Source organism: Copidosoma floridanum, unplaced genomic scaffold (assembly GCF_036245765.1).
Source record: "Copidosoma floridanum isolate Cflo_tuat_1 unplaced genomic scaffold, Cflo_Japanese_pri ptg000013l, whole genome shotgun sequence".
Lineage (NCBI taxonomy): Eukaryota > Metazoa > Arthropoda > Insecta > Hymenoptera > Encyrtidae > Copidosoma > Copidosoma floridanum.
The window spans coordinates 16,193,808-16,265,896 of NW_028321890.1; the positions used below are offsets into that span (position 1 = coordinate 16,193,808).

Here is a 72,089-nt window from a genome sequence, read left to right on the forward strand (position 1 = left end):
AGAAAATTGTAACTCAAAGGATCTACTACTCAGTCACTGGACGCTTGTACGGCAAAATCTTATAAGATAGGCATTTAGTTTAACGAAATCGTTGATCTGGATATAGTGGAATATCCAAATTATTAAAAAATACTCAACGTTGTTAAAGTTTTTTCGTAATAAATAGCAGAAGTCTTTGATGACATAGTAAACAATAAATAACTATTATGAACAATAAAAAATTATATAAAAAAAATGACGTTATGCAAGCTATAAAAAAATTATACGGTTTGTGGTAACAGTACTAATACTTGTCATAAAAATGCTACGATAGATTTTAATGTCTGAAGATATTACAATTAAAGGCTCAATTTGAGAAGCCATGGAATTTGCAGAAGTTGTGTTAAATTTTATACAAAATTTTTTTGAAATAATAACAAAAAAAAGTAACGTTAAAAATAACAAAGTTAGCGTATGATATTTTAAAACTATTTTTAAAAATAAATTTTTATAATATTTGATACATGACATTTTTTTCTTACAAATTTAATTTTAAAATTATGAAAAAAGGCTATTGTTTCACAAGATATTGTTAATTCATTAACCCAAGATCCACGTACAACATTTGTATCTGCATAGTCTGAAATCACATAATTTTAACGTGGCAAATCTAAAGGAGAATTATTTCGCAATATCACGCTTAAAAAAGATTGAAAAAAAACACCTATAGGTTGCTATAGCAAAAAGAGTTCGAGACTACAGTTTAAATTACCTGCTAGTCTTAACATCAAATCGTCAGGAGCATAAATATTAAATGTAAGGGTTTATATTACAATAGTTAATTAAAGTAAGCACTGAAAGAAACATTACGATAGTACCTTGGACAGTCAAGTATAGTAAAACAAAATAAACTAGATGTAGATGTAGAAACAATAAACCATTGCCCAGAGACAAAAAAAATAAGATTTAATCTTATGTTTTCTAGTAGAGAAAAAATTGGTCATTCCCCTACAGAAATTCCACCAGGAATTCGGGAAAAATAGTTTTGTCTACATCAAATGTTGGCTTCATTTATTTATTAAACAATTCAATGTTGAATACTACGATTGTAACTGTATAGTTATGTAAAACAACCGATTGAATTTTAAACGTCAGCCACAGCCCGTGTTTTGCCCCACGCGCACTGCAACCGGTCGGCCACCTATAGTTGCAAGAGAGGGGTACATAATATGAGATCGCTGAATTGCTGCGACTGTTACAATGTGACTTTCTTGATTTTTTTAGCTTCCTTTTCAGTGAAATCAATAATGTGCTCCGGCAGTAAGATGCAGAAATACATAAAGATGATACACAAATTTTTTCGCAGTAAAAAATTTAATTATCAGTCGGTTATTGCAAAAAACACGAATTTCTTGTATCTCGGCTTTAGAGTGCACTAGAGCTTCTTTTTTTTTAAATTCGTATTTTTTTATGACAAATTCAATGACATTTGTTAGAAAAGAAAGTACGCAAAATTGACTGAGATATTTGCAATTGTTCACTTTGCAAATACAATTTTTGCAAGAAAAACGTCAAAATTCACAAGAATCAATTATTTTTTATTTTTTATCATTACTAACATTAAATACAATTTTTTTATCGAAGCAAAACGTCGATTACCGACCATGAAGTTTGTAATATCACTTCAAAATTTCACTTTACAAAATTAATTAACAGAAAACTAATGATTACTTAGAAATTTTACAAATAACTATATGTTATGCAACTTAATATCTATATTTTCTCACGGTTATATTCAAATTAATAAGATAGTTTTTTTATGTCGATCTAAAGTTTTTCAGTATAAAAAATTTTATTCCGCAGTGTTTTTGCCATTAACATGTTGTTAACAATTAATAATGGATTTTCAAAAGTGTCTGTTTAATAGAAAATTTTACGACGAAGAGATTGGTGGTTGAAAAATTTCTTCAAGAGTGATAGGAACGGAGATTTTAGCAAAAAATTATATGAAAAATTGGCACTTTTTCCTAAATTTTTAAATAAATAAACGAAGCCGACTTTTGATTTGGACAAAACTTTTTTCCTGTATTCATGGGAAATTTCTGTAGGGGAACGATCAATTTTTTCTCAACTGAAAAACACAAAATTTAATAACCCTTCAGGCCATGGACTAACAAAGCGATAACATCAAAGTAAATAAGATAATACATCTTCACTCGTCAAGTCACAGAAGTGAACTTAAATAAGATAAAATTATATAGGTTATAGTTTTATTGTTAATATTACTTGACCTTATTAGTATATATGCACAATATATCCTTAAAAAACTTTGGGTTTCACGTATCTTGTACAATTAATAATAAAAACACATGCAGTAATTAAAAACTTTGAATAACTTCATACATAAACCAATGATAATGAAACAAATCTAATTTTTAAAAGATAGTAAATTTAATATGTTAAATAAAAAAGTTTCAATTATCATCTGATATATTTTATAAATTTAGAAAAAAAACTTTTACGAATAACATGTATAGTATAAATAAATTTTGATAACAGTTTATTTAAAAAAATCACTTTTAATCTTAAGCATACATCTTTATTTTTCAATATCATTTACTCGTGAAGGAAAAAGAAAAGAAAGTATATCCTCCTATTATGTAGTTTAATGTGTACGGCATTCCACATAATCCTCGCCCCCCACTTCCCCTCCACAAATTAAGTTAAAATTCGTCTTATTTATACGTTATTTTAACCCAATAAATATTAGATGGCGCCTCCCACCCCTTACAACTGCTCCTCCATTGACCTTCCACTATCTCTCTACACGATTTTTGTGCCCCCCCCCCCGCCCCTAGTTGCCTTCACACGATTTTCTTACAGTTTCAGGGTGTATTCCGCAAATGCTGCCAGCAGTTAAGTTACGTAGGTCGTGGTAACGCCGCATGGTCGGGTAGCGCTAGCGTCAACCTGTACTAACTGTCGGTGGGTTCCGCATGTCAACAAACTCCGAAATATCAGATGGCATGGGAGCGAAACAGTAAAAAATATCGAAGTTTGTTGACATGCGGAACCCACCGACAGTTAGTACAGGTTGACGCTAGCGCTGCCCGACCATGCGGCGTTACCACGACCTACGTAACTTAACTGCTGGCAGCATTTGCGGAATACACCCTCAATACACTTCCGTTGTCAGCGTAGAATGGATAAGAAGGATGGATAATAATCAAGCTTGTACTAAACGTATGTACTGAAGATTGGGATTATGCCTCTACCACGTGACCTCAGTATATATATGACTAATATAGAGGAGAAATAACACTGGTCTTATGGGAGGAATCTTGTTTTTATTTTTTTTTCGCACTTAAAAAGATATTGAGCTTTAAAAGGTTGTTAATTCCATGTTACTGACATTACAAGAGTTACGTAGTTATTTTTTTCCTTTGGGAAAAATGTTTATGAAGGTTGAAACAGCGTTTAGAACGTATACGGAGTGCCGTTTAACCCTACTTTGAGCTGTTAGTTTCAGCTGTTTCAGCTGTTTCTACTGCTGCTGATGCTCAGAGGTAAACAAACAGCTCAAAGTAGGGTTAAACGGCACTCCGTATACGTTCAAAACGCTGTTTCAACCTTCATGAACGAATTCACCAAAGGAAAAAAATAACTACGTAACTCTGATTATGTCAGTAACATGGAATTAACAACCTTTTTAAGCTCAATAACTTTTTAAGTGCGAAAAAAAATAAAAACAAGATTCCTTTAATTAAAAATCTAAAATAAAAATCTAAATTAAAAATTTAAACAAGATACAATTAAAAATCTTTTGCCTTCTAACTCAAAACCTATGTAAAGGATTCTATTGCATTAAGAGTGTTGGCGATTGAAGTGAAGGCGAAAATATTTTTATAAAGTCGTCCAGTCTTTGAAAATGACTACTTTTCTCAAACATCATTTGATATAGAAAAAATTAATGCAGAAATTGGGTCTGATTTTTTCGAAATTTAAAAACTAAATGATACGTTATTTAATTTAGATTACAACCATATATACACATGATATCGTCAGTGTAGAGACGAAAGGATATCTCATACTTACCCTTAGAGCTAAATATATTTTTCCTGTTTATTTTGTTTCACTAACATGAGCGCATGTTCTGCAATATATTTTATAAACTTTGAATAAAATTACACAAGTAAAAATTATAAATATACCACTATAAAACATAGAGGTTTATGCTAATGAAACAGTAAATTACACCAATAAACTTACAACTTATAAAGATTTATTATACATTTTAGTTGTCCGGTGTGAAAAACCACTGGGATGAGGACTTTTTATTGTGGTCCGAGAATTTTATTATTCTTTTGTATTTATCTCAAACATTACTTTTATACTACTGTATCGTATTCAACTCAAATAAGGTATTTAGTATTCAGTATATTATAGTTAAATATCCACTTGTTATACATTCATTTCTTTTGATGAACTATAAACATTTTTAAGATACGCAGATGTTATAAAAAATTATCACTTGATTGGTTTTCCATACAAGATAACGATGAAAAAGCTATTATGCTCATAAACACAGATTTTGGACTACAAGTGATTCGTTTTTTGTCTTGTAATTACCTAACAATAAGCCATTACACAACAAAAAAAAACCATGAATATTCAACATAATTATCATTTTACAGATTTAATAGTAATAGGTATGGTAATGGCTATCCAGTCATCAATGATACCAATATATTTAGACTTGATTGCACCGTTAAATGAAACAAGACCAAGACTTTTCTTGATTAAAGTCAAATTTATTGCTGATCCAAAAGAAAATTATTTTATCCATTATTTTGCAAGTTTAATACTTATGGCTGTAGCTAATTATACCATAATTGTTATAATTATTTCATTTTTAAGTTTTGTATTCCAAACTATTGGAATATTAAACGTTATCAAGTAAGATTTTTACATGGAGTTAAAGATTTGACAAGTAACCCATTACACCTCTAAATCATAAAAAATTTTTTTTTAGGTATCGAATACAAATGGCATCGATGGAACTTGCAGAAGATGAAAACGAAGCTTATAACATGATTATTTCTTCAATCAAATTACACCAAGGATGTTTAAAGTTGAGTATGAATCTACTATGGATTGCATTTTCAATTTTTACTCGGTTTCATTGTTTGACAGTAAAGTATAGATGCATCTATTATATTATAACCAAATAGATTTATTTTTTACTACTAAATTAGTTTGCACAAATAATTAGTTGAGAACACACGACGTTAAAGTTATTGACATAAAATACTTAAAAAATTTTATTTCTTTGGATAACGTTTTCTTTACGTTCAATATCGTCAAAAATTTTCGAGACCTGGTCAAAAATGTGATAACAACGCCAATTCAGTTCGCCATAAAGTGTTTATAACAAAAAGTTTTACCAAAAAGACGAAGTACTTAATTGGTTTAGTTGCGACGTTTTCCCAGGTGCACGTTTTGCTATGTGCGAGAGAGTCAGATACCTACGCGTGGTGCTGTGTCTCTTTCTACCTGAGTTTCAGCATACACATTATTATATAGAAATAAACAGTCTATTGCTTGTGTACATATTCATACCCCTTATAAATAAATTAGACTAATAAGATTTTCAAGGAAGGTGGTATCAACATTGCAGAATCAAGACAGGCAGAGTTCTTCCTGTTTATTATTTTTCATAACTTTTTTTATAACAATTTAACACGTACTTTACTGATTTTTAATCATGCTAACTTCACAAGTTAACTTAAAGGATGATCTTAGTAAATGATCCTCAAAATGATCTGAGCGAGGAAAACTGCTTTATCTTGATAAATTAATGTTACTACCACTACCCTCAAAAATATTGTAGGTTAAATTTGTTGTATAAATTCATGTATGCAACATCGACTTAACGTTTATTAAAAAAACAATCTCAATGTGGAAGTGTAACGTTGAATGAAAATTGTAACCAAACATTAATTGATTGCAAACTTAATCATGCTTTTTCAATTAAAAATACAGTTTCATGTTAATACAAATGTATCTATTTTTTTTACGTGTATTTTATAATATTAAAAGGCTCGTGGATGCAGTTGAGAACACGTTCAACATCTTATTTGCCATGGCTATTTTTGTGCTGCTAGTTTTTCTCAGCATCATACCAATATGTGTGAGTCTACCATCAATCAAAATTAAGCACTATCTTATTAAATATATCTTGAACAGTCAACCTTCTGTTGCAGATACTTGAAACTAACGACTATTTTGAAAAAATCAGACAAGGCACATTTTTAGTCGCCGTTTTAGCTTTTCTGTTCTTGATGAATTGGCCAGGGCAATTACTTATCGACAAGAGCGAGGATTTATTCCTTTCAACGTGAATATATTTCATTTGTTATTTGAAAAACTAGTTGTTTATATGATTTTATGATAATTGATTGAAGATTATACTTTGACAGTTATATGGGTGAATGGTATCGATTGTCAGGGAGATCAAAAGCTTTGCTAATAATCATGAGATACAGATGCATGAGGCCTTGTATCATAACTGCAGGGACACTTTGCGCTTTAAACTATAGGACTTATGGGATGGCAAGTATACTAATATTAATAGTTGTGTTTGTCGAGTAGTTTTATGAAAATTGTTTTAATAAATATAAATTCGTATGTTTCAGATATTAAAAACGGCGTTTTCTTACATGACTTTTCTACATTCTGTGAGACATTAAAGTTCTCATAGCTTGAATACCAAGTGGTTTCAGTAGCCTTAAATAGTTTCACATTCGCTAGAAATATTTTCCGTAACAGGACTACTTTTGTCGACATTTTTGAGCTTTCGAATGCATACTGAAATTATTATCAAGTGCTCAAAGAAGTGATCCTGTATGCCTTAAAATAGGAGCCCAACTGTTAAGAAATATGTAAATCTAGGACTTTTTTTCACGATTTTAACAAAGTATTTTAAAATAATTTTTTTTTTTTTTCTTCAACTCATGTTATCTCAATGTTGCCTTGTTCAGAATACTCAACAAAAGATTTGATTTGGTTCTGGGATAACTCAAACCTTAGAAATAAAATTTCTAAAACCTTAAGGTCTAAATTACTTAAAATTTTTCACTGTAGTCCTTTTTCCAATCCTATCTTTAAAAAATGGTTGCCACGTGATTGAGGTCTCTTTATTGGTTGAAACAGGTCGAGTGAATTGTTTGGTAGGATTTTTCAAAAATCAATTGTATTAAACTGCAGCATAAATCAAAATGAAATAAAATTATAACTATAAATAAAGTCAAGAGTAACACTGTTTATTTTTTTCAAACGATAAAAAATATGTAGACAAATAACGTTGTTCAATTAAAGTTAAGAAGAAATAAAATTACACGATATCTTTGAATGCCCCTTACATAATGTACTGTGGCGCATTCATTTTTATTAGAAAAAAATTTTAAATCATTTTTCATTCATTAGTATGATGGCGTTTCAATTACAACATGACTTTAAAAAAGTATGGCTTACACTTTCTATTTTAGAAAAAAAAATCTTATCTATGTTTTGCTCATGCCTGAGAAGTTAGAAATCGATTTTGTTTCCCAAGGCTTTGCTTTTTAAGTGTCCTTAGAAGCCTCGAAAGTCATACAATAAAATAAATTTTATATGTGTGAATGTCATACGGGCAAATAAGAACACTATCAAATGGCACACGCGCCAATGCTATAGTTTTTAATTGTCCTGTAATTATGAGCAATTTTAGTGTTTAAATAATAAAGGAGTTTACGCGAAACAGCTTGAACACTTGGCAAGAGAGTTAGTGTCAAGTAAGAATGGTGACAAAATTCAGTAAAAAAAATGGATTCGAGAAAAGTAGACGATTACAACTTAAGACATTTTAAAGTGATTCAGAAATATATGGCCATAATAGGCTTATGGCATGAACGACCTCAATTTGAAAGAATAATTTTGATATTCATCGTATCACTGGTACTGATGTCGGGGCAAATGTGTGCTGTAAGTAAATTTTATTATTTTTAACATGCCTGTAAAATACGAAAGTGAAAAATATTTATGAACTTGTCCCACGCTGAGTAATACCATGTTGTACCTATGTTGTTGACTGTATTTTCGCAGTGAAAAAGTTGAACTTGCGATGTGTCAACGGCTGCAGTAATGTAGTGCTGTTTAACGTCGAAAGTATAGTTTTTTTATTTTTTGGTTGATTATAACTGTTAATTACATAAACATAGTGTGGATTTAATATACTTTCTAAGTAAAAGAGTACTACTTATTTTCTTGCAAAGAGTGGCACTGAGTTGATAATTCCCCACAAAAATGGAAGACAGCGCTATTCTTCGTAGAAAACTTTTAACGTTGGTACTCTTTGGAACGGTCTGTAATCTATACCATTTTTCGTAAGAGTCCTCATTAAATATTTTTTATGGGTTATTTTTGTCTATTTAACTATTTGTCATTAGCTTTTTTTGGCTTTATCGTTTGGGTGACTGCTTTTCTGATTTGCTTCGTACAGCGATTTGAAAGAGTGCCACCTTCACGGGAAATATGTCGATACTAACTAACAAGAACATAAAGCCTTTTATGGACAATCATCTGTTACAATCGTTTATTTTAACAGTAATTTATATTTAACAACTCACATAATAATTTTTGGGTTGTTGAGTATACTTCTGAGTTTAAAAATACCTATTGAACGGTGCATTGGTGAGAAAAAAAATTTCCTTACATGGTCGATTTTGTTGGTGAGTATTGCGGTTTTTCTCGAATTTTAATTTACTTCGTGGAGTACTTCAAGTCAGTACATTAAAAAGTAATATTTATTATGCTCATTCGTACATCATATGCACTTCATGTGACAAATTTACTTTTTTTTATGAAATTGCAAAAAAACGTGTTTTTTGCTATTAATGTTCTGCTTGGGACTTAAAAAACTTATTTTAGTTGTTAAAGATTTTTTGTTTTTAAAATAAACAGTTACATTAGATCATTGGAATAAAGTTAAATTATTTTAAAAACGGCATAAATGCACGCTTTTTTGTTACCAGCAACAATTGATACAGGATTGTTTACTTGTATGGAAGTAATTAATTTGTTTGGTATTACCAACTAAGTAATAATACCAAATGTGAGAAATTCAACGATTTTATTGTAGTTTCAGTATGATCATGTAATAAGTTTTTAACGATTATTTATTTGAATAATGATAAGACAATACAGAATAAATTAGACACTCCCGTTTTCGATGTAATATTATTTAAACAGCGACTCTAGCTTTATAAACCAAATACGTATAAATTAGCTTATAAGTCAACATATACTTAAATAGTTTATTATTGTTTTGAACGTATCAAAAATTATTATTGGAGTAAAGTGTTAATTCAGGTCATGTATATCCCTGGCTAAAATTTTACCTATGTTGTCGTGAACCCACAAACAGGTCGATAATAATTGTTCACAACAACACAGCGTTAGTCACGGAAGCATAGTTTATGGTAATTGAAATTTATCTTAATTTTAAGTTAAATTTACAAAATTTAGTTTATACTTATTATCAGACGTTAAAAAAATATTCAACTTTATAAGTGACGGAAACTCCATTTAAAACTAACGTAATATTTTTCGATATCATGTTCTTCAATATACCTTTGTACAAATATTTAATGGATAAAATACTATAGTTGATATACTGCTATGAAACAATGAGGATTCACCCGAATAAAACAATAAATGACACCAATAAATTTACAACTTATAGAAATTAATCATTTATTTCAGTTGTCCGGTGTGATAAGCAACTGGGATGGGGACTTTTTATTGTGGTCCGAGAATTTCATTATTCTTTTGTATTTATCTCAAACATTACTTTTATACTACTCTATCGTATTCAACTCAAATAAGGTATTTAGTATTGAGTATATTATAGTTAAATATCCACTTGTGTTAAATCAATTCTTTTAACCAGCTATAAACTTTCTTTAAGGTACGCAGATTTTCTGAAAAATTATCACTTGATTGGTTTTCCATACAAGATAACGATGAAAAAGCTATTATGCTCGTAAACGCAGATTTTGGACTACAAGTGATTCGTTTTTTGTCTTGTAATATCTCAAAATCAGTAACTATACAGAAATAGAAAACTATGAATATTTAAGATTAATCGTCATTTTACAGATTTAATAGTAATAGGTATGGTAATGGCTATCCAGTCATCAATGATACCAATATATTTAGACCAAATGATACCGTTGGATGAGCCTCGACAAAGAATTTCCTTAATAAAAGTTCATTTCATTGTCGATCCGAAAGAAAATTATTTTATCCATTATTTTGCATGTTTAATGCTTATGGCTGTAGCTAATTATACTTTAATCATTATGTTGTTTTTATTTTTGAGTTTTGTGTTCCAAATTATTGGCATTTTCAACGTTGTCAAGTAAGAAATATAAGAATTTTACATAGAGTTAAAAATTCGATAAGTAACTCTTTACTCCTAAAAATCATTACAAATTTTTTTCCAGGTATCGAATACAAATGGCATCAATGGAACTTGCAGAAGATGAAAAGGAAGCTTATAACATGATTATTTCTTCAATCAAATTACACCAAGGATGTTTAAAGTTGAGTATGAATCTACTATGGATTGCATTTTCAATTTTTACTCGGTTTCATTGTTTGACAGTAAAGTATAGATGCATCTATTATATTATAACCAAATAGATTTATTTTTTACTACTAAATTAGTTTGCACAAATAATTAGTTGAGAACACACGACGTTAAAGTTATTGACATAAAATACTTAAAAAATTTTATTTCTTTGGATAACGTTTTCTTTACGTTCAATATCGTCAAAAATTTTCGAGACCTGGTCAAAAATGTGATAACAACGCCAATTCAGTTCACCATAAAGTGTTTATAACAAAAAGTACCCACTACCCTCAAAAATATTTTAGGTGAAATTTGTAGCATAAATTCATGTATGCAACATCGACTTAACGTTGAATAAAAAAACAAACTCAATGTGGAAGTGTAACGTTGAATGAAAATTGTAACCAAATATTAATTGATTGCAAACTTAATCATGCTTTTACAATTAAAAATACAGTTTTATGTTAAAACAAATGTATCTAATTTTTTTTTTACGTGTATTTCATAATATTAAAAGGCTCGTGGATACAGTTGAGAACACGTTCAACATCTTATTTGCCGTGGCTATTTTTGTGCTGCTAGTTTTTCTCAGCATCATACCGATATGTGTAAGTCTACGCTTCGTATAAATATTTACATACTCTTTATTAAGTAATATACTTGTAAAAGTATACTGTTGTGATTGTAGGTACTTGAAACTAACGACTATTTTGAAAAAATGAGACAAGGCACCTTTTTATTCGCCGTTTTAGCTATTCTGTTCTTGATGAATTGGCCAGGGCAATTACTTGTGGATGAGAGTGAAGATGTATTCCTTTCAACGTGAATATATTTCATTTGTTATTTGAAAAACTAGTTGTTTATATGATTTTATGATAATTGATTGAAGATTATACTTTGACAGTTATATGGGTGAATGGTATCGATTGTCAGGGAGATCAAAAGCTTTGCTAATAATCATGAGATACAGATGCATGCGGCCTTGTATCATAACTGCAGGGACATTTTGCGCTTTAAACTATATGACTTACGGGATGGCAAGTATACCTTTAATTTCTATGTAGATGTTGGACCGTCTTAGTGGCACAGCGGTGTAGAATTTCTACACGTCGATGGGAGAAGTTGAGCAGCAACAGTAGCGGCGAGTACTTGGATGGTTGGCCGTTCGAGTTTTACCGTTCCTGTTTGCTATTGATTTTTCTAATCGGTTGTCTGTTTCTCCTCTGCCTTGATAACGTAAGCACGTCCTATTCGCTTTGTGCAGCAATTTAAAACAACGCCACCTGCAGGGAAGAAGATGTCGATGCTTACTAACAAGAATACACAGCATCAGATAGACAATTATAGATAACAAGTGTTTATTTCAACAACACTAAATATTTAACAACCAAAATAAGTTTTTTCAGTCCCAAATAGCATATTAGTATAAAGTAATACTTTTTCTTTAATTTCATGATAAAAAAGTTAATTTCTAGTAAGAAATGGGTGTAATGTATGAGTGAGCGTAATAAATATTACTTTTTAATATGCTAATTTAAAAGTACTTCACAAAATACATTTATTTTCGAGAAAAACCGCAATACTTACTTACAAAATACAATCATAAAAGGACAAAAAAACTATTTTTTATTAAGGTACTATACAATAGGTATTTTTTGGCTTAAAAGTATACTCAACACTCAAAAAAATTACGTCGGTTGTTAAATACACACTACTGTTGAAATAAACGCTTGTAAAAGATCATTGCCCATAAGATATTCTTGTTAGTTAGCATTGACAACTTTTCCCCTGCAGTTGACGTTGTTTCAAATTGCTACACGAAGCGAATGTACGAAAATTTATTAGTCCTGGTGTTTATACGTTGATAGGTACCCGATGTATTATTCGCTATGTGCAGTAATCTGAAACAGTGCCACCTGCATAGCAAGAGGCGATGCTGGATAACATGATTACATAGTTTGTTATGGGCTGCAAACTTTGTTAATTGTTTTTAGTATTTTTAACACATTTTTGACACTTAGAGTATGGATTTTTAGTTTTAAGAATTTGTACTAAAGAGAAAACAATTTTTTTTACGTTACTTATTTATTTATTTATTTTTTTAACTATAATAGTAGTTTTAGTTGGATAAGTGCCATCATCTCTGGGGCTATTTTGTGGCCCGAGGGACGTAAGGTAGCTGCGGAGCGACGGCACTTATGTGGCAAATCCTATTTTTCCTACCGAGGAAACGCCCGACACTCAAAAACGCCCGAGGTCGAAAAATAATAGTTTTTATCTATTTAAAACAAATTATTGACACAGAAAACAGACACATTCGTTCTCTCTCGTCTCGAACCAATTCTATAGTTATAGTCCGGTAGCTGAAGCATCAAAAAATAGCCAATAAGGAACAAATCGGAGATAGCGTCCAAACTTTGCAGATCGCTTCGTATTATGGTCTGTAAACATGGAAAAATAGTTTTGTCCAACCAAACCACGGGCTTCAATTGTTATTAAACAATTAGTAAAAATTTACCATTTTTTTTCTTAGTTTTTCTCATATAACTTTTTTTGTGGCTGTCGGATTGCAAAAATAGCTACAGATATTTTGTTCGTTATTTAATTATCTACCGATCTGTGTAGGTTAGATCATTGGAAGACTTTTTTTCGCGAAGTTATATTGCAAAAAAGTGCAAAAATCGTCGTTATAAATTGTCATTTTGAAACATCCATAACTTTTATAATGTTTAATGAAAATGCTTCAAAATTTGGTATTCGATAGCTCTTATAGAGATCTTAAGCCATGCTCAAGGCTTTTCTTGTATTATGAAAAATAACGTAAATAAACTATAATTAATTAAAAAATTCATTTGATTGTCCTGATCGTTAAAATTGAGCTAGACTGAAACTTTAAAATGGATTTTATTCAGAATACAAAGGACTTCAATATTGTAAAAAAAAATTTTTTTTTTTCAATTTTTACCCCGATTTTTTACAAAATTTAATTTTGCAATATTAACAAATTAACATTACTCGATCATTTTTTATTGTGGAGAAGTAGAACTAGTTCCATCTAATAGTGTATATTTTTACACAAATTTACAAAAAAAATTTTTTACGATACGATGTTTTTAACTATAGTTATTAACAATTTAGTGTTTTTTGCAAGTGTTTAATTTCTATCGGTTTTTTCGATTTGAAAAAAATTTTATAGTATCTACATAGCATCTGTTGTTGTAATATATGACTTACAGATTTTTTAACAAATAATTGACAGTTAGAAAAAATTACTTATTTATACAGTTTTACGTGCGATAACGGCCTGTGTACGGCGGATTGCATGTTTCAGGCGTCGACGCATGTGAACGATAATTTTCTTTTTGAACGTATTTGAGAATCCCTACCTTTCAATTTTACTGCGTACGAATAGAGAACAATGGAATCCATTGCTCAGACGTGTGTAAATACTGTGAAGGTAAAAATTGTGCTAACATGGAAGACAGAATAGTGTCTCTTAGTGAAGATGAAGATGATAACGACATATACAGTATTCAGAACGTAGAGCATGAGCAAATTCAAATCCAGATGAGTGAATTAGTATTAGAAGACGATTCTGATGACATCTTGTTCGCTGAAATAGAAGATGACACCGAGAGTGATAGTGATCACACACCAGTGACAAAAAAACGTAAAATATAAGAAATAGTATTTTATAAAAAATTTATGCAACAAGTATCATGTACATCGTATTTTCTTGCATTCACATAGTAAATTTTGTATAAAAATGTATGTTTATGTATTTTTAGTTATTACAAAACAATAATAAAAGTAAAAGATCAAATAATATGATTTTTCGAAATGGTATGGAAACGCCTGAAACATGCAATCCGCCGTACACAGGCCGTTATCGTACGTAAAACTGTCTAAATAAGTAATTTTTTCTAACTGTCAATTATTTGTTAAAAAATCTGTAAGTCATATATTACAACAACAGATGCTATGTAGATACTTTAGTATTTTTTTTAAATCGAAAAAACCGATAGAAATTAAACACTTGCAAAAAACACTAAATTGTTAATAACTATAGTTAAAAACATCGTATCGTAAAAATTTTTTTTTGTAAATTTGTGTAAAACTATACACTATTAGATGGAACTAGTTCTACTTCTCCACAATAAAAAATGATCGAGTAATGTTAATTTGTTAATATTGCAAAATTAAATTTTATAAAAAATCGCGGTAAAAATTGAAAAAAAAAATTTTTTTTTTACAATATTGAAGTCCTTTGTATTCTGAATAAAATCCATTTTAAAGTTTCAGTCTAGCTCAATTTTAACGATCAGGACAATCAAATGAATTTTTTAATTAATTATAGTTTATTTACGTTATTTTTCATAATACAAGAAAAGCCTTGGGCATGGCTTAAGATCTCTATAAGAGCTATCGAATACCAAATTTTGAAGCATTTTCATCAAACATTATAAAAGTTATGGATGTTTCAAAATGACAATTTATAACGACAATTTTTGCACTTTTTTGCAATATAACTTCACGAAAAAAAGTCTTCCAATGATCTAACCTACACAGATCGGTAGATAATTAAATAACGAACAAAATATCTTCAGCTATTTTTGCAATCCGACAGCCACAAAAAAAGTTATATGAGAAAAACTAAGAAAAAAAATGGTAATTTTTTACTAATTGTTTAATAACAATTGAAGCCCGTGGTTTGGTTGGACAAAACTATTTTTTCATGTTTACAGACCATAATACGAAGCGATCTGCAAAGTTTGGACGCTATCTCCGATTTGTTCCTTATTGATTGCTTCAGCTACCGGACTATTACCACAGGGTCCCTTGAGAATGAATCATGAGCAAGCTCAACCGCCAGAGGGCAGCAGGACAAGATGCTACCTATAGATATATAGATAAATTATTTGAACACACTTTATCATCTATCATATGGCTTCGCACCAACACACTTTCACTGTTACTAGTATATGAGAGAGCGGAAGATTTTAAATTTAAAGGATTAATGAGCAAATTTCCATAGAGAACTATTATAGTTTAAATTTAAATTTAAATGTAAGTCAAATTAAGAAACTGCTAAAAGCAACAATGTAAATAATTTTTGTGAATTTTTTCATGAAATAATGTAAATAAACCGTATTTAAATAATATATCTATATATCTCTTCAATCTCTTGGTAGTATCTTGTCCTGCTGCCCTCTGTCGGTTAAGCTTGCTCATGATTCATCCTCATATCTCTATTATTAGGTACTGCACATAGCGAATACATTGAGTTTCCCATATTCCTTATTCCATTATTATTTCCGTTTTATTTTCGAGTGGTAAGTGCCACAAAAAATGTGAAATACTATATGCAATAATATACAGTCATGCTGACATGAATCAGTAATTAATTTGCGTAAATCTGATCTTTATATTTCAGATTATGAAAACGTCTTTTTCTTACATGACTTTTCTACGCTCCGTAAGACAGTAATTTATCATATTTTCTGAATGTCAAGTGGTTTCAATTTTTCAACTGGAAAACAAAAAAATGTTATTAGAATTTTAAAACAATGAAAGTAATTCAACAATTCATCAGTAAATAGATTATTTCTAACTCCTCCTTAGGATCTGTATGCACAGTAACAATTGTTATTATTATTATCATTATCATTATTATTATTATTATTATTATTACTACTATTATTATTGTTACATAATCGGTTGCAACTGTGATTTTTCACACTTAAGAATTATTAAAGATTTTCCATTTGCTATTGGAGTATATTTATATTGCACAATTTTTTGTATTGTTCGGTAAGTACATCTTTATGCACGTAAAATAACTGTACGTGCAAAGTCCCAGTGGAAATAAATCACTACTATCATTCACATACTTTTTCAAGGGTATTGATAGTATGTACAGATTATTTTACTGAATAATTTAAGGTTTTAAGTAATGTAGTAATAGAGTTTTAAATAATAGACAATCATAAATTAGCTATAATTTTTTTTTTTTTTTTTTTATTAAAAAATATTAACCGTGAGGGCATCATTATCTTTGTTCGAATAGCTATGGTGATAGATACAAATAAAAGCTGTAGTTTCCTACATTTATAGCTATATTCAACAGTGGTGTACATACCTCTCAGAGGTAAGTACACTGTAATATAAAAAAAAAAAAAAAGAAAGCTATATTCAACTACTAGCAGCCCCCCGTCTCGGCTTCGCCCGAGACTTACTAAATTAAACACCGTAGTGTGTTGACATGTAATGTGAAACGTTTTCAGTTAGAAATTTTACACACATTCCCGACACATCTCAGAACAAAAATCTTCTTATTAAAAACATATTTTTTCGGAATCCATTTAGTTTATTTGGTCAAATAATAAGGTGTAAAAATTCAAAAAATATAATTATGCTGAAAAGTACTGTGCGTTCTTTATGCCATAAAATAATCGGTGGCCATAAGGAGCCGTTGATTTGCAGTTTCACCCGTGTAATTCACGAAAAGAGCTATTTTTTAAAGCTGTTAAGATTTTAAACTCCCAAAAAATTCATATTAAAAAAAATTTTTTTTCTCTTATCTTACAACTTTATTACCAGAGCAACAAAGTCCTGGACCTTAAACCCTACATTTTTTATTGCCACAAAAAACAAATACATTTTCTACTTATTTAAAAATCTGATGTAGGATCTTTAAAGATTTCAGAGATTGCTGTGAAGTTTTTCTTCCAATTCACTCTCTTGCGAATTTTGGCATGCTTACAATTTTTGTGACTTCTAAAGGCTGTTTTCTGTCAACTTTGTCAAGTTCTAATATATTTGTTGGCAAGGTAGTTCGACGTCCGATGGCCCTAAAAGAGACCGGTGATCTTTCCCAACGTCTCCCGGTATAACGTCGAAGACGTTGGTGTCTAAAGCACCTTTTTTATTTGCAGATTCAGTTGTTTTGGTGATCTTAGATGGGGAGATTGATTAGTGATACTTGCCCAGTGGAGGCTGTCCCCTTCGCTCAAGTTTTTTTCCTTGATAGCTGTTATAGGTTTTCCCAGCGCAGACCTTGGAGGGGATCAATAATTCCTGGTTGAATGCTTAGAGTCAAGAGGGTAGTATAGGGTCGTCGGTCACCGGGTTTTCCAGCCTTGCGAAGAACAACTCCGCAAGTGACGTCTGCTAGTGAATGGTGCTTGGTTTAATAGTGCCCGTCTTTGGTTAATATAGTGTTTTAGTCGACGAATCGCTTCCGGAAATGGTAATAAAAATGTATTTGTTGGCAAGGTAGTTTACACTTAGGTGGATCCTAAAAAGAACCGATGAAATTGATGGTTAAGTAGGGAACGTAAATACTTATAATGGCCCTAAAAAGCGCTAGTGGTAAAACTTCTAGGCTATTCTTATTCCTGATGATGAAGAGCTGGCTACGGTTGCTTGATTCTTACCCTGGGAGTCTCGATATACGGAGACTGTGATGGAGGGAGGTACGCTGCTGACCAAAGAATATCTCGTCTCGGGTCGTTCCCCGGAAAACTAATCGCTCATCGTTAGACGGGAACATGTGGGTAAGCGCGTTGGGGACGCGACGACTAAGAAGGTAGCCGTTGTGGCTGCCCGTTCCCCTCAGAGCTGTTTTCCCTGGCTTATATTTGTAGCCAAAAATCCTCTGACTGCACCAGGCGGGATGGTGGGGCTGCCACATAACTCTGAAGAGTTGGAACAGATTGTGCTCTGGCTAGATATGTCTCCTGGTATTATGCCAGAAGCGTCACCGGTTAGAATGACTTTTTTTTGATCGCACTCGTCGAGATTCAGAGTGATTGGAGACCTAGGTCCTAGGTCCCTTCCCCCTTAGAGAAGAGTGTCGTCCGTAACCGGAATATCCAGCTGCAAGACTATCATCTAGATAACTAGACGCTCCGGCGTATTATAACCACACTTATTTAATTCTGTTGCAGGAAGCCTCGATTTTATGTCGACGCCACCTAGCGGATTTTACTGAACTAAAGTGAAAAGTTGGCGTATTTTTGCAAAACTTTGAGCTTATTTACTGCTATTGTCATTAAATTTTATAAGATAAAAACTATACTAAAACCATCTAGGAAGTATCATGAATCAGTGTGCAAAATTTCAGCAAAATCGGTTCAGTAGTTTTCGTGGTTAGCGATTACAACGGTTTTAGCGACTTTGCTTTATATATTAGTAAGATAAGATAAGACAAGATAAGATAAAGTGGCTATAAAGACCTGCAAATTTTGGCTATTAAATGTAAGCGTTTATATCTGTAAATTTTGCGTGACTTTTGAAGAAGAAAAGTTGTTTTAAAACTCTTTTTTTTTAAGTGACAATCATCAGAAAATGTGTTATCATTGAGATCATAACTTAAAAACTGGGGGATTCAACAAGTTTTAAACATAGTTCAAAAAAAATTTCAATTCACAAAATTTTTTTTTCTTGTTTTAAAATACTTAATGAAGTCCACAGTTTTTGCATTATAATACAGATGATAATTTTAGGGTCTGTTACATCAACAAAAAAATCACATTTCAAAACGATTTTTCGTCAAAATTTTAACAAAATTTATAGCTATGATTATTTACTTTTAACAGCAAAAATGTGTATATCTTTATAGCTACTTTGTAACCCAGGTCATTGTAAATGACAGGAGGGCATATTAAAAAATTGAAATAAATAAGGTATGGTATGGTATGTGGATTTCTAGGACTGTTGTCAGCTTTTGCCATATTAGAGACCTTTTTGTTTTCAATTTTTTTTCCCCCACCGCACGGTGTGCGAGTCTTTCGTACGTGCCTTGCACAGTTCCCCTCAGACAACTCGGTCATTCGTCCTACTGGGTACTATTTACAAGGCGTAGCAATTGTCTCGAGATAACTCTGGCTATTATCAAGTTTTGTGGAAAGATATTTTCCAATAAACCATCTAAAGTCGCTGTACCGACTTTTTTATAACTGACAATGACCTTATCCGATGAGCTGGCCAGGTGTTGGCTTTCCTTTAAAAAGGAAGCCTTCGGAAGTCCAGACAGCACCAGAAAAATCGACTATTAGTTATAAAACTCACAAGTGGTGTTCTGGCATCCTGGGTACTCATCCATCGAAAAAGACCGAGAAAAAATCTCGATAATTTTTGACGGGATTTGAACTCACAACCCCTCGAGTATCTCCGGCTAGGAGGCTAGTATGCTATCAACTATAAGCCATCGAAGCTCTCTAGAATAAATGAAACCAGTGCTTTGGCAAGTCATAAATTACCGTCCAAACTGGGTTAGTGGCCGAGAAAAGCATGTTTTAAAAAAGAGTCACTTAGAAATGGGAATATTGAGATTAACTTATAGTTATAAAATCAATAGTATTAAAAATCAAAAATCAAAAAGTATTAATATCAAAGAGTTATCGCATGTCGAATTAATAAAAACTTTCACTCGCTTTCACACGTCCTGGGATCCGAACAACGGTCGGGGTGGGGGTAAGGCATAGCATGGGCTAGCCTCCTGCATTGGAAAAAAGTTGGTTGGACTGTCTGCTCAATTTTACTGTGTACAACGCCCCCAGTAGGTAATGCTCTCGCTCACGACGCTCACCCAATTTAAGGGGGCTCCAGCGGGAGGAGTTAAGAGGTCACAGGTAGCTTAATTGATAGATAAAAACATGCAGATTCCAACAGTGTCCTTATTTACCCCTCTAACCCTGAAAAATTTTGAGATATTTGCTCTCAAAGTTTGTACATTATACATAGCCTCTCATAGAGCAACGTGAAAACATCGGTATTTTCTAACAATAATTGAGGAGTTACATGTCAGGACTGTAACTGTTTTATAGAAAAACATCTCAGCTTTCAGATGGTACCTTCAAAAATATAGATAAGCCTGGAAATATTTGAGATATTTTGTAAAGTATTGATCAAGTCATTGAATTAGCAGGGTCATGACGGGATGCCATCTTGTTGTTTGTAAGGCGCGCGCTTTTGAATATTTCAGAATTACACTGCATGTACTTACATAAGTTTCATGTCATTTGTAACTCTTTTTTAATCGTGTTCTCCTATGGATTACTTACACTTGTTTTTTTTAAATAAAATAGAACATTGAAAAATTTTAACTGCAATTACTTTTTATTTTATCAAAAATTGCGTCAATAATTTTTTTATTTGAAGTAACTCTTACTTTATTATTTACACTCATAGATAATAATGAGGTGATGCCATTTGTAGGATCTTTTTTATGTGCATCTACTAATACTTCTATTGATATCGATACTTTGGCCGTTTTATAAATTATCTTATCATTAATAATACCTTTTAATAATATTAATTTTTGTTAGTTATCATCAATTACTTTTTTATTTCTTTTTTGCTGTTGCAAAATCATTTCAGCATCCTGCAAGTCTTGATGACTCTTACAGTGATGTGTGATTTCTTTCATTTTTTATAACACAAAAAAACTAATTCTAAATAAAACGCTCTGTATGTGACAGAAGCTGCTGTTTGTTTACCATAAGTACGGACACATCATATATATAGATGATGGTGCTCGCTTATATATACACGTATATATAGATATATACTCACAAAAGTGATACCAACTAACCGAATAGTTTTCGGGTTGGTACCAGTGTTCGCTGGAGCCCCCTTAAGTGAACTGCTCACCCAAAGCGGGCGAACAGCAGCACCAATATGCAAGAGTTGGATTAGACTTTTGGTGCTGCTAGGCTGCTACTCGCCCACTTTGGGTGAGCACTGTGAGCAGTTCACTTAACTTGGGTGAGCGAGAGCATCACCTATCTGGGGGCGCTGTACACAGTAAAGTTAAACAGACAGTCCAACCAACTTTTTTCCAGTGTGTCGAGGCTTAGGAAAACCGCCACTTTATGTAAATTTACATGAGCTATTGGCGCTGTCGGTGTTGTTCGGATCTCAATCCTGTGTTTTTATCATTATTTTCGTTTTCCATTTCACTTACAAGTGCCAATATACAGTATATTATACAGTACGTACAGTACAATCAACAACGTAATCAGATTTGCCTATACCTATATAATATTGGTTTATGGACCGAAAGCTAAGGCCCGAGGGAGGTAAAAAATCTAAACCAGCCGCCACTCTCACGAAAATTATGAATCCCCATGAGTCTTGTAATGGCACTTGTAGTTAACGATTCTTTATTTTCTAGTTGGTCTAAGTTGCGGCTGGTTTATAAAATCGATTACATGGCACTACTACAATGACCACATAACTCTTCACCAGAATAAAACATGAAAAAATTATTCTAGATCTCCACAAGTCATAAAAATACTTAATTCTGGTGAGAGTGGAGGCTAGTTTAAATTTTCGACCACCCTCGGTTTTCCGATTGGATATGGGCACCGTACAGCACACGATGCTGGTAACAAACATACTACCCGTATCACGGATCATGGTACCCCAAAGGGATCTGTTACTGTTTGGGAGCCTATAGAGCTGTTTACATAGACATTTTTTGCTTATTTCATTGTAAACGTTCATATTGAAAAAGGGGTTCCACTGTTCCACTAAACTCAAAGTGAGTGAACAGACTGAACAGACGTATACCTCTTTTTCCATCAGGCAACAAAAGCCTATGCCTATGGTCGCAACTATGTTGACTGACAGAGAACACAGCATAGGTCTGCTCAGTCTGTTCACTCAATTTGAGTTTAGCGGAACAGTGGAACCCCCTTTTTAATATGAACGTTCACAATGAAAGAAGCAAAAAATGTCTATGGGTGTTTTCCGCAATCGTCACGAGCAAGTGATGGTGGGTTGCACTCTACGTTACCATCAGGTCGGTAAGACAACTACCTTGAATTAACTGGCGCTCTGTTCCGTAATCTGGCCAGTTAAAATAGCAGACGACAGTCAACAGCGATGAAATCTTCACTTTTTTTTCTTGACTTTCACGTCATCTACTGTTTTAACTGGCCAGATTGCGGAATATATATATATAGCTATAGCGCCAGTTTAATTCAAGGTAGAGTTGACTTGTAAGATGTACGTGAAGTTAATGTGTAGTAATTAATTAAAGTAATTACTACTAAGTAATGCCATATGGTCAATTTTATTAAACCATATGAATATCTACATTTTTGGAGGTAGACTTTTGGGTGGAAAATAGATTGTAAACTTGCCGCAAACAGCACAGACCACGTCAACTTTTTATTATCTACTTATAGAATTGGTTGCGGCTGGTTTATAATTGATGAAATGGCTCTAATATAAGAAGTAATAATTATTTTAATCAGCGCCATCTAGCGTTGCAAATTTTTGAACTTAAAAGTGGCCCTAAACTCCTAAACCAGAGCTTTATTTAGCGCGTAAAGCCATTAAGTCAGTTATAAACCAGCCGCAACTCATAATGAAGCTATAGAATAAAAAAATAACGATATATGTGTTTCAGACGGCAAGTTAACAATCTATTTTCTACCAAAAAATTGACCTCCTATGAGTTTGTACTTTTGAAGATAAATTTTCAAGCATAAGATAGATTGTTAACTTGCCGCAAAAAACACACGTATCGTTATTTTTTTATTTTATAGCTTCAGTATGAGTTGCGGCTGGTTTATAATTAATTAAATGGCTCTAATCCTGAATGCTCTGATTGAGAATTTTAGGAGCCACTTTTGGCCAAAAAATAAAGATCGCTAGATGGCGCTGATCCAAATAACTATTGCTATTTACAGCAAAGTCACTTTGATAATTATAAACCAGCCGCAAATAATTTTGTTAATAGATAATAGATAGTTGACATTTTTTGTGCTACTTGCGGCAAGTTTACAATATGTTTTTTACCTGTAAATGGACCCTGAAAAGTATAAATATTCAACTTATCTTATACGGCCCATAAAATCTACCATATTTACAAAATTAAAATACTTTAGACCTTTTATCATTAACTCGCGGAAGCACAGCCCTTTAAGTTTCTAGTTTAAATAAACAGCTAACTTATATAATATGTACTTACCAAGATTTGTGTTACAGAAATCTTGAACAATGATTAAATAGATACGTAAAGTAATAAGTCCAAAAGAGACAACTAAAGAAAAAAAGTTTAAAAGAGAAGTTCAGTTACACAGGAAGAGTCTCCTAAAAATGGAGCATTGGATCTCACTTAATTTAAATTACTTTACAATTTATCTTTTACCTTAAAATCGACCTCCAAAACTATCAATATTCTATTTATCTTATATGGCTCATAAAATCGACAATATTTATAAAATTACAATACTCTTGACCTTTTACCATTAACTAATGAAAGAACAGCCCTACAACTTTAGATTTCCAATAAACAGTTAACCTATATAATATGTACATAACAAAATTTGTGTTACAGAAATCGTAAATCACGATCAAATATACACGTAAATTAATCAGTCGAAAAGAGACAACTGAAGAATAAAGGTCTTAAAAAGAAGCAGCCACACAAAGAGTCTCCTAGGAATGGAGCATCGGATCTCACTAATTGAAAAATACATTTATTACAGAGATGTAAATTTTAAGTGTTAAGTAAACAAAGTAAGTTTTAATTTAAGTAAACAAAGAACCCAACCTTCTCTGATCAAGTGAGATCCAATGCTCCATTCTTATATGAGACTTTTCGTGTGACTGTGCTTCTTTTTCAGGCCTTTTTTCTTCGGTTGTCTCTTTAATGGACTGATTAATTTGTGCTTACATGAGTTAATGGTAAAAGGTCAAGAGTATTGTAATTTTGTAAATATTGTCGATTTTATGAGCCATATAAGATATGTAGAATATTGATGTAGAAAGTTGCCACAAGTAGCACAAAAAATGTCAACTATGTATTTTCTATTAAAAAAATTATTTGCGGCTGGTTTATAATTATCAAAGTGACTTTGCTGTAAATAGCAATAGTTATTCGGATCAGCGCCATCTAGCGGTCCTTATTTTTTGGCCAAAAGTGGCTCCTAACATTCTGAATTAGAGCATTTAGGATTAGAGCCATTTTATCAATTATAAACCAGCCGCAACTTATGGTGAAGCTATAAAATAAAAAAATAACGATACGTGTGTTTTTGGCGGCAAGTTAACGATTTATCTTATGCTTAAAAATTTATCTTCAAAAGTACAAACACATAGGAGGTCAATTTTTTGGTAGAAAATAGATTGTTAACTTGCCGTCTGAAACACATATATCGTTATTTTTTCATTCTATAGCTTCATTTGTGGCTGGTTTATAACTGACTTAATGGCTTTACGCGCTAAAGCTCTGGTTTAGGAGTTTAGGGCCACTTTTTAGTTCAAAAATTCGCAACGCTAGATGGCGCTGATTAAAATAATTATTACTTCTTACATTAGAGCCATTTCATCAATTATAAACCAGCTGCAACTAATTTTATAAATAGATAACAAAAAGTTGACGTGGTCTGTGCTGTTTGCGGCAAGTTTACAATCTATTTTCTACCCAAAAGTCTCCCTCCAAAAATATAGATATTCATATGGTTTAATAAAATCGACCATATGGCATTACTTAGTAGTAATTACTTTAATTAATTACTACACATAACTTCACGTACATCTTACAAGTCAACTCTACCTTGAATTAAACTGGCGCTATTGCTATATATATATATTCCGCAATCTGGCCAGTTAAAACAGCAGACGACGTGAAAGTCAAGAAAAAAAAGTGAAGATTTCATCGCTGTTGACTGTCGTCTGCTATTTTAACTGGCCAGATTACGGAACAGAGCGCCAGTTAATTCAAAGTCGTTTATTTCGCTCCGCGACACCGCGGTCGCACAATTTCAGCTTACGAACGAACCTACTATTCACATTGTTTACCGGCCGGTCTTGCACTTGCTGAACACAAAAGTAAGTACAAAAGTATACAAATGTAAACATAAGTACGTTCGCTCTTGTTGTCCACTCAAAAGTGTGCACTGTTTGTGGGCGTTTCAACGCCATTTCTAATATCTAAGTACATTTGAGTATCTGTATTTGCTAATATAATAAGCAAAACGAGCACGTATAAGCATGGACTATCAAAATACCGAAAAAACGGCAGGTAACTCATTTTTTCGATAGTCATAGTTTTACCACATGAGGTTATTGTTTTCAATTGAGGGCTAGAAGCAATTATAGGGCCCATTTGAGCAATTTCAGCTTTCAGCAGACAGTGTGTAATATGTATAGTAATATACATCTAAAAGTTAATTTTTTTTTTTCTTTTGTATTATTATTACAGTAGATGTCAAAAACTATGATTTCAACCAACACCTTGTAGACCGTGGTCATACGAGATTCAAGGCACCATCAAAAGTATGCATTTGTAAAAGGTCATACCAGCATATCTTGTGTCACATTTGTGGCCACTTAATGTTTGGCAGGGTGCGTTATACCTGTCAAATGCATCGAATGGTGGGTAACATTCAATAAAAAAAATGTGAGTCGGCATAAATTTATTCTAATAGCGTATATTATTTTCCAGACAAGCTATTTGATTGATATCACCAACTGTGTTAGGTGCAAGTCCAACGACTTTAACTTATCAGAATTCTCTATAGTATAATCTAAGCTTTATTCTTTAAAAATCAAAAGTCCACTTGATAAGTATAGTGTAACATTTTACTTATATTCTAAGAAGTCGTGTAATGTACTTACGTACCTGGATCTCGCAAATAAAATTTGTATTTTTTCTATTAAACTAAGTAGTGAAAGTATTAATCGTATCATGTCAACTTGTTTTATTTTCTGCCTACCTGATTTTCAAACAAACAAGTAGAACTTAATTTGTCCTTGAGTTGCAAAGTTGTTAATTTCTATCGAGATATCTTACAAAATAGCTCGACCCAATACCAAGTAACAAACACTTTTGTTTATTATTGACTATAAAGTTCTTCTTTCAAATTTTAACATACAAATATTTGAAATAATTTTTTGAAATTCCTTTACGATGTTCATTAATCGCATTGAATAGGAATGGAGCAAAGGGTGCCCAATGTTTTGATATAATTAAATCATAAAAGTCTATAGTACCTATTAGAAAAAATCAAAATAAAAGCCGCGCTAGCGGGTGGCGGCCGCAACTACTGCACAATACGTGTGTATACTGTATACGTGTAGCAAAGAGAAAGAGAGTTTTTAGTCCTCACCTTATTGAAGAAGAGGGAGGGAAGAGAGCATACTTATCATCACAATTACAGAGAGCAAGCAGCGTCGTCACGTCAGTGCGTCGTGGGTCGTGGGTCGTACACAGGCTCACACGACTTTAACACGTTGTACATCTCAGATAGCGTCCATTCCATCATCCATTGGTTTCGGGCCGACGAGACAAGAGGACAAAAGCCGAAGCTCTCGCGTCAAGAGAGAGTTGCTCTGTCATCATCATCCCCCTAACCTGCTCCTGCATGTATGCCTGAGGGCTGCTGTGGTTGTCAGGAATCAAGGTTTTTGTTTAGGTATATTATACTATCATCAAGTCTGTACAGTTGGTTGTGTACTTACGCCGATAGGCCACGGGGAAAAGTGCAGTGTCCACATATAGGTTCTAGTATACACAGGACCTTGATTGTAAGCTGAAGGGAAAAAAACGAAAAAAAAGCTTGAAGGAAGATGGTGGAGAATCTTGATCTGAATTTCCCGATCTGGGGCTTGCTGCCCAAGAAGGAGACAGGCGTCACGCAGTTCCTGGCCAAGCATCCCGAGTTCGACGGTCGGGGCACCATCATCGCTATCTTCGACTCTGGAGTCGATCCCGGAGCTCCGGGCTTGCAGGTGACTATGTGACTCTTGCGTTTTTCTTTCGTCGCTTTGATGTGTCACTGACAACCTTGTAATCATTTACTTATTTTGATGTATGGAACGAAAGGTTACGTCCGACGGAAAACCCAAAGTCATCGAGAGATTCGACTGCAGTGGATTTGGCGATGTTGACTCGAGCAAAGTTGTCAAGAGCATCGACGGATACATCACAGGTCTCACTGGTCGAAGATTGAAGGTGAGTTCGTTGCTTTTTAACTTTTTCTTCCCCCTATTGGTTCGATATAAAACGATTTATGAAAAAAAACATTTAGATTCCCGGATCCTGGAACAATCCTTCTGGGGAATTCCGAGTCGGAGTGAAAAACGCGTACCAGTTGTATCCGGCTAAACTGCGTGAAAGAATCGAGCCGTCCAGGAAAAAGAAACTCTGGGAGGAAGGCTATAAAAATTCATTGGTCGAGGCCACGAGACAATTACAGGTGAGTCGGTCGATTGATTGAAAAAAAAAAAAAAAAAAAAAACTTTTATTCTTACTTAGATAATTTTTAACGATCCTGAAGACTTGTCGGTGGATAAGTTTATATTCTTCATGCATAGACTTGAATTTTTTATTTTTCATTTATTGAAGAAGCGACCGTTGCAGCAACAGTTGTAATGATTCCTAAATCGCTTTTATAGATAGGATATTTGATTAGTTCATCCACAATGATAAGAAGTAATTTTAAAAAGACTTGATTACTTGAATATACTGAATTATCGATATTTTTGATCACAAATTATAAAATAGTGGGTGGTGATCTTGAAAAGTAAGACCTTAATGTAGGACACGTTTCATAATTGCGTGCGTTTGGCCGCACCTGCCACTGTATTTATATTTAGCCATTAATTGAGTAAAGACATTGACCTGCTTTAGTGATATGCCAATAAAAGTTACTTTTGAAAGTTCAAGATCAACAGTGTGATTCTGCAACTTGTCACTCGGTAAATGTGTTCTTGTTTGTCCACAGGAGTTTGAATCAAAACATCCTCAACTGTCATCAGAGCAGGAAAAGTTGGAAAAAGAGGAACTTGAAGCTCGCGTTGATTACTTAAATAGCTTAGAGAAAAAGTATGAAGATCTTGGACCGACGTACGACTGTGTTCTTTTCAATGATGGTCAAGTATGGAGGTAAGTTCAATTTTTTTTCTGTTGATAATATAAATTTTTAAGACGCGTTTTCAAATTTCAACAGGACAGCGCAAAGTATATGTACACACATTTGAGTTACATTGTCTTTATTCTAGGGCATGCATCGACACGTCGGAAAAAGGAGATTTGGAATCTGGTGTACTTATTGGCGAATACAGTCACACAAGGGAATACAAGCCCTTGACAGTGGAAGACCAGCTCAATATATCGATAAATGTACACGACGACGGCAACACATTGGAAATTGTCAGTCTTTGTTGTAAGTAATGCTCAATTGAACAATCGTCATTTGTTGGATTGATACGAAAATTTTTCTGCACATACTCTTGTGGAAAAACGAAATGCAAATTCGTTCTTACAGCTCCCCACGGTACTCACGTAGCCTCCATCGCCGCGGCCAATTTCCCTGACAACAAGGAGTTGAACGGTATCGCACCAGGCGCGCAGATAATATCCTTGACCATCGGGGACGCGCGCATCAGTACGATGGAAACCGGTGCTGCGATCGTCAGAGCGATGATTCGGGTGATGACTTACAAAAAAAGGATACACGTAATCAACATGAGCTACGGGGAGCGCTCGCATTGGGCGAATTCTGGTAGGATCGGCGAACTCATGAACGAAGTGATCGACAAGTACGGCGTGGCGTGGGTCACGTCTGCCGGAAACATGGGGCCTGCCTTGTGCACAATCAGTAAGCCAATAATCGCCAACCGGGACCCAACAGAGAGGAGAGCTTGAAATATTTTATTTTGTTTCAGACACGCCTCCTGATATAAACTCCAACAGTATTATTGGCGTAGGTGCTTACGTCTCGCCCGACATGATGGTGGCCGAGTACTCGCTGAGAGAAAAATTACCTGGCATGCCTTTCACGTGGTCTTCCCGTGGACCCATGATCGACGGCGGTCAGGGCGTTTCCGTGTGCGCGCCCGGCGGTGCTATCACCAGTGTGCCGAATTTCACGCTCAGAAAGTGCCAGTTAATCAACGGAACCAGCATGTCTAGTCCCCACGTCGCTGGTGCCATTGGTGAGCAAAATACCTGGTCAATTGAACAAATGGTGAATGGAAATAATACTTTTTTTTTTTTTTTGTTTCTACAACTTGCAGCTGTTCTCATTTCGGGTCTACTTGCACGAAACCTCAAGTACTCACCGTACAGTATAAAACGGGCTCTGGAAAACAGCGCGCGCTTCGTCGATACCCTCGACCCGTTTGCCCAAGGCTCGGGTCTTCTCCAGGTCGAGCCGGCCTTTGAAAACCTCGTAGCCACCGCCGATTGTCCGGAGCGCGACGTTAAATTTTCTATCAATTGCGGCGTCAATAATGCCAAAGGCATTCATTTGCGCAACGGCGTACTCGATCGTCCGAAAGATTACGCCATTACGATTGAGCCGACATTTTTGGATAACGACAATGTTGGTATGTTTTAAGACGCTTGCAATATTACATCCAGGTGTGTGGGTACGCTTTGTTAAATAATTGTCGATTCAATTTACAGATGCCTCGCGGAAAATCGACTTTAATGTAAGATTTACTTTGGTAAGCGATGCGACTTGGGTTCATTTCCCAACTCACTTTGATTTGATGCACATGTCAAGAGCCTTTGCCATCAGAGTTGACGCTGGTTCACTGCCAGAAGGTGTTCATTACACAAGGTAAGCACGTCAATATTGTTTAAATACGACTGACGTCCAATCTTTTTGTTGTTGAATCGATTTTTTTTCTTTCATTAATATAGTATTCGAGCTTACGATGTTACAAACGTTGATAAAGGGCCTGTTTTTCGCATACCCATCACTGTGGTGCAGCCAGCGACAGTTCCTCATAATTTATCCCTTCCAGATCTCACGTTCAAAAATGTCTTATTCAAACCAAATACTATTCAGCGACACTTTATCGTTGTCCCCGATGATGCCACGTGGGGAGGTAAACTGAGAACCACTTAGTCATTTAAATACCACTGACGAGTCAATCAATGTTTGAAATTTTTTTTTTTTTTTTTTTTTCAGTGTTGAGACTGAAGAGTGCCGAAAAAGATAAGAATGGTCGATTTATCATTCATACAATGCAAGTGAAACCTCGTTTATCCACGCAAACGCTGGAAGTCAACAAAATGATCAACATTTCGTCGCAATCGGAAACCGTCCAAGGTTTTGCGGTACAGGGCGGTTTAGTACTGGAGGTTGCCATTGCCAAATATTGGGCCAACATAGGAGACGTTCTCGTCGATTACTCCATAGAATTTCACGGTGTTCGCATGATCAATGGTGGTCTCGCCATGCAATCCGGAGACGGCATCCATCGATTGGAGCTTCGCAGTTCCTTGAGAAACGAAGAAATCGTGCCTAACGTTACTCTCAAGCACTTTGTTCAGGTTTTAAGGTGCTTTTTCATTATCACTAGAAATCTTATTTCCTAGCTCTTTTCTCAATGCCATCGTTCTTTTATCGGTGTAATATTTACTTTGATACTTAGGCCGGTAGACTCAAAAATCGGTCCTCTACGAGAACGAGACGTCATTCCACCCGCCCGGCAAATCTACGAGCTGCAATTGACGTACCCATTCCACATCGCCAAGGCGACCGAAATAACGCCCAATGCCGCCTTGCTCAGTGATTTGCTGTACGAGAACGAGTACGAGTGTCAAATGTGGATGATTTACAACTGCAACAAGCAGCTCATCTGCTGTGGAGACGCCTACCCCCACAAAGTGAGTACAGTTGTCGACCTACGAAACTTTGATGATTTTCTTAGTCACGGATTTATAGACCTGTCTTGCTTGAAGCACTTGAGTATTTTTTACAATGTAATTAATACTTATATCTTGGTTACAGTACACGCTTTCAAAAATCGAGAAAGGTGATTACACATTGAAGCTGCAAGTGCGCCACGAAAAGAAAGAGTTGCTTGATCGGCTGACCGAAATGCCCGTTCTTCTCACGCAAAAAATGAGCTCGCAAGTTAGTTTGGATATTTATGCCAGCCAAGCGCAAGCCATCATCGGTGGCAAAAAAATAGTTTCAGCTACAATACCTGCCGGCCACACTTTGCCAATATACATTGCGCCATTGAGCAACGAAAGCAAGTGAGTATTCAGAGATCAAGAATTTACATTGTTTTTTTTTTTTTTTTTTTTTTTTTTTTTTTTTTTTTTTTTTTTTTTTTTTTTTTTTTCATCAAATTTATCATCTCAATTTAAATCTCAAACGAAATCACTCTTATCAGCCGTAGTCCTTAGAGAGCCTTGATTCACAATTATGTTATTTTTGCCAGCTGAGACAAAACTAAAGTAGTAGCAGTAACTTAATTACGCATTTTTTTAAAACTATTATTCATTTTATTTTTTACTAGTAGTTGACGATAAAGACACTGATTCATTTTTTTTTTTTACCTTCTATTTCGCATCACAGCACTGACAACATGTGAGTTTGGAACATTAATTTAATAAGATTTTTAGTACAGCTACTCGCTTCGCAGAAAATCATCTATCAACAAACATCACTTATTTGTTATAATATTTTCCTTTTCTCTCTAGCTGCTTCTGCAGTAGCCTAATCGTTTTAGAGCATTTTTTGACACTACTTTTTTTTCTAAACTAACAAACAATGGCACCATTTGACGCTACGTAGTTTTTGTATGTATACATCTGCATCATCCTACATATCATCCACACTCGTTTTGTTCGTTTGATAGAATATTTTTAAACCAAAATTTTTTGACTTATTTTTTAATTTCCCTCTTTAAAGAATTTCGAAAGGTGCTACGTTGGGTTCATACCTTCAAGGATCGATAACTTTCTGCAAGGACGAGATTGGTAAAAAAGTTGATGTACACACATTTAAATTCGTATTATCAGAGCCAGCTAAAAAGTCAACGGCAAATCAGACAAATAAAAATGATAAAGAAAAAACCACGAAGTGGGATGAGTACAATGAAGCTCTGCGGGACATGAAGTGCAATTGGCTTGCTAAGCTTGGTGAGTACGATTTCCATGTTTAAGTACATACAATTAATTGCTTACTATTATCATACGATAAATTCTACGTGTTCAACTTATGTGATGTCTTTTTTTTGTTTTCTGGATTATAAAACATCTATAGCTCCACCTTTGAGTAAGTTATTTCAGGCCCCCTTAAATTTTTTTGCCTCGATTGCACATACATTTCCTTGAGTGTTAAAAAAAATCATTATCAATAGAATGAACTGAAATCATGAGTTACCCTAAAAATACGTGTTTTGCACTCTAAGGGGTCATTTTAACATATGCACAAAAATCCTTCTTCCTACTTTGAGCATTTCTTTTTTACATTTGGACGTCGATTACGCCCTCAGTCAAAAAAAAAAAATAGAGTTCGCACCTGGTGCGCATCTAACCAGGGCACAAAGAGTGCTTTTTCTGGTGACATTCCCACCAAGTACGAAAACTACCATTTCATCAAATTAACACTCTGTGTTTAGTTTATTTAACACCAAAAATGTTTAAGATCTTGTGAACTTTTGGCTAGAGCTTGGCTAGTAACTTTATGATGCATTTTTTCCAAGTTTTTATTGTCACAGCAAATTACTAATGAAAAAATAAATAAAAAAACATAAAGATCATATTAAAAAGCTCCAACAGTCAACAAAAGAGAAGCCAAGAGAGCACGAACTCTTTAAAGTTCTAAATTATATATTTTGGGTCTAAAACCAACCCACAAAACAAAATTTTCTAGTGTTAAAAGTTCCCTTTGCTTGTTTAAACTCACCAAAATTATAGTGAAAACAAAATGCATGACGATCTCCGCGAAAACTTTTTACAAAGTAAAAATGAATTAAAAAAATAAAATAAAATAAACCGCAGAGCCCACCGAAACGACGCGTGAACTGTACAACGACCTCAAGCTCGACTACCCGGAGCATCTGCCAGTGCACATAGCCATGCTGTCTTCCTTGGACTCGGCGGACGCGCCTCGGCTCGTGCCCCACGACGATCTGGCCGAAAATGTGATCAACTTCTCCGGGCAGATGGTCAACATCGCCGACGAGGTGATCAAGTCCATCGACCAGGACAAACTGCTCGCCTACTACGGCGCCAAAAACGATCAGAGACCCGATGCCGCCAAAATCAAGGTAGCCATGGACAAGCAAAAGCAGTGCCTGATCGAGGCCCTCGTGAAAAAAGGCGTTGCACTAGCTCGCCTCTACGTCCACAGCGCCAAAAAGAACGACGCGGAGGAGACCAAGGCCCTCTTTGATAACGTCGACAACACGTGGAGGAACGTCCTCAAGTTCGCTGAACCGACGGACAGTAAGGTGAGAGCGCACACATGTAGTTGAAGTGGTGATGGGCTGTAGTGCAGTTTATTGATTTACATATTTTTAATTATCAATCGCAGGTGATTATTCTTTCGTTGTGGCACGCTCACGTCAACAAACACTACGGCAGGTACATAAAATTGTTAATTCGGTATTACGAAGACAAACCAGTGAGGGACATAGATGACAAGCTCATCGACCTCGCAAAATCCTTGGGCTGGGAATTCTTGGCTCGACACATCACTATGAATTTACCATCGAAATATCCGACGGCCCACATTTTATTTTGATCGTAAGCGGTAAGTGCAATGTGATAAATTATATTATAACCGTACCACACAACTGTAATTGTGCAGAATGCAGATCGACAAAAATACAAAGTAGGTGCAGTGTTTCTGTCGAAGTCGCGTGCGCAAAGATATATAGCAGGAAATAAATGAATACACATTTTTGATGTAACGTTAAAGTTCTTTATTTAGAAAAATTCGTTTGTTCGTTTTTGAATTTCGTAGGGAGTTGGCTTTACCTGCGGTCATTTATTGAAATGAACGAAGCACCTTTCATTGAGATTTCATTTTTTATCGCATTGACAGAAGAAAAAAAAAAACGATCTGTGTTTTCCAAGGTGGTTAGATTACATTATATAAAAAAATTTACCTTTATGTTTTAGTAAAAATTATTTAGCATGATTCACAAAAAGCAATACAAGAGTATCAGTCATTAAAATTATACATGATCATTAGTTACAAAATAAGGTGTCCATACTTAGAGACGTGGATTTCGATGATAAACATGTTGGTTCTTAATAAAATTAATTCATATCAACATGAAAGACTGTCTGTTTTAAAAATCGTTGAAAAAATGTTGTAATTTTATATATGCGCATTCACAATATCAATCAATGAAATTACTATACACGAATACCGTTTATAAAACGATGACTGATCACATTCTAATTGTAATAAAAATATTATTAAAACCAGTCTACAGCGTAGTGTTTTGATTTTTTTCACCATGTGAGCCTCCATTATCCTTCTTGGCAAACATGCAAATCGTCTTTATTATCATTTCTTTTTCTTTTTTTTTTTTTTTTTTTTTTTTATGGAATTGGTAAAAAAAAGATTTGTATGTAAAATAGTTTTATTCTGCTTCATCTCCATTATTCAAATATGTTTATAAATACAGATTTCATTGAAACAGTAAATTATGTCAACAAAGATTCGACCCCTTCCTTTCTTTCCTCTCTATCAAATCTCTACGCATCAAAATAATTTTGTACTAGTTCCTCCAAAAGAAATCACCTTTTTTTAAAATACCTTCTCAGGTCAAATCGATTTGTGACGTTAAACCGTTTCTTTTTTTGTTTTACATTTTTGTCCTTGACAAAATTTTTTAACGACCTTAATATTTAAATATCTTCTAAAAAGTCTTTGATAAGGTAGCATTGCATACATTTTCGATAAAATTAGAATTGTTAAATATAACCATATTTACAACAGCTATGAAGTGTATGGCGAAACGAAGACTTTGTTATGTCACATCAGTATAAGTAAAGTAAAAAACTTTCTAACCATTTGCTCAACACTTCACACTATTTTTTAACAATAAAAAAAAAATTACAGATCTTCATGATCAATACATCAATTATACGCTTGAAAACAAGCTCATGTACAGCATGCAAAAGGGACTAAACAATCAATACATATATACACCTCTGTCCGATTTCTCCAACCTTTTAACAGTTTGTATTACCATACAAACGATTTTAAAGAAAGTGACCATACTGACCACAATATTTTGACACTATTAACAGGCAATTGGAAAATTCGAAAATTGATAGAAAGGTGCTTACGAAAAGCAAGATTGACATTAATCACGGATTAAAAAACTGAATTCTAATAAACTCTAATTACGTAAAAGAAAGTCGGGGTAGTTCCTTTTCATGCACTACTGTGGAAAAAGCATTTGAAATACTGTAGTTTGTCAACTTCGCTCTTTTTGTTTAATTTGATTCACTTAGTTTGATACTTAAAACTCGCAATAACAATTATCTGCAAGTGTTTGTACTCATTTTTGAATGTCAAGTCACTCAACACATAGTGTTCTCAAAGGAACACTCACATTTGTTGTCATACGTCTATTTGAATGTCACTGTCGTCAGCCTCGCTTTCGGTACTTGCCAACACATCTTCGCCAACGAGAAGAGCTGCCGGCACATTTGGCGACACGTTGTCTATCTCAAGCCTGGGCGTTGAGTAAACATTAAGCACTTGGATTGTCGGAGGAGAGACCGACAGACACTGTTGCACTGATCCTAACGGGTCGGCATCACAGTCCAGGGGACTGGACAGTTGCAGTTGCAAATTATGTAGTTCAGGAATGTGAGGGCGAATCTGAAAGTAATTTTTATACTTTGTTTTTTAAAATACTCAAGTCAAAAAATATAATTTATCATGATTAACCACGAAATCGTATTGCATATGAAAAAAACCTACCTTAAAACCATCGCGTGTATGTGGATTTCGACATCCTCGACATCTGCACTCAAGGCAAGGTTTGCTCTCGACGTAGCAAGGGCATCTTTGACCGCAACATGTCAACTTTCCCGGTACAGCGGTGGCATTGCCACATCTACAACCTTTTCTTTTGCTCCGACTTGAACTGGATCTTGGCTTCTAAAAATATTATCACATGTTTAATCTATGAATGAACACTTATGTTCACAAGAAAACGGTATCATTCTACCAACAAATGTGAAAAAAAAAAAAAAAGAAGGGCTTACCTTGTTGCTCTTTGATGATTTTTTGATGGGCTCACAGGGCATGTAAGTCAACTGGGAAGCAGGAATACACTTGACAACGCCGACAGGCTGTGCCTGGGTCAACTGTGACATTTGTTGATGCTGCTGCTGTTGCTGCTGAATGTCCAAATCCGGTTGGAGCACAGCCTCGCTCTCGTCGGTGGCAGCAGCCTTCCTCTTAATGGTGATCTTATTGCCGGTGCCGGCATACATGACCGAGTAAATGGACGAGCCATTAGAGACAGTCTTGATGGCAGCGGCAGGCGCCTCAGAGGTTGCCAGAGGATCAGCCTGAGGCAGGACCAGATTACTGCTGCTGGTGGTGCTGGTCCCGGTCTGTGTAGAGGTGGTCGTGGTGGCATAGACGCAAGGCAGTATGCTGTAGGCCGACTTGGAGAGACCGGCGTTACTCTTGAACTCATCCTTGAAGCCGGCTCCCTCGTTGATTAGCTCGGTGAGGGCACTGGCCCCGGAACGGGGCATACCGTTGCTCGCATTGTTGCAGGCCACCGCTCGCAACAGACAGCCGTAGATGGCCGTGCTGGTGAGGTACTCGCAGAGTTTCTTGTAGCACTGCAGGAGTATCCGGAGTTGTATGTTCTCGATGTACTTGTCGTAGTCCTTGCACCAGCCGCAGGAGGGTTTGAGCTTTTTGCGGCCACCCCGGCAGGCTCGGCACACATGATGCTGGCAGTTGGTCTCGGTGGGTGTGTGCGGCTCGATCAGGAGGCTCGAGCACACGGTGCAGCTGAGACTCTGGCGCAGGTAGGGCACGAGCCTGTACAGATCCGTCCAGGAGTTCGGGTCCTCGGCCTCGGCCTGCAGGATCAGCCGACAGGTCGACACGTACAAGCTCGTCGCGTTCATCTCGTTTCTCTCTGGCCGAGCGAACGACACCTCGCCAAGAACGTCGTCTTCTGGGCTTAATGATTCAACAGTGCGTTCGCGTCTTCAAACGAACAACAACAACAATAACAAACAGCAGCAGCCGCCGGCTTCGGCTGTAACAACAACTACAACAACAACAATAACAGTTGCACACACTGCACCACCTGGGCTACCACCACCAACCTGCAGCGCAACTAGAGCGCGCGAAGAGGCGGTAGCTAACTCCGGCCGCTGTTGTAGCTGGACATCGCGCGGATTCTCAGACTCCTCGGGGTCTGCTGCGAGCCTGGGCATACGCCACCAGCAAGCGCGACCATAACCATTATTCACTCAACTGCTCTCTTGTCCAGTTATATATGTCCACCACACACACGCACAATACAATACACTCTCTCAGGTTACACACAACGACACAACAAACAGAGAGCTTAACATCTATATAGAGCACTTTCGGAGTATGTAAATATATAGGTATAGATAAGGGCATTAAAGGATATTTCTAATCAAAAGTGGCACGGTATACACACTAACACACTGAACTTATTGGAGGAACATGTAGTATTTCCGGAGATCAATTGATCAATGCGACAGAATTAATTCTGCAAATGTTAGTACTTATATACAGATTACAAGCACATGCATGTACATGAAGATGAAAGTCAACAATTGAACCCTCTCTTTTCTCTCTGACTTCTGCTCTGTGGAGAGTTGACTGCAGGTGTTCTGCTGGTTTTTGGGGGACCTGGACACAGGACACACAGCGCGCAGTGATTGGCTGAACGAAAATTTCAAATGTAAACGCACCTTAACAAATTCTGCAAATATAAATTGCTTGAAAGTGTCCCTTAATATTTTTGTTGACGGTTGATTGTGGTTAGGTTCATGGTTTTTCATTTGTGATGGTTGATCAACTTCTGGATTGAACAATAAGCCTTGCGCTCTTTGTGTTGATAAAAAATTTAAAAAAACAACATGACGTCGAGTTATTACTTTGCCATTGTCGGCCACGCGGATAATCCATTGTTTGAGATTGAATTCAATAATTCTAGCAAAGATACCAAGGTATGTACAATTGTTTGTTAAGTCTATATACCATTTCGTCTTTGATAAAGTTTTTTTTTCTAAACTAATATGGTGTAGAAAACGCTACTTAAACATACTTAAGTATATAGTGACATGAGGCATGTAGCCTTCAAAATCAGAGAAAATGTTTGTACGGTATGTTTTTTATTTTGACAACAGAAAGAAGATCACTCGCATTTGAGTCAATTTATAGCACATGCAGCGCTTGATTTGGTGGATGAGCATGTATGGAAGACTACAAACATGCATCTGAAGGTTGTTGACAAATTCAATCAGTGGTTTGTCAGTGCTTTTGTAACAGCCACTCACATACGCTTTATCATGGTTCACGATGTCAAAAATGACGATGGCATTAAAAATTTTTTCAACGAAATGTATGAAACGTACATTAAGGTAATAATTTATCCACACGCATTTGTTTTTTTGTACTTGATTTTGATACGTTATTAATTGCATTACATTTCAGTATTCGATGAATCCATTTTACAAACCAAACACTCCCATTAAGTCTGTTGGTTTTGAGAAAAAAGCCCAATTTTACGGAAGGAAATATTTAACTTCGTAATTATCAAGTCTGAAAGCCATGAATTATGAATTTTATGTTTTTTATTAGTGTACATATAATTTTATATACTGTTAAAACTATATTTTAAAATAAGATCGATGTATCTCTTAGATAACATCATATTTACTTATATTATATAAAATTGTACAAAATATGAAATTAATTATTAATAATAATAACTGTTAAAGACAACTATAGTACAAATTACTTTATATACATGATGATTAAAAAATGGGCCTTTTTAGTATAAACATCCTATACCAATAATATCCAGTTAAACCTGACAAACCAAACCATGTGACTATATAACTTAAGTGTTCATTTCTCAAATTGACTCGAGTTTGCGAACCTATTGGCATATCTTGATCAGGAAATGATTCAATCATATCCAAAAAAATTGGTGCAGTATCTGCATAATTTGACATTTGCTCGAGGTCTCTGTAAACATGTTATTGAGTGTTATATGAAATAAATCAAATGTTTACTTAATGACAGACATATAAACCAACTTGTAATGCCAAATCCCTTTCTCAGGATCATTTTTAAAAGTAAACTGAGGTCGTACTTCATTAAGCCTGTTAATTCCACTTATTTCTAGCGTTCCTTCGATGTGAGTTTTTTTAAGCTCTTCAGGATGTTTATATTTATGCGGTAACCATCCTCTATTTACAAGTATAACCAAACTAGGAAATAAATATAAATCAGTATCTTAGCTAACGTTACATGCAACTTGCACATTCTAAAACAATACTTACTCTCTATCATCTAATTTAAACGGAGTAATAACATTATATCCTCGACTTGTTGAGCTGTTTGATATTAAATTTCCTTTGCCCTCAGTGGCTCCACGTCCATCAATGATCAAACTTCTTGGACCAACAAGGAATTCCTTATCGTATAAAAATTCACCCCTTACCTTTATAGGGGAATATTCCAGTCTCTTCAAGTCATCCAAGCTATCAAAAAAAATGAATACTTAGAAATATCAATCAATATACTTTACATGGCAGTAGTGTGTTTCAATTATGTTTTTGCTTGACTATAAATATAAACGTAAGCGCCTAAGTGTCAAACAATCATTTTATTTTGAAATATTGAAAAGTGTTGTATAAAAAATTTTACTTCTCTGGCATTTCGACTGGTTCCCTGGACAACCTATCTTGAAGATCTTTCAAGAGGTCTAATTTCCATTGTCTTCTACCAACTTGCCATGTACCGAGTCCAAATGTTATCACAGGTATGGACTAAATTAGAAAGTAGGGTAATTCAACTTTGGCACGCAATTGTTACGAACAGGAATTGGAGGGATATGTTATACCAGTAAAAAATAACCATATAGGCCAACATTCTCACTATCGTCAAAGCCAGCGTCTCTTTTTTCCTTTCTTTTCTTTGCTTTTTCTTTCAGTTCGTCAAACTCTTTTGGTCTTGCTATGACTGTTCGACTTGTTAACATTGCCGATGTATTTCTTGGTGGGTGTAGCCAATGATTTTTCGTTAAATCGAAAAACTTGTTTGTGCCATAGCACCTCAAAAGCTGTACACACGTTTTTTGTACTGAGTAATTCATTTTTAAGTAAAAATTTTTGAACAGCATCAAGTGTGAAAATGCTGCTCCACAAAATTCTGTCCAAACCATCAATTGTTGCAGACTTATGATTATATTCCGCCAGGGAATATAGAAACACATCCCTTCATGTATAGAAGGTCGGGTTAGGCCTAGACTTGTTTTCACTTTCAACGTTAGTACCATACCCATGAGGGAGATGGCATTAAGGTCGCACGTTTGTGGGGGGACCTTTAGAAGGAATATAGAAGGTGGGGACCTGACACCTGACCCTGTTGCGCAACCGTCGGTAAAAGAGTAGGCTCTTTAGCCTTCCTCCGCGTCTCTGCTCGCCGCCGTGCAGGCCGCTACGCAAGCAGAGAAGTCTCGACCGTCATTCCGAGCACACATTATGTTACATTTTGTAGCTTCCTTGAGAAACCCTTTCTTACTAGTGAATATTAAACCTTTTCTTGTTAATGTTAAGAAGCGTTTAATTACTTCACCTCTTTCCTCTACTCCTGGACACGGCAGCCATGGGACTGCCACCTCAAGCCGATTCATAGGCCACATACTACCACATCCCATTACGTTTATATATATATATATATATATATATATATATATATATATATATATATATATATATATATATATATATATATACTTAAGACAGTCGACCCTAACGCCATCTTCCTCATGGGTACGGTACTAACGTTGAAAGTGAAAACAAGTCTAGGCCTATAGGCCTAGCCTAGTCTGGCTAGCCAGACCTTTTAACATACCTTCTACACACTTACACAGTCATGATTGTCATGAAGGGATTCTCTGACTCCGCTGCGTGACCGCCTGTGCTGCCGCGTGCTGCCCTCGTGGCCACCTGCGAAAATGACTTGTTGTATGTATGTAAACAAAGCCAATCGTTTGAATCAAATTGATTCTTATTTATTTATAATAAGGTGCTAAAGTTAATATTACTAAAAAAGAAAATCGTCTGAATCTCATTTGGCTTACAGCACTAAAACCATACAACCTCAAAAAAGGGAAGAAATTTTAGTTTTATCTTAATTATAAGATACGGTTGAGCAAAATTATACTTCTTTTTCATTGAAGGTATACAATTCCCTTTGTATTAATATTACATTCGAATACAATTTTGACCAAACATCATCATATCACTATCGCAACCTAAAATCCAACAGTTAGAAAAATTAATTTGTCTCGGAGAATGCTGTTTACGGCAGGGTTGGGACTCTTCTACTACCCGAAAATGATCCTCCAAAAAATGTTGCAGTACAAGAAGCCCCAAATGACGTTACAATTTTGCATGAAAACGAGCTAAGTAATTTTTTTATAAGCATTTTAACTGTAAATTTATAAATTACATTAGCATGATAATACTAACAACGCCATACATTCGATGTTACATTAGACGTATAGTAATAACTAAAGTAAACTTTTTATAAATTTCTTTTTGTATAGAATTGGCTGTATAGTAACAGTCTCATTTTTAGCGAATTTACATCAGTTGTACTTATTATCGTGATTTTTAAATTTTACTATAAATTTTAGGATTAAATGTGCTAATTTTTTTCCCTTATGATGGAGTGAATAACTTGAACGGTTCAAAGCTGAAAACCATTTTCAATTTATTTTGCTATTAAGAACATTTCTATTGACTAAAAAATGATACCTGGTTGAGTCGGCGTTCACATGAGCCATGAAATTTTTCGTTAGTAACATTTACTGATTAAAATTAAAATTTATTGTTACTCATTTTAAAAAACCTTAATTTTGAAGTAAAAAAAACATTTTTCAACTAATTTTTTTCTTCTCTACATTAATCTAGAAAGTTAGTTTATTGGACAGTATACAGTTGCAATTTCTCTATTAAACTTTCGTAGGAATTCTAAAATTACAAATTAATGGTTCTGTTATTATATACATTATCAATACTCCAAAAATATTGAATTTTTTGCCTAACACTTCGAGATCATTGAGGAAACAGAAATTTTTAAGAAAACTATCGAGTATTGAATGCTCAATTATTTCGGGCTTCCCTAAATTCAATACATACAATTTACATATACACATTCTTATTGGCGAGTAACAATTTTTAAATGCGGAAAAAATGTTTTTAAAAACGTTACAAGTTTCAAGAAAAAAAAAAAAAAAAAAAAAAAAAATGCTAAGTTGTAAGAACATTACAAAAACCTTGTCAGTAGCAACTATACTTGTGACTCAAAACTCTGTTTGTTTCTCTTGCAAAATAATTTCTAAGTAGCTGAAACAACTTTGTCGTAAAGGGAACGTTACCTCAGTACAGGGTTTAAGCTACTTCAGAATAGTTTTTAACCGTAATATAAATATATTATTTCATATATTTTAATAATAATGAAACAACTTAAAATACGCTGAATCTTCCACTTTGAATTTTGCGTGTTTACACTGAAGAAGACCATACGAATGATTTTAAGTCACAAAAGTCAGTTGATATTTTAAACACATTTAAACTATTTTTAAAACTAAAACACAACTTGTTTAACGTTTCAATGCTTGTATTTCAACGATCTGTCAAAATATGAAAAATTGTAATTGCTACTTAGAAAACTTGTTTTAATTGACTCAAAAATTAAAAATTTATTTATCTTATTTTTGGACAACATCTCTGAAGTTTAAAAAATACCTAAACCTACATAAAGTATTGGCAATATACACGTATACCTACTTTAAAAACAATACTCAGCAAAAGATATAATTCAATTGATTAATAGATGAAAAGTTTATACGTACTAACATCTTTTTTACCTTTTTAGTAAGTCGAAATAATTGATTTATTTATTTATTTGGTTGTTTATTATTAATCGAATTTATTCAATTTTTTCAGTTTGTTTGTAGCCTATTGGATAAAATTTTGTGAGAAAGAAAAAAAAAACTAGCAGCGTAAAATCTATTCTATCCAAGAGAGATTTTTCCTTCTCAATGAGTCTGTACTCGTCGAAACTAAAACAACATATTATTGATCTTAAGGTATTCCGGAGTGACTGTATAATCGTTTAAAAGTTTTAATAGCAAAAGGCGCGTATCTCGGGTTTGAATTTCTAAACACTCTGTTTCGGAAATGACACGTATTTATGTTATTGACTATTCTGTGTGTAAAGCCAGAAATGATGAAAAGTAAACTGGGTTTTTTTTGACATTTAAAAAGACAAAGTAAATTACAAAGGAGAGATATTTTAATAATGTCTCTTCATTATCTGTTGACATATATATCTTCGGTGTTTAAAAAAAAACTATTCATTGACCTCGGGCGTTTTTAAGGGTCGAGTGTGCCCTCGGTAGGAAAAAAAAAAATTATTTTTCACATAAGTGTCATCGCTATACGGCTACCTTACGTCCCTCTGGCCACAAAATAGGCGCGGAGACGATGGCACTTATCAGACGAAAACTACTACTAACTTATCTTAAAACTCAGAGGCATGGTAAATTTTATAAAAATTTAAGCCATTTCTTAGATATGTGTGTAGCATAATTTTTATCGTGATATACATAACAATATTTATACTCCTAATATCACTTTCAATTGTTTGTTTGCATATGGCGTAAATTGATTCGTGTAAACTATCAAATAGAGTATAGATAAAGAAAAAGTTGTATCCTTCTAACATAAAAACAGGTTTATTCTGTATATTTCACTGTACTTCTCTTACTCGATAGAATAATGTCATATTTACTCTAAGATCATACGTGATTTTTATTATCATCATATGTTTATGACAGTAAGTAAAAAGTTATTTATTTACTTATTTTGAATTCTGCTCAAAGCTAGTCAATTATCAAATTTAAACTACGAATAAAATTTATATTTTAATAACAATATTTCGAATATTCAACCTTCATTATCTAATATTTTTAAATAACTAACAAGTAATTCGAATGCTGTTGGTGTACATTGGTAAAGAGAAAAAGATATTTTCCGCCCTCGGGTGGTTTTGGGAGGCTAATACTTCCTCGGGCGAAAAAGCAGTTTTCCGGAACTCGTTCGAAAAGTCTCCTTTACGAACCTCGTTACGTCCCTCGCCTTCGGCTCGGGCCGCAAACGTCTTGGTTCGCAAACAGAGACTTTTCAAACTCGTAGGAAAACTACCATTTCTCCCTATCGGGCGCAAAGTGAGGGCCCAAAGTACTTTTCGTGCATGCGTCATGGGCCCAAAGTGGAACTTTTCTGCCCTAGGGCGGAAAAGTACTTTTCTGCCCTAGGGCGCAAAGTACTTTTCTGCCCGCCGGGCGCAAAGTAATCACAATTCTTTGTACACCATAATTCATACTTTTTCTGTACTAGTGTGCATAAAATGGGCTTTTTTCACATTATTTGAAGTGCCAAAAATCAAATTTCCCACACTGTACATGAAAATAGTGTGCAAAACATATAAGTATCAGTTTTTCAAAGTTATATAACAATGTGAAATAGTATAATTTTGAATTATTTTAATTCTATAATGAGTTTTTAAAATTAAATTATCAAATTTGAATGACATCATATTTATATAAAATTTTTGAAGAATAAAAATGGATTTTTTTTTTTAAGAACGAACAGCTTATGTTTTGTAGTCGCGGGGCGAAATTCTATAAGTTTTCGAAATTAAATTGTAAAATTTGGATGAAATCATATTTATATACAACTTTTGAAGAATGAAAATGGATTTTTTTTTTTTAAGAACGAACAATTTATGTTTTGTAGTCAGGGGGCGAAATTCTATAAGTTTTCGAAATTAAATTATCAAATTTGAATGAAATCATATTTATATACAATTTTTGAAGAATAAAAATGGATTTTTTTTTTAAGAACGAACAATTTATGTTTTGTAGTCGGTGGGCGAAATTCTATAAGTTTTCGAAATTAAATTGTAAAATTTGGATGAAATCATATTTATATACAATTTTTGAAGAATGAAAATGTATTTTTTTTTTTTAAGAACGAACAATTTGTGTTTTGTAGTAGGGGGGGCTTCGCCCCCCCGTACCCCCCCAACCGGGGGCTTCGCCCCCTGGACCCCTACCAGGGGCTGCCGCCCCTGGACCCCGCACAACCTGTCTCACGAAACATACCTTCATTCACCTTAGTTAAAAGCAATTTAATGCTGCCATCTTTGAAGTCAGCACACTTATATTTAAAAAAAATGTATGCACATATATCAACTCAATATCGAATATTAGTAACTCTGTTACCGTCGAGACTGAAGACCATTTAATACTACTAGTGCCAGTATACACATACATACCGCTACATTGGCAGGCAGATCGTAAATTTTATACTACAGACTCTAAAAAAAGCATGGTTTTTGGCAATGGACATAACGCAAAGCAGCAATATCGGCAGTCTAGGCTGCGTTCAGACACAACGGCAATATCAATCTGCACGCAATCTATTTAAATGCACGGGTGCGAGAGAGAGGGCGAACGATCCGTCATCTCTTCGCCCTCTCTCTCTCGCACTCGCGCATTCAAATGGATTGTAAAAAGTATTGGCGTTGCGTCTGTACGCAGCCTTACAACATATTTATACCTACTGGAGTTAACATATATATGGCAATGCTTGCATACTCATTTGAGGTTTATAAACTTTAATTAATTTTTTATTATACATGTAGAGTTGATAACCTCACTTTGCACCCTTAAGGATAAAAATAATATACGCTACTCGAGCGCAAGCCTTTGCACCCTTGGGCGAACTTTGCGCCCGCCGACTACTTTGGGCCCTAGGGCGCAAAGTACTTTTCTGCCCTCCGGACGGAAAAGTACTTTTCTGCTCACGGGCCCAAAGTGTTCGGCGGGCGCAAAGTGACACTTTGCGCTCTAGTGGCGTAATGTACTATTCAGATTTCTTTACAGAAAATAATATTTGTATAAACCAAAGTTTCACCTGAACAAATCTCAATCAAATTAATGTTTACTTAAAAGTATAAGATCGCAATATGCCAAAATGATTCCTTCTATAAATATGCCGTTACAATATCGATCAGTTTGTGTGTTTTAGTACGCTGAAAGAGACTCCACACAAATTGAAAATATTTTTATTCATTAATCAAAAGTTATTCATTTCCCAAGGTTATTATACATACATACGATTCAAATTTACTGTTTCGATCACATGCATAGTGTTGACTCCATATAAAATGATACATATCACATAAATAACCAACAAAGTAGTACTTATTGTTTTCCATTTTCGAACGAGCAAACTTTCAAATGGCCAAAGAGACACTTTAACACATATTATTTTTTATACAAGACATATATATGTGTATGTATGTATACGTAACAGTAGCCCATGGGTCGAAGCATCAGAGCAATGTATGTGTTTGCTTTCAATAGTAAATGTTTCTCATTGTTTTTTAACATTAAATTTTAATTCAATAACGTTAAATTACAGATTTAACTTCGTCTTATTAGTCTTACGTAATTCACCGATGGCCTTTTATCACAAGAAAAGAATTAAAATTTTACCCATTATTGCAATTAAAAACTTAGTCGGAAGTTTAAATGAAAGCTTTTTAATACGTATTTGAAACACTAAACTACAAATATAAAAAAATCTGCTAATATTTCGGACTGAATAGAATTGAAAAATTCTCTTTTATAATACCTCGTAACTTATCAATTTCCCGCACGTGTAAACATTGGCAACATCAAGTTGTGGGTGCATCGGCGCCTAAATTTTTCTTATTTGCGCAACGGCGATGGTTATGTGTATTAGTTTTGTGAAAATCAAAAGCGTTTTTAAGATATAATACGAAATGTAATACGAAAAGTTTTGTCACCAGAGCGATTTGAGCTCCATACCTGACGATAAAAATAAAAATACTCAAATACCACGTGAAAACTATCGCCACCGTATACGAGTTATTTTTTCTCGTGTGTTGTTTACAATGTTGTATCGTACATGATATTTTATTTGTTTGTAAATAATGTTTTTCAGGAATATGCGATCGTTTGTCATCAGTTAGGATAAAGCACGATGTACTTGTATTACAAACTGACATCTCGATTGTTAAACCAATAATTTTGACATAAATTCTTGCTCGAAAACAATAAACAATTACACAAGCTACTTGTTGTTTTTGTGCCTTTGCTTTTCTGTACGTATACGTTTCACGCAAAATTTTTGGGATTATGATGCAAAACGAGCTTTCGTGCACTGAAGATATTGTGTTGTTAATCTAGCCAATTCATGAGCAACTTGTTTGTGAAAATTGTAACGAGAAACTTAGCGTGAAATGAGTCGTACATTTATATCCTTTTATTTATTGATCTATTGACATGACACCATTACAAAATATTCAGCTGCCATGAATACTTAAAAGAAATGGAAAAAAATTTCCTGTCAAATTGATTATGCTTACTTGATTACAACTTGGCGAAAGAAAAAAATGGACTTCTATTTTGATAATGGTCAGGCAACTCTGCATTAAAGAATGAGGTAGTAGACCTTTAAATGGAAATAATTCAGTGACGATACTTCAGATCAGCAATCATTGTAAAACTCTAAAGTGCAAAATAGAGAGGTAAGTTACGCAAATCACATATAGCAGCAAAAATTATCTTGTTCTAAATAGTACAACAGATTTATTACATTTTTTTGATGGATAGCTGGACATTGTGAGTAATAAAATTTACTTTGTTACATGATATTAAAAATTTAAACATTTTTTAACCATTATATATATTTAAATTTCAGTAACCTCAGTTTAATGTGGTTCACGTCGCTTTAAAATTCTAACTCCAAAGAATTGGTCTTAGAAAATAAGAAAACAAAAAAAAATTACTAGTCTCTAAAAACCTTACACTAATTAAAATATACATCACGTATTGGAACAAGTATATGGTCTCCAGTAATTTTTTCGTTGAATTCCGCTCAGCTTTTATTAAGGGAGTTCTTTATTTCTCAGTCTATTCGTTAAATAATGTGTCAATTGCTTGCCTTAAACATATAACAGTGAGACCGCTTCCTTATAATTTTTTTCCTTCTAGTCTTTCCCATTATACATTAAAAATATTTAAAAAACCTCTTATCCTTTTATCCAAATTGCGGAAATTTCTTTGAAAAATTTTGTTATCAATACATTCCCTTTGGTTATCCCAATTAGTTATTTTACAAATGATTTTTGAAGGGCAATATAAGCTGCTCTACAGAATAGTTCAAATTTGTTTGATTCTTCATTATAAACTGGTTGAAGAAATAATATTCATCATACACTTATTAAAATTCAAAGTCACTCGAGCTATTTAAAATAATAAAATAATCATAAATACATTAATTTTTGATTGTGGAAATAGTGATCTTTCTGTCATGGTCTGGTGCTGGAAGAATATCTGAGAATTCTCCTGCAGACTCCAGCTTCTCCTCTGGATCTCTGATCCAAATCCTCTATCTGCGTACATCAGCGCAACATAAACGAATAGCAGCGATGCCATATTGTTTTATCTCACGCTTTTGTAACGTCTTATCTGTAATTTAAAGCAATAAATTACAAATATACGGTGGAATGTGTGTGGGCCATTGTGTGTAATAGCATAGTAATTACTTTAAATTATTTATCAATTTAAAATTTTTCTTCATTGTCGTTGTGAGCAGTACCTTTAATTGGGTGTATGTGTGATTTTCCTAGATGTTTTTCAAGTGATAACTAAGTACCGTAAATTATTTTATCGCAAGTAACGATAGTAGAAAGATAGTTGAAATGATAATATACAATTTTTAATTGATTATCATATTCAAGTCTCATTTTTTATACAAAAGCTGCTACTTTTTCTGAATTACTTATTTCTGTTGAATCATTTATTTATCATTCTTTTTCGAGCGAAAATAAATATCTAGAGAATAATACTTTATACTTGTTAAGTACAGAAAACTCAATTCATTTTTGTCTAAGAAAGAGCACTAGTCTTTGTACTTAATGGCAAAAGTGTTGCTTCCAGAGCAAAAATCGTTTAATACGATAAAATATGGACCACGATATTTATAACTAAAAAAACACGAAATAAACGAAGCCTTGTACAATATTTCGGCTTTTTACGCAAGACAAAAGTTCTTTACAATACCCACAATTACAGAGCGACGCTCACTTTAATTTTTAACGTTGAAGTAAATCGAACGAAGATATAAACAGCTACTGCTATGAAACCCCTCCATACTCTTTAATAATGCGTACCACTTCGTGTTAAAGATACAGAGTCACACCCAACGAATTTTCCACGACTATGCTGCTCGAGGCACATGTCGTATCAAACGTCATATCTTTTTTCACCAAAAAAATAATGCCTTACTAGTATGACATCAAGGCTATTTGCTCTATCTCTCATCGACAAAACAGTGGAGGTATTTCTTCCAACTAACCAACCCTGGCTTACTCATCTTTGACATCATTTTATACGTTTACGAAACAAGTTGGTTTCCACGTTATTATAGTCAGAGAACACAAGCGAGAAGAAAGACAAGTATTATAGAATTAAAAACCAGCACTAGCAACTATATTTTTTATTCATACAACACTATACCCTCGTACTCTTCCCACTTTACAGTGGACGAAACCAGATCCAAGCTTTATACTTGATGATTTTGCCTCGTTCTTTATCAATAAATATTGTATAATTGTATAAGCGGTTTCTGGGTATACGTATGTTATTATTGAGTCACTGGAGAAAAAAGATATAGCCTTACTTATACTCTCTTGTTTCCACTTGGATTCTATCACTTTCAAAATTTTATACTTAAAAGTTAAATACCATTTAAAACTGAAGTTAGGAGATAAATCTTGCTATGGCCTACTTGTTACAGCTTTTACAAATACCTACTACCTGCATATTTTTGCAAAGTGCATACAATGACATTAAAAATTTTCGAGACTTGTGATGGAGAAAGCTCAAATTGAAATGCAATATAAACAATATAGTGGCTGGCCAGTACAAGGTTGCGCTCTTTTCCTCATATCTACGTTATCTCGCCTAAAATTCCATCACACAGTTTCTATAAATAAGTTTTGACTACCTGTGCTATCGAATCGATATTTTTTACCTCAGGACATATTATACGCGCATCATTCTACTTCATTTTCACAGAAAGGATTGTGTAAATCTGTTAATTTATAATTGGCCGTCGCATTTTTATTTTAATGTCAAATATTATAATTAGTGAAATTTTACAAGGATATGCGTTGCCTATCATTAGAGAAAGCTCGTTGTATCTCATACGAAAAACATGAATAATTAATTTTTTTATAACGAGATTATGTAAAATATCGTATGAAAATTGAATCCGAAAGAAGTTAGTTAGTATGCTCTTCTAGAGGATTTATCAATACACACTTTAAAATTTTACTATTATTGGAAGTGTTTTTATTGCCCGAAATTGTGTATACAAATAACATAATATGCATATATGTCTCAACAACATAAAAAATAAAAAATGCTTTTCGTAGTTTTTATTATTCATCTCAAATTTTGAGAACATTAAATCATGAAATACCATTAAAATATTTTTCTTCTGACTGTAGTTATTCTTTTCCAGTTGGTTCATTGTTGTATGGACTTTTGATGGTGCAGTTTTCATCTGCTAATGGCTCAACCTTACAAGGAATGTAGATAGTTAATGAACCGTCCCAGACTAAGGTTATTTAAGCATCATTAAAGTCGTAGTTTTCAGAGGCGGGGAACCTCGTTGACAAATTTTTATAGACATTACCGTGCTCATCTTGCAACTTTTCATGTATACCCTCGACTGCAATAAATCTGTCTTCGACCTACAGTTGAAACAAAATTTATTAAGTATTTTTTTTGCTTTTGATATAATGTCATTTTTAGTATTATTTCTTTTGTTCTTATATCTATTATTTAAATTGGACGTATAACGAATAAAACCAAATGATACTTACAAATACGTTTATTTCTTATCTCTCTTTCTAAAAAAACCATAGATCATTGAATTACGTAGAATTCGTGTAAAAAAACAGTTATAATTTAGTATGGAACTAGTCTTTTACCTTGTGTTCTTTATCTTTCGTGGGACTGTTGTCATCCCAGCTTTGATAAATTGGTAACAAGAGCCTTTTTTTAGTGAAGGTTGCTTGTATAATGAATCGTGAAGCCGTTAATTTCATCTGATTTTCCACAGTCTGCGATTAGAGATTCGTCGGTCTCCGTTAGGTCTTCCCAAGTAGACATGTTAATGTAGAACAAGGAATCCGAATACAAATAATCGTTTTAACTGCCGCTTTAACAGAGTCGACAACGAAGATTGAAGAATATCGAACTGATTACTGTATAAATTCGGTTTGCGCTCTGTGTTCTACTTGTACAGCTGGAGGTGCAACAATCACTGCTTGTACTAATACTAAACGCTGTCGTCACCCGCTGCAGTTGGACTATTTCAGTCAATGACTAGCGCTGCGTGTACTGTTGTAAAAGAGAATCGGCGGGGACGCTTCTAAGAAAAGCCACGCTATCATCGCTCTATAGTAGAGTCTCTCTTTCACCTAGTAGAGCTGTTCTTCCACGATAGGCGAAAAACTACTCGAAAGTGTCAAGGGACAGCTCTACTAACCTATTAAATGAAAATTGTTCCCGCTGTGGAGGCTCTATTGCTTGGGATGGTGGCTCAGTGCTCCCGATAAGAGGGAAATAGCTTCCAGTCAGGCAGGAAGGCAGTCCTGGTGCAGTGAGCACTACCGCTTTTAGTGCTGAAGCATCCCTAGTTGCTAGAAAGACTCCTCTAATTCTCTCTCAATGATAGGAATTTTTTTCACCTAATACTTAGGGGAAGAAGGGGTATATGGAGCCAGGTGGTTAGAAGGGGCCACTTAATTTTTTGAGCATTAAAACACTTTTACAATTTAATTTTTTTTTTTTTTTGTAAGCATTAAACATAAGGTATTTGCAGGGCGAGAAAGTGTCAACAAAAAAAAAAAAGTCATAACAAAAAAAAAAAAATGTTGAAGTTTTAAGCTAAAAGTGGTCAAGTGGCATCGTTTTTGAAAAGTCTGGGAAATTATGAGACAACACTTGAATCAGTTATATTATGTGCTTAGTCAAAAATTTGAAATCTTAAATTTCAATACAATTTTTTTATTTTTTTCAAGTGCAATAAAAATGTGTATTCATTCATAAAAAAAATTTTAAATATGAGGCATTCGTAGCCACAACTGGCGGGGTAGATAGCGCGTGTCCTGTAGCTCGGTAAGTGAATTGATATGCTTTTATAATCATATATGCTTATTATCTTGGTCGTCGTTTAATCACTACTGTAAAAAATTATCTGAATAAAAAAAATTGACATTCATATTCGGGCTACGTATACCCTACTCGGTGGCCTAGTGTGCCGACTAGGTGGTCAGATCGAGCTATTTTTCTACCTTTTTTTTATAACTTACGAAAAACTAATAAGCTTTGACAATAAACATTTTAACTAGTAAATTGTCGAGTAGAAGTGATCAGTCTATCTACTGATTTTTTTTTTTTCTTCTACTGCTACGCTTTTTATAAGCATTTAATTTTACTATGTCACGTATACCCCCCCTTTTCTTTTTTGTGAAGTATCCTTTTTTAAGGCTATAAAATTAAGTAATTGCATATAAATTTACAGGTATGAGATAACTTTTAACATTAAAATTTTTGAATTACCATATACATTTGACATGAGCATGTTACGTACACTACTTACATATAAACTGTCAACGCATACGGTGATTGATAAACGTTGAATCTTTAGGTACTTACTATCGAAGTAGAGCGCAACCTTGTACTGGCCAGCCACTATATTGTTTATATTGCATTTCAATTTAAGCTTTCTCTATCACAAGTCTCAAAAATTTTAAATGTCATTGTATGCCCTATGCAAAAATATGCAGGTAGTAGGTATTTGTGGAACCTGTAACGAGTAGGCCATAGCAAGATTTATCTCCTAACTTCAGTTTTAAATGGTATTCAACTTTTAAGTATACAATTTATTTTGGAAGTGATAGAATCCAAGTAGAAACAAGAGAGTATAAGAAAGGCTATATGTTTTTTCTCCAGAGATTCAATAATAACATTCGAATACCCAGAAACCGCTTATACAATTATACAATATTTATTTATAAAGAACGAGGCAAAATCATCAAGTATGTAGCTCGGATCTGGTTGCGTCTACTGTGAGGTGGGAAGAGTACGAAGGTATAGTGTTGTATAAATAACAAATGAAGCTGCTCATGCTTGTATTCACTGACTGAAAAAGATACGACGTTTAATACGACATGTGCCTCGAGCAGCATAGTCGTGGAAAATTCGTTGGGTGTGACTCTGTATCTTTAACACGATGAGGTACGCATTATTGAAGAGTATGGAGGAGTTGCATAGCTGTAGCTGTTTATATCTTCGTTTGATTTACTTTAACATTAAAAATTAAAGTGAGCGTTGCTCTGTAATTGTGGGTATTGTAAAGAACTTTTGTCTCGCGTGAAACGCCGAAATATTATACAAGGCTTCGTTTATTTCGTGTTTTTTTAGTTATAAATATCGTGGTCCGTATTTTATCGTATAAAACGATTTTTGCTCTGGAAGTAACACTTTTGCCATTAAGTACAAAGGCTAGTGCTCTTTCTTAGACAAAAATGTATTAAGTTCTCTGTACTGAACAAGTATAAAGTATTATTCTCCAAGCATTTATTATCACTTAAAATAGAATAAAACAAAAAATGATTTAATAGACATGAGTAATTCCGAAAAAGTAGCAGCTTTTGTATAAGAAATGAGTCTTGAATATGGTAATCAATCAAAAATTGTATATTATCATTTAAACTATTTTTCTACTAGCGTTTCTTGCGATAAAAGAATTTACGATATTCAGTTATCACTTTGAAAACATGTAGGAAAATCACACATACACCCAATTGAAGGTACTGCTCACAACGACAATAAAGAAAAATACTAAATTGATAAATAATTTAAAGTATTTACTATGCTATTACACAAGATGGCCCACACACATTTCAGCGTATATTTCTAATTTATTGCTTTAAATTACAGATAAGACGTTACAAAAGCGTGAGATAAAACAATACAGCATCGTTGATATTCGTTTATGTTGCGGTGATGTACGCAGATAGAGGATTTGGATCAGAGATCCAGAGGAGAAGCTGGAGTCTGCAGGAGAATTCTCAGATATTCTTCCAGCACCAGACCATGACAGAAAGATCCCTCTTCCCATTATCAAAAATTAATGTATTTATAATCATTTTATTATTGTAAATAGCTCAAGTGACTTTGAATTTTAATAAGTGTGTAATGAATGACATTTTTTAACCAGTTTATAATAAAGAATTTTAAAAATTCAAACTATTCTGTTAAGCAGCTTTTATTACTCTTCGAAAAATATTTGTAAAATAACTAATTAGGATAACCGAAGGGAATTTGTTGATAACAAAATTCTTCAAAGAAATTCCCGCGATTTGGATAAAAGGATAGGAGGTTTCTAAAATATTTTCGATGTAAGACTAGAAGGTAAAAAATTATAAGAAAGAGGTCTTACTGTTATATGTTTAACGCAAGCAATATTGACACTTTCATCAACTAATAGACAGAGTAATAAAGAACTTCCTTAATAAAAGCTGAGCGGAATTCAACGAAAAAATTACTGGAGACCATATACTTTTGCCAATAAGTGATGTATATTTTAATTAGTGTAAGGTATTTAGAGACTAATAATTTTATTTTTGTTTTCTTCTTTTCTTAGACCAGTTCTATGGGGTTAGAATTTTAAAGTGACTTGAAACGCATTAAACTTGGGTTACTGAAATTTGAATAAATATAATGGTTAAAAAATGTTAATTTTTTTAAATATTATGTTACAAAGTAAATTTTATTCCTCACAATGTCTAGCTATCCATCAAAAAAATGTAATAAATCTGTTGTACTATTTGAAACAAGATATTTTTTGCTTTTATGTGATTTGCGTAACTTACCTCTCTATTTTGCACTGTAGAGTTTTACAATGATTAATGATCCGAAGTTTTGTCACTGAATTATTTCCATTTAAAGGTCTACTACCTCATTCTTTAATGCAGTGTTGCCTGACCATTATCAAAATAGAAGTCCATTTTTTTCTTTCGCCAAGTTGTAATCAAGTAAGCATAATCAATTCGACAGGAAATTTTTTTCCATTTCTTTTAAGTATTCATGGCAGCTGAATATTTTGTAATGGTGTCATGTCAATAGATCAATAAATAAAAGGATATAAATGTACGACTCATTACAAGCTAAGTTTCTCGTTACAATTTTCACAAACAAGTTGCACATGAATTGGCTAGATTAACAACACAATATTTTCAGTGCACGAAAGCTCGTTTTGCATCATAATCCCATAAATTTTGCGTGAAACGTATACGTACAGAGAAGCAAAGGCACAAAAACAACAAGTAGCTTGTGTGATTGTTTATTGTTTTCGAGCAAGAATTTATATTTAAATTATTGGATTAACAAACGAGATGTCTGTTCGTAATACACGTACATCGTGCTTTATTCTAACTGATGAAAAATGATCGCATATTCTTGAAAAACATTATTTACAAACAAATAAAATATCATACACGATACAACAGTGTAAACAACACACGAGGAAGAATAACTCGTATACGGTTGCGATAGTTTTCACGTGGTATGTGAGTATTTTTATTTTTATCGTCAGGTATGGAGCTTAAATCGCTCTGGTGACAAAATTTTCGTATTACATTTCGTATTAGATCTTAAAAACGCTTCTGATTTTTACTGAACTCATACACATAGTCATTGCCGTTAAGCAAATAAGAAAAATTTAGGCGCCGATGCACCCACAACTTAATGTTGCCAATGTTTACACGTGCGGGAAATTGATAAGTTACGAGGTATTATAAAAGAGAATTTTTTAATTCTATTCAGTTCGAAATATTAGCAGATTTTTTTATATTTGTAGTTTAGTGCTTCAAATACGTATTAAAAAGCTTTCATTTAAACTTTCAACTAAGTTTTTAATTGCAATAATGGGTAAAATTTTAATTTTTTTCTTGTGATAAAAGGCCATCGGTTAATAACGTAAGACTAATAAGACGAAGTTAAATCTGTAATTTAACGTTATTGAATTATAATTTAATGTTAAAAAACAATGAAGAACATTCACTATAAAAAGTAAACAATGATGATAAAACCTTTATCGAATAATTTAAAGTTTTTCATGAAGGCTGGTAGTTTTCTTTTTTTTTTTTGTCATAACTCTACAAATGTATCCTTTATTTCAGAAAAATTTTAACGTATACGTATACAGTAACAATGCTTCACGTAACTAAAGTCAGTTATAAACTTATGGAAAAATATTATTTTGCACGGTATTGTTCAAGTACTTCTCGTACACATTCACAAAATATTTGAGGTCTAAATATTCAGTATAATGTTTTTTTCAGAAAACATGATAAATTTTGGGGAAGTCAGTAAAATAATAAGCAGAACATTAACAAACGATTAATTTGAAAATCCAAGATATGTAGTTAATAGGTAGTCGACTCCTTGTTTCGTAATTTAAAATTAATATAGTAAATCTTGAAAGATGGTTGTTTATGTTTAAACACTGTTTTTTCACCCCACTCTATTGCTCCTTGTGAAGGGGCTGGGCGACCTTCTTGAATCAAAGATACTCACTCTTTTTCCACCCCCTTTTTGTAATAGAAGGACTCTCTTTTTTTCCAAAGCGTTTACACACATATACAGCAACAAACACTTTTTTTTTAGTTTGAGAATTTGTAGAAAATTTTCCGATCTCATATTTTTGATCGATCAAATGAACTTACCTGTAAGTGATGTTCGATCGTAATTATATTAAAGAGACTCGTTTAAAGACATACCAAATGCAATTTTCTTTCTTTCTAGCTATATATCATTATTTTTAGAATTAGTACTTAATTTTTTTACCAAAGGCCCTAGGGCTCTGCACTGATAGGTCGCTTGTGGGATACGTCATTTCTATTAGAAGAAGTGAGTTTTTTTTTTTTTTTTTAATTCGCCCAATTCTTTAGGTTGTCCGTAATGATCTTCCATCATACTAATGGGTGGGATTGGTACGTCTTCGAACGAGTCTCTTTAACATAATAACGATAGAACATTACTTACAGGTGAGTTCGTTTGATCGATCAATTATATTTTATTCGTCTCGTTCGAAAACATACCAAATGCAGATGTTTAGAGGCAAGGTAAATTTACACTCTACACATCTTTTTTTTTCTTCTTTCTCCTCTTTTTTTTTTTCTTAAGGTCGCGTCTTACATGAACCGAAATGCCATACACGAACATACTTACCTAAAGAGACAGTAGAGAATGATGGTGCAAGTACTGATCTTTCTCTCCTTCTCTTCATATGCGTTGATAATGTTATCCATATATTGTTCGATGGAATTCTAAAATCACATTCTGTTTTATTTTTTTCTGTCTTATCTATTCATAAAAAGTGGGCGTGGAAGCCTCATTGTTTTTATTTATACATTTACTCAAGGGTTGCTTAATCGAATTTGGCAGCAGAATTTTTTGCATCTCTATCCGTTTCTTTTCTCAACTCTATTATAATATCAAGGGCTGTCAAACCTCATCATAAGGCAAACTATAACACCACTTTTTTAATCGCATTGACATAGCAAACGAGCCAATGCTCAAATTAGTATCACTGTCATATGTTCCCAATAATAACAGCAATATATGTATAGAAAGATAAAGAAGAAATATAAATCATTCCCACTTTTTGCCACGAGATGATGCTAACAATCCTAAGAATCAATGTACGTTTCATTGTCTCTGGCCATTGTGGTGATAATAACAAGGCAAGACTTTTGGCTGCTGAAGCCCACGGTATTCTTTTCGAGTGGTTCATTCCATGGCCAGATCAGCTTGCGGGATGTACCTACAGCAGTAATCAGACTTAGCACGTGACCTAGAGAACCAGGTCAGTTTCGCTTACCAAAAACTTAATTTTAATGTGGACGTCTGGATTTTGTCTCGAGTCACAAAATTAATTACCTAAGTTGACAAAATTTAAAAGTCATACTTTAAACTTTAAATAAACCCCTCCTTTTTATTGCATAAATTATATCATTGGGTGCCACTTGAGTCGGATATTGGTAGCCAAACAAGAACTTAAACCAGTGTGCTAGCTAAGCCCTTGAGATTTATTGGTAAGTTTATTAATCTATCAACACAAGTCAAATAACTCATTAAGAAAAGACTTTACACAAATTAAAACATAAATAAGTCGAATAAATTCTCTTGTAGTTTATTGAAGGTGCGTATAACATACATTTCTTTTCTTTATTATTAATCGTTATATATTAACAAACATAATAAGTAATACTAACATGCTTTCACCATGACACTTACACAATTCAAGCAATTTAATTTAGCACTAATAAGCTGTAAGTGACAGATGTAAGACAGTTCCAATAAAAAAAACACATTCTCAACAAAATAACTCTGATTTCTGGTCATTTATTTACGTGCATATTAACTCAGTACATTTTTTACTCAAGTGCACAGCATAACATTATGAGATTTTTAGTACTACATAATATTAACGATTAAGAATATATACTTTAAGTACTTAAAGATTGTCTTGTCTCAATAGTTATACATATGAAATATATTATTCTATGTATGGAAATGGGGCCTGTAAAGCCACTTTGGTTGGTTTGGAAATACTCTCATTCGAACTTTGATTCTCTATTGATTGCAATAACTGTAACACCTGAAAATGAAATGATCATTTTTTATCTAAAACTAACAACGATTCAAAGTGTATTGTAAAACTGTATTAAGACTGTATATTATTTGTTGGTCAAATCATAACTAGTGATGTAATGAGAAAATTTATGTAACAATGACACCTTAAATAAGTTGTACCAAAAATGAAGAAACAATTTTTAAAATGTTAAGGTTTGATGAAAGAGTTTATTAAAACAGAAACTCTGATAACATTATCGCTACTTTAATAGTGGGTTAACCAATTTCTTAGTGCTTTAATAGCTAGAAGGAATCTCCCGAGAATCTGTTTCGAACAAACGTTGCCATGTAAAAAGTTCTTAGCAAAAAAATTTTATTAAAACGAAAATACCGTATTTATGCACTCTGGCAGTTAAACATCCATCTCCGATAAATTTGATCAAACGCTCCGTAATATTTTATTTAACTTTCTAAAAAGATGGGGTGAAAAAATCGTCTCAGACGCAGAGCTAACGAATACGTCCTTGGTAAGTTGATAAGGATCTATATAAGGTCATGGGATATTAAAAAGTGATTTTAAAAGTTTAAATTGAACGACAATTAGCCATAAAATTACGAATAATACAAAATTGACCGGTAGCATAACTATTACAAAAAGGTTTAAAAGTCTATCTCTGACTTTATGCACGTTTTATTGAAAAACAAATATCCTAATTTTTTTTTGAGACACATACCGAAAGTAAGCTAATTAATTTTATCAAGATATTATATAAAAACTGTATGAATTAGTTGTAATGGAATGATAAAAAAAAAATTATTCTAGACAGTTTGTATCAAATTTTTTTTTTAAATTTTTTTTCTAATCTATGTAAACACATAGTATCATTTATTAACGTATAAAATACAGGTGCCAAGGAAGGCCGCAAATGCAATTAGTGTTTCACTATTTTTTTAGTCCTAAAATACACATAATTATTTAAAGGTTACTTCATACCTTCAAATGTTGTAAGCGATCACTTTTGAAATGACGTACTTTTTGTACGCCGTGTAATTTTGCGTACTCACGTGGTTTAACTAAAATACCTGTATTGGTTTTGCTAACATGAGGCTTTACTGTTATTTTAGTCAGTTCGAAAACATCAGCATTTGAATCTTCTTTATGCTTGGACCTCCGAAGCTTATTCCATAGCTTACAATGCTACGAAAAAAAAGAAAAATTTAATTTTTTCTTCTAAAAATGATAATGACTAAAAAGTACTTTCGAAAATCATATCCCGTTTCAGATTAAACTCTCAACACTATTTTGAGTAAATCAATGCGGTAATAAAATATTTCTTTTTCTTGGTCTTATAAGTACTGTATGTACGAAAACAAGTGGCTCAATTTATGCAAAATCACCAATCTACAGTGTGCCAAAGCAAAAAGTGTTATTTTAGTAACTAAATCCTATTGATTCTATTAATAACATTACCCATTACAATATCCGACTTCGTATTGGTATTAATGCGCTAACTTGAATTTAAACTAACAAATTCTTTGTCAGCCATTTTGGAACGTTTTTTAATAATATGTGTCTTTATAACAACATTGTAAGTAAAGTTGGTCAGTACAAAAAAATGTATTTTGAGTAGATCTACAGTTTTTATATTGAACACTTTGTCTAAAAATGTGCTGTTTGAAAGTTAGATGGTGTAAAACGAGTTTTCGGCTGTTTCGAAACAATTTTCGTCATTTAAATCGTTAAGACAGCACTAAAAAAAAAACTTACTGTACGAAAAAGTTTTAATTTAAGGAAGTCTACATCTTTTGTATTAAAAATTTTGTAGTAAAATAAGAATATATTTGAAGAGTATATAAGAATTTTTTGTAACAGGCGAAAAACAATTCTTTTGCTGTTTTTTCATATATTTTAATCTATGGAGCATCGTTACGGTATTGAGCAAGGTAAACTACCAAAAATTTATATTTTAACAAGTTATACAACTTTGTCTTTAAAAGCCAAAGGGTAAATTGTATGTGATAAAATGTATTATTGAAAAACTGATTTCTTCGTCCTAGAGTGCTGCTCTAAAAATTGTCTGTCAAAACTTTTCCATTGAATGAGACTTGTCTAAATGTAAGCTATCAGCTTAGACATCCAAATTGAAGTTACGAACAAAATTTCAGCCCATTGTAATCATAGTTACTATACTTAGTTGAAAAACCTAATGACGTAAACACATACACTTCATGACCAACTGAAATCACCCTCGTACTGGGTTGAGAATTTGTTTTGTTCTAGAAATAGACAATTCATTAGTGGTTTTACTTTTTGCTCTGACAAAACTAAAAAGCACTATAATACATTGGTCATGCCTAAAATGTTATAGTAAATTAATGTTACGATCCAATACACACATTCTCTACCTTTATTTTAATTCTACAAAGATCCGTAATAGTAGGTTATTATTATAGTATCATAGGGATGTTTAATAGCCAAAATTTTATAGTGTCTTACTTTCATATACGTCTTATCACACACAGTCAAGGAAAAGAAGATTTATACCTGCAAAGGTTTCGAATCACTTCTTCGGTGGTGATTTACATTGCGTCTGCGTCGTGGATTAATATGGGCACGTCGTTGACGCACAAGATTTGTACCATTTTTGTGGTAACATCCAAAATGAAGGTTTTCAAACAGTAGTATAATAAGAGTTAGGATGTATCCACAAATTAAAATGGCATACAGAGGAAATAAATCTTGTAAACTAATGAAATGAAATGCATTTTTTTCATCAGGAATTTCGGTCCTGTAGTTAGCAAATATTCTTTGCATGATGCCAGTTTCCTTAAACCTGTGGATACTAAACAAAGTTTGTTAGCATACAAATACAAGTACTATTTATTAAAGTAATCGTAATGGTCAGTATTGTCGTTTTTATTGTTTCCACAATTGTTAGTATTAGTCTTATTTTTATTGTTGTCATTATTATAATTATTGTATCAAACGTACTGATGATTAAAGAATTTAGTGATTGGATGATGTTTCTTCGTTATTAGACTTTCGTATGTCATACTACCTAGAGAAATGCTTGCTACTTTGCAAGGTGGCTCCTTGTCTATAGAATCCAACATTGATGATAGTGCAAACAAGGCTACTTATTTGGAGCAGACCTAAAATTTGAAAACAATACATTTTATTACAGAGACTGCCAAATTTTATCGCTGATAGACGAAGGAGATGTGAATAGATCTTGAGGATTAAAAACAACTTTAACTATTAAAAATATTATTTTTATCGTTTTTTTTCTGTCTTACTATTCATACGAAACTTTTTCGCTACGATTTTTATCGCCACTCAACAATAGAACAAGAAACTGTGTAGGCGTTTAACAATTTCTTCAGTAAAAATGACTTAATATCGCTACTAATATATATACACATACATACATACGCTTAAATAAGACTTCCAAAATGTACCTGCTCGAGAGCTGCATCATAATTTTCCAGCAAGTTGTTTGAATTTTTAATCATTTGGTTTATTTTTTTATAAACGGGATCTTTCGATGATGCCTTGAAATATACAGAACAAATGTATGAAATGAAATTTTAAATTTATTGTCAGTTAAACGTGTATTTATTTTACCAAAATAAATGTATAGGAGCTGGAACTATTTACAGCAATAGGTTGGTAACTACCATCTTACATGAACTCAGATATATCATTAAATGGCATTGTGGGTAGTCCAACTGTCAAGTAATTTGTTAAAGATCCACAATAAACCGCGTAGATGACTAATGCAAAAAATAGTACTATCAAGTACACCAGTTTTAATGACGTACGGTTAACATAAGCATCTATAAATTGAAAAATTTGTATTCATGAAATTCATAATCGTTTGAAAATCAGTTGCAAATTTTGGTACTCAAAATTCACCTGACAACCCTTGCTGGCAGAATATTCCCCATATTTGTGTACAATTTTCCAACAAAATGGCATATCTTGAACGTGTTCTGTCTTGATATTTAATGTTGATGAAATACAATGTAATTGTCAAAATAACTACAGTATCAGCTAGCTTAACCCATGCACCTTTGCTGAAAATCTAATGTCAAAAGACTTCAGTTATCCATTCTTACTTTCACATTTTAATGATGAATAAGATTTTTTTATGTTTATATTTGTAGATGACCAAGTATTATATAAAGTGTCACACTTTCAACGTACCACCTACGTTTTCTTTTTCTTTATAAAAATTTAAACATTTAAAACACATATAATTTTGAAAAATCTGTCTATAAAAATATTACATATAATGAAGTAGGCCAACTTTTGACCGTAACCAATTTAGAAAAATTAACATCGTTTTTGTATGTAAAAGAGTGTATTATTGTAGTGCTACTTTTCGACAGTTATAATTGCGTAATGGTATCTAGGATTTTATAAATGCTTAAAAAGCTTCAATTATTATATCCTTTAATGTAGAAAAAATTATCACTTATATGTTGAAGGGATTAAAAAAATTAAAATATATAAAAGATCAATTATTATAAGAGTATATATTCCAAATTAAGATATTACAACGACAACGTTGGTGACGTCGATAATAATTATAAAATCTTTTAGTACGTACTTTTGTATTTAAAAATAAATGTACTTATGTTATGGAGTAATAATATAATAATTAACGTGGTTAGTGAATTTAATTAATAAGTGCGCTAACTTTTACTTTGCTCAAAACAATCAAACAAAAATCTCAGCCTTAAAGATGTTATGATTGTCGCTAATTTTCAAGTCACATAGTACATTGCGCATCCTCCCACCCATATAGGAAGGAAGGGTAAAGAGGTTTCTGAACCACATGCTTACAATCATTAAGAACAAAGCCAGCACGAGTGCCGTACGTGCAGTATGAGTATTCTATTTTTCTGGTTATCACCACTAAAAAGAGATGTTTGTTTAAAATTAGATCTTATTCCCTGACACGGGCTTTTTTTTAACATTTAAATGTTTACTGCAAGATAAATACTGCTCGGAATGTATATAACAGCAATATTATTTTACCCCCTTGAGGTAAAGCTATCCGTAAAAGTAATTCGTAAAAGCCATTCGTATCCAGTTTGTACATATTTTGGTTTGACATTCGTTTTTTCTTTTTATCTGTTTTTTTTTTAATCGGGCACTGCCTATGTACTGTATAGGACAAAGCCATTTATCGATTTCTCGCGTTTGCATACTAAAGTAAAAATGGTTTCGTTCAAGCAAACGTATATTTGTCGCAAGGTCAATTTGATGGTTTAATTATTGCTTGACGCGGTTGTTTTTTCACCAACGAAACAAAAAATCGAACTTTGATAAGTGGGCACTTTGCGTTTTCCACAGAAGATAATCGATAACATGGACGAGTCATTCCAAAAGCCGACCATTCATATTTGTGTCAACAATAACTTTAGTTTTCGAAATTGTTGATTGTTCTCTTTGAATTTACACCATTAGGTTTATAAAATTTATAAATTTAATTGTCTTATCATATATTTATGAATTAATTCCAGAGACTTTTCAAATACTCGTCATCTTTTTAAAACTCCTATTGAAATTTTTCATATAATCAAGACCTCGCAGTGATAAACTCATAATGTCAATGGAAAACGAAAAGTTCCCGGGCCTTCATACATGATATTATAAATACATAGGTAAGACATACGTATACCACCGTAACCCGCGAAAAAAATACATATTGAACTCACATGTATCTACGAACCTTACATTTTACAATATACATGTAATTTCTATGTATACGCGAAAAACCTGTTCTTACTGCGGGACTCCGAATCCCACACTCTGATTTTTTTTTTTTTTTTTTTTTTTTTTTTTATTTTCTAGTAAGAATTTTGTTCACTAAACAAAACAAGACACTTGTTAATATTCAGAATACAGGGAGAAAGAATTTCTTACCTTTAAGTATGCGTTCCACGGTATGAATGAATTGTCCGGCATTTTGATAAACAAACAGTGCAATTGAGACTCAATGGGAATAGTGAGATCATATTTTTTTAAAAAAGTTTGGTCCATTAATGTCTCCATAGCAATAACATCAAAACTCGTAGCTATTGACGTATTAGTAAAAGAAGAATTTCCCTTGCTTGCTGCAGTATTTTTATTCTTAGCTCCACTACCTCGTAACAGTTGCGGGTACTTTGTAGTTATATTCATTACTGAGGTGATTTCATCCACAATTCTTGATGGTAAATCGTAATTATAAATGTACTTTGATTGTTTTGGATGGGGTTCGTCCTGATGTGTTATTAACAAAAAAATGTGTTAAAACGTAAAACTATTTAAAAACTAAACTGTGTACTTTTCATACTTTTTCAGATATCACTTTGAGTGATACATCAGTCAAATTTCTTCTCTTTTTAAAGAGAACTCGTTGATCATTGACATTGAGACGAGTCGTTGGATTCCACTGAAGGTATTCGCGTACCTGAATCGTGTTACTATTCGATCCTGTGGAAAACCATTCTTTTATGTCTGAGTCATTCCCACATTTCACTAACATTTCTACAAGATAATTCAAGCCCAGTCGATTATCTTGAGGATTTTGGCAGAAAATACTCAATGACTCCGACATCGATGTGTCAAACAGTAAAAACCAGACGTGAGAATCAATAATCGCATTCGTTGTAAAATGCATGAAATTTTCAAAATCATCTTTGGTTTTTAACATAATAACGATAAGTAACTTTGAACTCTTCCACATACTGTCATACTTTATTCTTAAGTCTAATCCTGCGACTGCCATGGAATAATAGTGATTTTTTGAAAGTTGCCTCATCATGCCCGTTGCAACATGCATACCTATTAAATAAAAAATAGAGAAAAATTCCATGCTTGATATTATTTTAATAATCAATATATTTTTACTTACTTTCGAAACCATAATACACGATCACAACACTGTTGGTTTTGTAAAGTTCTTTTACGTCCATTACTAAATTCGAATAATTATTTATATCACTTGTTGAATCATAACTAGAAACTAACGAAACAACCGAAAGAATAAAAACTAAAAACGTTGATGAGACCATTTTTAATCTGTAATGATGAAAACAAAGATTAACAGAAATTGATGTATTTTTAATATTGCAGCTGAAAGACTGTACTGCAAAAACGAGTCGTAAGATAGTGGAGTCTTCAAACTGTGATACTTGTCAATTGTATTTAAATTTAAGGACAATATTTTTTATTGACTTGTTTTGATTCCTGTGAACTGTAAGAAGTCCTTCGCTCGACTGCTTGATCGGATATAAATATACCAGGATTGTTAGGATTGGGGAAGAGCAGTGGCCACGTGTTGAATTATGAATTGTATCGATTCTCGTTAATAATATATTGTAGTTCTTAATAATAAATTTCGAAGCTCGACCAATGTACTTTTTCGACAGACCAAGCAGTACTACGTGTATAAAATGAAATGTACGAGAAGGTATGTGTATAAATAAATTTGCATGCGTGTATATATGTTTCTATGTACATAGGGTATTCAATAAGAGGGTATATTATTTTATGGATTGAAGAGTTATTTTCCGATGAATCTTGACGTGTTAGAACAAAGATTTTTATGAAAAAAAAAATTGTATACAAATCTTCAAAACCTGTTGTTTTTTAATTCACATCAAAGAATCGACAAAACTCATATTTTGGTTCTCATACAGATAGTTTTTAAAACTCGATCTACTTCAAAATCTTGAAGTAATTTTTCATTAGATTGTAACAAAATTGAAATTATAGATGTAACAAATGTAAAACGTATTTCAGATACTTTTATTAATGTTGAAAAAACATCCAATAAAACTTATGCAAACAAAAACTGTTTGGAATGTACACGTACAGAAACTATCGTGGGTGTACTAGAACCATACTACGGAGTACGTGAAATAATAAGGACAAACTTAAAAAAGTACTTTTACTTGCATGATCCTAAAAAGTTTTAAATAATAACGTTAATAAAATTAAGAAACTTTTTTTTCTTATCCATATAAGCTTGTTAGCAACTGTAAATTAAAGTATACAATTTAAGTTGAACAAAAACCAGTTATGCGAAGCAGATCACTTTAAATACATCTTGTTTTATTTAGTGTTAGAATTTTTCTTTATGCTAACACTACAATTAATATTGTTGAGTTCTTTTTATAAACTATTTTTGTTCAAGACCAACATATTTTTCGTTATTTGGTATTTATATTTTTTGAATTTAATTACCTTCAAGGTAAAGAATGCTGAAAAAATAAGTCAAAAATATTGTCGAAAAGTAAGAAAAATACGCACTGTGACTGTAGTTGGAGTTAGAAGTGATCACAATTAATGCACGCATAAATATTCAAAACTAATATATGTAAAAAACATAAAAGTTCTAACAATTCTGGAATAAACGTCTTTTTTATATTTAATTTGATTATTTAATTGAAACTACCAAGTAAAGCTACAAAAATAAATGATAAAAAATTTCTTTAGCAATTAGTGTATTACCAATATCTTTGTTGGATAGAAATCTATTTAATCATTTTACTCTTTTGATGTGTGACTATAAGAATTTTTTAGTACATTATACGGTTGTACAAAATGATTTATTATCTATCAAAAAAGATTTAATGTGTAACATTGAGTTTCAGAGAAAGATTCAGACTGCAGAAAAAAATTTTTTCTTCAATTTATACTTTTCATAACAAAGATTTCCTTCTTATATGATTAATGATTTGTAATGATAAAAGTGTTTTTTATTCATTTTTATAACACCAGATCAATTACCTGTGTTTCTATCACAATTTGTACATCGTGATTTAAAAAAACCATATCCTTACAAAAATGTATTGAAGTATTTCAAAAAATATAAATATATTTGACCGGATACTTACGTCACGTACAATGTCGACACAGGTATCAAGACACCGAAACTGCATAGCAACGAGTAAGGCTATAAACTATGGTCCCATGTAGATATAGGCGCAACAGTTATCGATGAGCATCAGAGTTAGACAGCAAAGGCCAGGCGTTTAGGGTGTTGCAGTTGCGTTGCCGATAAGCAGCACGTAGAGACTCAGGCCCACGAAAGGAAAACACTCTCAGCTTTCCTTAAAAACGAGAATTAGTATATTACGTGACGAGGCAGGGAAGTAAATCATTCCCGTCTACGTGTATTTTTATACCAGCACTATGGAAACGATAATAGTATATAAATGTACTTGGAAACAAAACTGACCTATAGGTGTGCCACCAAATACATAAGCTTCTGAGATTCATTCATATAGTCACAGAATCGCTTCGAGTACTCAGACGTACAGAGACTAAATAATTAATTATTTTCAATTGTTGAGTACAACACTACTTACTGGCTAAAATCATTAATTTAACACTCTGCAATCTACATATTCGCATGACATAAGTATTGAGGTTATGATTCGATTGATTTAGTTTTCGTCAGCTGAGTATAGTTCATTGTTAACTATAGCTATATACACATACGTAGTTGACGACTGACACGGTAAAGTAACTAGGAGAAAGTTGCGCATAACGTTAGTCTACAACAAAAAAAATTCCCGGGCTGGTCAGGAATGCATAATTTCCCAGCCTGAAATCAGGACGGAAATGCGATTTTGCCATCAGGGTATGATGAAATAGTATATTACGTACGCGTTTGCAAAGGCTTTGATTTACGAACAGAGAGGTTCATGGCACGAGCTGTAAGTGAAGACCGTAACGAAGCTCATAAAGAAGCCTTCAAAAACGAGTTTTGTATACTATTTTTTCGCCTGAGAGCCCCAAATCAAGCAGCAAAGGTGTTATTTTGAAGTTGAAATGCGGACAAGTGTATTAAAGTCAATTTAACTCCAATTTGCGTCTTGACTCATTATGAATAGCCGAGGAAATTTACGTAACACTTAACGATAAACATTATTTCTAAGAAATTTTTGCAGTTCCACATCTTATAATGGAATAATTTACGATTTAAGGAAAACAAATCTACAATGAGAATAATATATATTATATTCATATATGTAAGCGACGGAAAAAGTTGGTGTTTACATAAAAGTACGTTAATATCAGAGCAAACGAAGAATGGCTCCAGAAGGAAAGATATTACATACTGCTAATTGCTTATAATTTTTCTTACAAAAATAGTCTAAGCTGAGGATTATATTTTAATAAGAGTTTTCATCACTTTACATGTGATATACAAAACTTATGGTAAAACAAGAAACGGGTCATTCTCTTACTTAGTCACAAATGAGAAAAATAATGCTCGGAATGTGTATAACAGCAATATTATTTTACCCATTTGAGGTAAAGCTATCCGTAAAAGTAATTCGTAGCCATTCGTACCCAGTTTGTATATATTTCGGTTTAACATTCGTTTTGTCTTTTTATCTTTTTTTTTTAATCAGGCACTGCCTATGTTTTGTATAGGACCAAGCCATTTATCGATTTCTCGCGTTTGCATACTTAAGTAGAAATGGTTTCGTTCAAGCAAACGTATTTTTGTCGCAAGGTCAATTTAATGGCTTGATTATTGCATGACGCGGTTGTTTTTTCACCAACAAAAAAAAAAATCGAACTTTGATTGGTGGGCACTTTGAAATTTTCACAGAAAATAATCAATATTATAAACGAGTCATTCCAAAAGTCGACTATTCATATTGTTGTCAACAATAACTTTAGTTTTCGAAAGTGTTGATTCTTCTCTTTGAATTTACACCATTAGGTTTATAAAATTTATAAACTTAATTGTCTTATCATATATTTCTGAATGAATTCCAGAGACTTTTCAAATACTCGTCATCTTTTTAAAATTCCCATTGAAATTTTTAATATAATCAAGACCTCGGGGTGATAAACTCAATAGGTCAATGGAAAACGAAAAGATCCAATAAAAGTGCTCCTCCTTTTGATCGTATACTGTCTTTTTCGACGTAATAAAATATAAAGCACGATTTCTTTACACCCCCGCCCTTATGTATTTTTAGGTGATGTCGTGATCAGCTCGTATTCATTGTTATACTACGGCTAAAAGAAAACTTCAATTTTTATTTGTAAATATTTTGGGCTTTACACAGAGAATAATCAACAAAATAAGACTTATCTATACAAAAACAAAGCATAAGATGTAAAGATATAAGGCCTTAGCACTCGTAGTTTGCCAATAAAGCATATCAACAATTACTCAGATATTTAAAAAGAGCTAAAAAGTGATAATAAATTGTTATTATTTTAACAGGTACCTAGTGTTTTCAAAGGTAACATTTCTCTTGAATGGAACAATTTGTGTCTAGATTTTGTCTCGAAAATATTCAATGCATAATTTAGTTACACAATGTTTGAAATATAGGATTACGTTTTTCTAAAGTAGTATCACATTTATTTTACCAAATAAAAAAAAGGTATGTACGTGACAGTTAAAAAATATTCTGCAAAATCTGAGACCCTTACTTGATATATTTTAATCGAAACGGTAAAAATTTTTTAGACGCTTCTAAAAAATTGTTTTGTAAGAGACCTGAGTACTGAAGACCTTTTAATAAGATTAAAGAGTAAAACACATTAAATGTTTTATAATTTATTGAAAGAGTTTTGTCGACATACTTAAAAAAAAGGACTAAAATTTTGAAAAATCTAATGAACAATTATTTATGTAAAAACAACTATAAAAAAACTTAACTAACATTTTTTAATAAATATACATATAATATGAGTGCATGTGTTCGTGTGTGTATGTGTGTGTAAATTGGCTGGTACTAAAAAAAGGTTTGTTTGGATTAGAATATTTTTTAACTTACTGATTAATATGCCAACGGATATTATTCGTTTTATCTAACCAATCCATTAAACAAACAGAAAGTGAATTGTAAATTAAAGTTAAGTTACAAACCACAGTATGACAAAAAGTCAGATGTATCCTTAAAGGATTCAATGATAGTGGAATAGCTCGTAAAATACTAGGCTCACGTGAAGGTCACCTGTTCATTCGTAACAAAATAAAAAATTAAAACTAAATAAATGTCAAAGCTTAATTCAAAAGATAATAATCTCTTAAATTTCGAAATCATGTAAATAAAGCTCGCCTTATTTATTTGAAGTATCAATCATTTTGATTAAAATCACCCAAGCTAACTTACTAAGTAAGGAAAGCTGCCCCTTGACACTTCCGAGAAGCTGCTTGTCTACGGTGAGAGAGCAGCTCTACTAGGTGGAAGAGAGACACTACAATCGAGCAATAATAGCATGGCTCTTCTGTATCTGAAGGAGTATTCTCCACCAATTCTCTTTCGGAACAGTGCGCGCAGCACTAGTCATTAACTCGAATAGTCCAACTGCAGTAAGCAACGACAGCGTTTAGTATTAGTACAAGCAGTGATTGTTGCACCTCCAGCTGTACAAGAAGCACACAAAGCGCATATCAAATTTATACAGTAATCAGTTCGATATTCTTCAATCACCGGTGTCGACTTTGTTAAAGGGGCAGGATTTTAAACGATTATTTGTATTCGAATTTCTTGTTCTAAATTATCATGCTTAAGAATATAATACCAAACT

The 72,089-nt window shown here is 33.2% G+C and overlaps 6 protein-coding genes across 9 annotated transcripts; 4 read left to right on the top strand and 2 right to left on the bottom strand.

The window, feature by feature from the left end:
- Window positions 1-4,696: 4,696 nt before the first annotated feature.
- LOC149374905 (odorant receptor 4-like) lies at window positions 4,697-6,728 on the top strand. The gene is made up of 5 exons (XM_089590721.1): window positions 4,697-4,935; window positions 5,012-5,115; window positions 6,226-6,376; window positions 6,444-6,591; window positions 6,675-6,728. The coding sequence occupies exons 1-5, from the start codon at window positions 4,697-4,699 to the stop codon at window positions 6,726-6,728; spliced, it is 696 nt and encodes a 231-aa protein (XP_089446847.1).
- An 18,785-nt stretch (window positions 6,729-25,513) lies between these two features.
- Window positions 25,514-26,349, top strand: LOC106639226 (uncharacterized protein CG13380). Its single transcript, XM_014352735.2, has 3 exons — window positions 25,514-25,694; window positions 25,875-26,047; window positions 26,118-26,349. Exons 1-3 carry the CDS (start codon window positions 25,664-25,666, stop codon window positions 26,196-26,198), a joined length of 285 nt encoding a protein of 94 aa, XP_014208221.2. The 5' UTR covers window positions 25,514-25,663; the 3' UTR covers window positions 26,199-26,349.
- A 497-nt stretch (window positions 26,350-26,846) lies between these two features.
- LOC106639216 (tripeptidyl-peptidase 2) lies at window positions 26,847-34,862 on the top strand. Of its 2 annotated transcripts, XM_023392727.2 has the most exons (17): window positions 26,847-27,403; window positions 27,498-27,626; window positions 27,703-27,870; window positions 28,399-28,559; window positions 28,676-28,839; window positions 28,942-29,274; window positions 29,342-29,611; window positions 29,693-30,004; window positions 30,084-30,240; window positions 30,324-30,511; window positions 30,595-30,967; window positions 31,061-31,295; window positions 31,420-31,670; window positions 32,332-32,561; window positions 32,686-32,697; window positions 33,426-33,877; window positions 33,961-34,862. In XM_023392727.2, exons 1-17 carry the CDS (start codon window positions 27,242-27,244, stop codon window positions 34,168-34,170), a joined length of 3,807 nt encoding a protein of 1,268 aa, XP_023248495.2. In that variant the 5' UTR covers window positions 26,847-27,241; the 3' UTR covers window positions 34,171-34,862. The 2 variants fall into 2 exon arrangements, with proteins under 2 accessions (XP_023248495.2, XP_014208208.2); XM_014352722.3 differs by lacking the exon at window positions 32,686-32,697.
- A 140-nt stretch (window positions 34,863-35,002) lies between these two features.
- msl-2 (male-specific lethal 2) lies at window positions 35,003-38,245 on the bottom strand. 3 transcript variants are annotated; one of them, XM_089591061.1, is made up of 3 exons: window positions 36,747-38,245; window positions 36,376-36,555; window positions 35,003-36,273 (listed from the first exon to the last, which is right to left on the bottom strand). In XM_089591061.1, exons 1-3 carry the CDS (start codon window positions 37,545-37,547, stop codon window positions 36,010-36,012), a joined length of 1,245 nt encoding a protein of 414 aa, XP_089447187.1. In that variant the 5' UTR covers window positions 37,548-38,245; the 3' UTR covers window positions 35,003-36,009. The 3 variants fall into 3 exon arrangements, with proteins under 3 accessions (XP_089447187.1, XP_089447186.1, XP_014208217.2); XM_089591060.1 differs by having other exon boundaries at window positions 36,376-36,552; window positions 36,663-38,245; XM_014352731.3 differs by having other exon boundaries at window positions 36,663-38,245.
- A 126-nt stretch (window positions 38,246-38,371) lies between these two features.
- Trs20 (trafficking protein particle complex subunit 2) lies at window positions 38,372-39,263 on the top strand. Its single transcript, XM_014352733.3, has 3 exons — window positions 38,372-38,630; window positions 38,811-39,044; window positions 39,118-39,263. Exons 1-3 carry the CDS (start codon window positions 38,541-38,543, stop codon window positions 39,214-39,216), a joined length of 423 nt encoding a protein of 140 aa, XP_014208219.1. The 5' UTR covers window positions 38,372-38,540; the 3' UTR covers window positions 39,217-39,263.
- Window positions 39,264-39,440: 177 nt separating this feature from the next.
- On the bottom strand, window positions 39,441-40,847 carry Surf1 (surfeit locus protein 1). The gene is made up of 5 exons (XM_014352734.2): window positions 40,535-40,847; window positions 40,339-40,460; window positions 39,972-40,172; window positions 39,726-39,899; window positions 39,441-39,654 (listed from the first exon to the last, which is right to left on the bottom strand). Exons 1-5 carry the CDS (start codon window positions 40,811-40,813, stop codon window positions 39,441-39,443), a joined length of 990 nt encoding a protein of 329 aa, XP_014208220.2. The 5' UTR covers window positions 40,814-40,847.
- Window positions 40,848-72,089: the final 31,242 nt, after the last annotated feature.

Coding starts and splice junctions, on each gene's coding strand:
- LOC149374905 (XM_089590721.1), top strand. CDS start 4,697: ATGGCTATCCAGTCATCAATGATACCAATATATTTAGACTTGATTGCA. Junction 4,936..5,011: donor GGAATATTAAACGTTATCAA/GTAAGATTTTTA, acceptor ATTTTTTTTTAG/GTATCGAATACAAATGGCAT. Junction 6,377..6,443: donor GAGGATTTATTCCTTTCAAC/GTGAATATATTT, acceptor AATTGATTGAAG/ATTATACTTTGACAGTTATA.
- LOC106639226 (XM_014352735.2), top strand. CDS start 25,664: ATGGACTATCAAAATACCGAAAAAACGGCAG. Junction 25,695..25,874: donor AAATACCGAAAAAACGGCAG/GTAACTCATTTT, acceptor TTATTATTACAG/TAGATGTCAAAAACTATGAT. Junction 26,048..26,117: donor CCTGTCAAATGCATCGAATG/GTGGGTAACATT, acceptor ATTATTTTCCAG/ACAAGCTATTTGATTGATAT.
- LOC106639216 (XM_023392727.2), top strand. CDS start 27,242: ATGGTGGAGAATCTTGATCTGAATTTCCCGATCTGGGGCTTGCTGCCC. Junction 27,627..27,702: donor TCACTGGTCGAAGATTGAAG/GTGAGTTCGTTG, acceptor AAAAACATTTAG/ATTCCCGGATCCTGGAACAA. Junction 31,296..31,419: donor GAGACGCCTACCCCCACAAA/GTGAGTACAGTT, acceptor TCTTGGTTACAG/TACACGCTTTCAAAAATCGA.
- msl-2 (XM_014352731.3), bottom strand. CDS start 37,547: ATGAACGCGACGAGCTTGTACGTGTCGACCTGTCGGCTGATCCTGCAG. Junction 36,556..36,662: donor AATCATCAAAGAGCAACAAG/GTAAGCCCTTCT, acceptor TAATATTTTTAG/AAGCCAAGATCCAGTTCAAG. Junction 36,274..36,375: donor ATACACGCGATGGTTTTAAG/GTAGGTTTTTTT, acceptor AATTACTTTCAG/ATTCGCCCTCACATTCCTGA.
- Trs20 (XM_014352733.3), top strand. CDS start 38,541: ATGACGTCGAGTTATTACTTTGCCATTGTCGGCCACGCGGATAATCCA. Junction 38,631..38,810: donor ATTCTAGCAAAGATACCAAG/GTATGTACAATT, acceptor TTTTGACAACAG/AAAGAAGATCACTCGCATTT. Junction 39,045..39,117: donor TGTATGAAACGTACATTAAG/GTAATAATTTAT, acceptor ATTACATTTCAG/TATTCGATGAATCCATTTTA.
- Surf1 (XM_014352734.2), bottom strand. CDS start 40,813: ATGCTGTTCAAAAATTTTTACTTAAAAATGAATTACTCAGTACAAAAA. Junction 40,461..40,534: donor TATATGGTTATTTTTTACTG/GTATAACATATC, acceptor TTTCTAATTTAG/TCCATACCTGTGATAACATT. Junction 39,655..39,725: donor AAAGGGATTTGGCATTACAA/GTTGGTTTATAT, acceptor ACATGTTTACAG/AGACCTCGAGCAAATGTCAA.